Source organism: Elaeis guineensis, chromosome 6 (assembly GCF_000442705.2).
Source record: "Elaeis guineensis isolate ETL-2024a chromosome 6, EG11, whole genome shotgun sequence".
Taxonomy (NCBI): Eukaryota; Viridiplantae; Streptophyta; class Magnoliopsida; order Arecales; family Arecaceae; genus Elaeis; species Elaeis guineensis.
This window is the reverse complement of record NC_025998.2, coordinates 108,132,788-108,204,876: the sequence shown is the minus strand read 5'-3', so window position 1 is coordinate 108,204,876 and position 72,089 is coordinate 108,132,788. Positions and strand designations below refer to the sequence as shown.

General features: G+C 35.2%; 1 protein-coding gene and 1 pseudogene across 1 annotated transcript; both read right to left on the bottom strand.

Annotated features, from left to right (window-relative positions):
- Positions 1–47,531: 47,531 nt before the first annotated feature.
- LOC140858655 (uncharacterized) lies at positions 47,532–49,473 on the bottom strand (annotated as a pseudogene).
- Positions 49,474–51,178: 1,705 nt separating this feature from the next.
- Positions 51,179–69,614, bottom strand: LOC105033074 (nuclear transcription factor Y subunit A-10). The gene is given in 7 exon segments (XM_010907730.4): positions 51,179–51,997; positions 52,000–52,135; positions 52,455–52,595; positions 65,246–65,314; positions 65,481–65,596; positions 68,413–68,813; positions 69,466–69,614. Coding segments are annotated over 6 exon segments (1,020 nt in total). The 5' UTR covers positions 68,708–68,813; positions 69,466–69,614; the 3' UTR covers positions 51,179–51,734.
- Positions 69,615–72,089: the final 2,475 nt, after the last annotated feature.

Genomic DNA, 72,089 nt, shown 5'->3' with positions numbered 1-72,089 from the left:
ACTTACCGAACTTCGTCAAGTTCGATCTTAGAGGCATCAGTCCCTTTACTAAGGAACTCCTTTTCCAAAAAGACTGCCTTAAGGCTGACAAACACTTTTTGCTCATCAGCTAGGTAGAAGTACCTATAAAATTACACTTGTCAGACCTAGGTCTAAGCTTATCCGTAATTAAACATTTAACATAAGCCGGACACCCCCAAACCCTAAGGTGCGAGAGTACTGGCTTACGTCCTATCCATATCTCATATGGCGTTTTGGTTACAGACTTACCGAAACTCTATTTAGAAGATAACAAGCCGATTCAAGCACAAATTTCTAGAGGGAGATCGGCAGACCAGCAAACCCCATCATGGATCGAACCATGTCCAACAAGGTCCAATTTCTCCTTTCAGATACACCATTATGTTGTGGTGTTCCAGGAGGAGTCCACTGAGAGAGAATCCCATTCTCCCCAAGATATGTCAGAAAATCATTGGAAAGGTATTCACCTCCTCGATCAGATCGAAAAATTTTAATACACTTTCCAGTTTATTTTTCTACTTCATTTCGGAATAGTTTGAACATTTCAAATGACTCCGACTTATGCTTCATTAAATAGACATACCCATACCTCGATAGGTCGTCTGTGAAGGTTATGAAGTAGAAATATCCACCTCTTGTACTTGAGCTCATGGGTCCACATACATCAGAGTGTACCAGACCCAAGAGTTCACTGGCTCGCTCACCTTTTTCAGTAAAAGGTGATTTGATCATTTTACCAAGAAGATAGGACTCACAGGTTGGAAGTGATTCACAATCACCTACTTCAGGAATTCCTTCTTGAGCCAATGTGTTTATCCTGTTCTTATTGATATGACCTAGCCTACAGTGTCAAAGGTAGACTTCTGACACATTATCTATCTAGGGTATTTACCGGAGGTTTGAACCACATTAACAAGTTATGATAGAAAGTAAATTCCATTATTAAGTTGTCCAACAAACATTATAACACCATTCAAAATGATATTACAAATATTTTTTTTTATTAAAAATTGATAACCGTTCATGGCCAAAAGGCCTACAGAAATAATATTTAATAAAAAGCTTGGATAATAGTGACATTCACTCAGAATTATATTTCGAGAATTGATTACAAGGTTCATGATTCCTAATGCTAGAATTGAAACTTTGCTTCTATCTCCAACGTTCAGGAATCTCTTGCCTTCATCAAATCTCCTACTGACTTGCAGACCCTACATCGAATTGCAAATATGATAAGGGCTTCCGGTATCCAATACCCAGGCAGTAGTATCATAAATGAAAAAGTTGCAAGATGTTATCATATAAGTACCTTGCTTCTTCTTTGGCCTGTTCGGGTCCAGTGAGGCAATGTATAGAGGACAGTTTCTCTTTCAGTGCCCCTGCTTCTTGCAAAAGAAGCACTCCGTCTGGCTCTGGTCGGGCTTGCGCTTCTTGGTCTGACCATGTGCAGACATCCCAGCATGCGGTTGCACCTTCTTATTCTTCTTCTTCTTGTTCTTCTTTCCTTTCTTAAAGGATCGACGACCAGAAGAAGACCCTCCCACAATATTTACCGACTCCTTATGGAGCAGGTGATCCTTCTCAAAGTTCTGCAGCAACCCCAACAAGCCGTAGTAGTTCACTGCAGGCTTTGTCATCCGAAAATGAGTAAGGAAGGGGAGGAAGGACTTGGGAAATGAATTAAGGATCGCATCCTTACCGAGCTGCTCGTGCAGGGGAAAGCCCAGTTTACTTAGGTGCTTAATCATTTCGATCATGTACAGTACAAGATCAGTGACTGAGGCTCCATCCCTCATCCGAGCATTGAAAATGGCACAACTAATTTTGTACCTTTCAACATCGTCAGGCGTGCCAAAAGAGTCGTTCAACATTTGAAGCATCTCCTGTGGCTGGGCGTTCTCGAACCTGCGGCTGAACTCATCATTCATTGCCGCCAGCATAATGCCCCGAATGGTGGTGCGGTCGTTGAACCACTTCTGATAAGTATCTCGGACCGTCCCTCTAATGTTCGGGGCTGGCTCCTCAGGTGCCGGATCCGTTACTATATAAAGGATCCCCTCAAGCTCAAGGATAATTTTTAATTTTCGATACCAGCTATCAAAATTAGGTCCCATGAGCTTGTCATTATCTAATAATGACCGGAGGGACAGGGTAGTGGCCATAGCTGCATAAAAGAAAATCAGACCTCTATTAGTACATAAATTATAAATACTAAAGACTTGGACTTTAGTCTAAAGTTTCTCTCAGTATTTTTACGAACTGGTAGTCTCAACATCCAATTCAAGGAATTACTTTAATTCTTTAGTGGGTACTAAAATCCACACAGACTACACACGAGCCTAACTTTGGTTGGTCAACCCATATGCATCTATGGGTAGGTTCATAACCAGTTGTTTCTCTAAACAACTTCTAGTAATTGATTTTACCCCAGAACCTAATCAGTAGGCTTTGGCCTCCACTGAAAAGATCTGATTAGGTCTAACCATTAACATGATTTGATTTGATGAATCAGACCAATAAATGATCAGGCCCGACTTTGGCCGGCCAACCTGATCACCATCAGAAAGACTCAAACCAAATTATCATATTATGAATGATAATTTCATTAGTCAATAAGCACCAGGCCTTTGGGCCTCCAATGATTATTAAACTAATGGACTCATTATCACTCACTTAATGGGAGGCTAAGACTTAGTTATCAATATAACTTAAACATTTTTAGGGACCTAATAATTTTTGAGGATTTTATTAAAAGAGAGATGAGAAAAAAATATCCAGCCAATTTCAATCCTCCCACTGACTTCACCAAGTCAGATTAAAAAAAAGATTTAATTAAAGCTGGCATTAGGAGCACCTAAATCAGTCAAACTGATTTACCTAATGACATGGGTGAGCCCTAATCACTAAGTGATCTAATCAAAATCTAATTCACCAGGTTGGCCAGGTAAGTGAGATCAGCGGTGGGGATATGCCATTAACTCGTCAGAGATCGAATCACTACGAGTAGCTCCCGCTTAAAAACCACTGGTCAAACTGTCAAACTTACCTTAGACACCAACCAGTTCATTAGTTTTAATTTTATCAACTTAGTAAATTGGGTTCCACCGCGTAGCCATGAATTAAGTCCATCTTGGTCTAGTTATAGACACGGACCCATTCAACTACAACTATTGGAGTTGAGTCTAGAGTATCCTTGACCTAATCTAATTCAACTTTTGATTAGATTTGACCAATTACTCTAATTTAGTCCATTTCTTTAAGCTAACCTTAGGTCTAACCCAATTATGGACCTAATCCATCTAACCCATTGACCCACAAGTTTATGCAATTGCCTTAGGTCTTAATTCACAATTTTAGACCTACTAGACAACACTTAATTCTTTTAATTAAGTATTTGGGCTGATGGGTCAGGGTTTGGCATTTCAAAAATAATTTTCAAATTTGAAAAATTTTATTTTTTGTTCACCAAATATGTTGACTCATTTTACAAATAGATCAGCACATTTCATAAATAGCAATCCTATTACTAATTATATAATAGAAACTAACTCAATCAAAATAAATCATGAATATTTCTTTAGATCTAATCTAACACATTCATGATAAATTTCATAATTGAACCTTTACATCTTAATTTCTTTCGCTGCTTCATCTGCATGGGATATAATTGTAGCAGCACCCCTACCGCCATAAGAGACCCCATCGAATGGGAGGAGAGGGCCTTTAAACCCTACTTTTCTCCTATGACCGGATGGCCATGGCAACCAATCCAATTTGATTACTTGCTACTTGGATCAAGTATATCTAAATATATCAATTTCAAAATTTAAATTTCAAATTTCAAATTCTAAATTTTGAATTTCAAATTTCAAATAAATTTCAAATTTCAAATTTTAAATTTTTGAATTTTGAATTTTGAATTTTGAATTTTGAATTTTGAATTTCAAATTTGAAATTTCAACCAAATTTTGAATTTTGAATTTTGAATTTTAAATTTTTGAATTTTGATTTTCGAATTTCAAATTTCAAAATTTAAATTTTAAATTTTGAATTTTAAATTTTTGAATTTTGAATTTCAAACAACTTTCAAAATTCAAATTTTAAATTTTGAATTTTAAATTTTAAATTTAAACTTTTAGATTATAACTTAATCTACACATATAAATATATATATCATATCTAAGAACCCACTCTGATACCATTTGTGAGAAATTCAGTGCAGGGGTAAAATGATAATTTTAAAACTTTTTTAAAATTATGATTTTATAGTAAAAAAATATTAATTAATCTAATTAATTAATATAAATTTACCCAATATTAGGATCCAAATATGATATATAGCATGCATGCATTTAAATTTAAAATTCAAATTCGAACAGTAAACACTTTACTGTAATGTGTTCAAACACTACCTTTATGCGGGTAGTAGATCGTCGCAATCTGATCACCGTCGGAAGAGTCTGATCATCGCGATGCAGCCACATAGCATGTCTGGCCTCTGTGGATCATCCATATGAAGCTCCCGATCTGATCGACTCCTCACGAGTGCTAGCTCGTTGTAGAGTCCTTTTGACGATCGATGCTGATCGAACTCCTTCGATTGATGTCTGTCGATTCTTCAGATACTCCGAATCATCAACAGACATGCTTGAGAGGATGTTGAAGATCACCCTAAAATTTTATGGGCTCACAACACTCGTAGCTCACTTTCTCACTTCCCGAACCCCAGGCTAAAACTCTAGAGAACTCACCGAAAACCTTGCACCTACTTTTCTTTCTTTTCTTTCTTTTTCTCTTGAAAGGATATGGACTTCCTTCTCACGCATAAGACTTCTCACACCCCAGAATTTTTCTTCAAAAATCTTCTTCTTACATGCCCCACTCTTCTCCTCCTTTTATAACAACCTCAAGCATCTTATCCAAAAGAAAGGATAAAGATGAGTAATTGCACATTTGAATTCAAATCAAATTTTGAATTCAAATGGACACCAACTCATCCCTTATCCACTAAAGGCGTGAGGCGTGGCTTAAATTGTGCATGGAGTGATTTCATGAGAAACCTTTTCTCACGTAATAAATGAGATGTAAAAAAAAGGATAAGGTACAAAGATTGATTGCCCATTCAAATTCAAACTTTATTTTGAATTTGAATGGCCAACCAATCATCCTTATCCATTCATTTGGCACATTAAAGTGGGGCATGGAGAGGGCTTGGCGTGAGAAAATAATTCATGAGAAGTTTTTTCTCATGAATTCAAATGGGTGCAATAGAAGTGAGGTGGCGCATGGAGATTGGGTCAAGGTGGTTTAATTATTTAAACCAACCTAATTGAACCAAATAAGTTAGGTCCAATTAGACTAATTTAAATCCAACTTAATTAGACTTAATTAGGCTCAATAAAATCCTAATCAAATCAAGAATTGACTAAGCCTAACCCCTGATCAAATCAGGGACCAAACCATCTTGACGATTAGATCAACTCTTAACCTAATCGAGTCAAACCCAACTGAATCCAATTCAAGTGGACTTGATCCAAAAATAATTACTCAATCAAATTGAGTTAATTAGTGATCAAATCACTAATTAAATCTCTCATAAATACTGAATCCAAATCCGACGGGCAACCGGACATCAGAATTCATCGATATGTAACCCTGATCGAAAAATTCCAACTAGTGGGACTCTTGACTCCGGTACCCATAATGTGTGGAACTCATGATCAGAGAATCTTGATTCTCGATCACTGAGTCCCAAACATGTAGGATTCTACATCAACCATTAGATCAGATAGGAACCTCTAATGTGTGTGACCCCGTAGGTTCGAACCTAAGCCGGTAGCACAAGAACCAATTTCTGTACTAATCGAAGTGACCATCTAGCAATAGTACCCGACGTTCGGATAGGTCGAATAGTCACAATCGTAACACTCAGAACCTACATGAATATGGTTACTGTATAATTCATCCTTTTGACCCCTGTGTTTAGGATAACTCAGGGTTAAACTGTCAACTCTGATCAAATCATCCGAATCGTGCTCAACTCAAACAGTCCTGTGACTTCTCACAAGGACCACCCTGGCCAAGATTTTGCTAAATTGAAATACGACTGTACACAGCTCCTAAATTGGAGTGATCAATCCCATCTTGACACACGCACCGATAAGTCAAGTACTTGACTACACCCAGCAGCCTTCCGTCACTGAATTAAAAATTCAGGTAGTCCGGTGCCTAAGTGCAGTGAGTTGCTTGCAAGTCACCGTGGTGGTCTCAGATCGGAGGGATATTTATATCCATATTCTATCAGAACAAATCTTGACAGCAGAAATAGCTCCGGAGTCGGTCATGTTCAGTAGAGATATACCCTTACATCTCACCTGTATGCCATACCAGAGTCTCTACACTCATTGGTTAAGAGGACAACCAACCTATATGGCACACAATGACCTATGCTTGATAAACATTGTCATCCTTGGTAACAACGTATCATTTGGTCACGAACAGATTTAAGGACTAAATGACAAATCCTCCTTTGTCGAGTCTAAATAGTCCTAAGGACTTCACCACAACATAGGAGTTCATTAGAAGATGAAACATTTTGTGATGAAAAATACCAAAATAATTTTTATTAATTTATAATTCATGTACAAATACAAAAATGAGCACAACCGTCAACAGGCTGGCAATTGGCTTTGGGATACTATTCCCAATAGGTACTCATCGACGCATGCAGTCAACTCATCAGCTCACTGCTCAGCCTGCCTCTGCACCTCCGCCAGCCCAACATCGGAGGCAGTATGGATGTCAGCCCAGGATGAGCATGAGGATGAGGGAGCACAGATCCCATGCCCTAGACCCCTAACATAACAGGATCTCATATCAGCACCTGATCACAGATCTCATCATCTGTGGGTGCGATCGGGCCCTCAGAGATAGGCTGGGATCTGATACCTATCATATGTTTCTGAAAATTAAAGTTATAGCTATTTTAATTTTATACTAAAAATCAAACTATAAATAAAAAAATAATTAAAGAAATTTATAAAAAGTGTTGCTCCTAGATTGATTTTGATGATTACAAAGCAGATTGAAGGGATACAAATAATTTTAAAATGAAAAAGTCCTTATGCTCTTCAAGGGCAAAATTATAATTTCACTAAAATCCTGATTTGATAGTACCATTTGGTAGAACAAATGATTTGAAATCTATTGGTGAAAATTTCATTGTGTTTGGACTTATATTTTTGAAGTTATGAAGGTTTGAAGTGCATGAGTCGACTCATGAGTCAACTCATGGCACTGTGAGCTGATTGGCACGCAAAAATTCTCCTTGGCACGCTAGTTTTCTGGCTTGGCACGACCTGTGAGTCGACTCATGAGTCGACCCACAAGGCATGAGTCGACTCATGACTCGACCCCTGCTAATTTGAGCCAAGAATTTCCAGAAACGCATTCTCTGATTTTTGCAACAGAGGTCGACTCATGAGTCGACCCCTGAAGCATGAGTCGACTCATGAGTCGACCCCTGCGACGGGAATTGTCAGCAACGGCTATTTTTTTGCCCATTTTAATTGCCATTTATGCTTCCTAAAAATCCTCTAATGGCTCTTTATCTACCTAAATTGTTTTCTCTTGCTTCTAATGCTACAAAATGCTTTAAATGGTGAAAGAAATTGCAAATTAAATAGCGGATCAAACGTGAAATCAAGAGAGACGAGGAGTAGAGAAGAAGAGAAGAATAGAAGAAAGGATCTAAAATTTGTAAGAAAAAGCCTGAGATCAACGAAAAATCCAAAGAGAAAAAGAGAGAGGATCCACAATATAGCAGAGAGATTGTTAAAGAGAAAAGCAAGATCTTTCAAGGAGAGAATTCTTCACGACTATTATTTCAACCTTGATCTAGAGATTGTTCAAAGCTTTCAAGAGATCTTCAATCAACAATCAACCTCTTCTCAAGCATTCAAACGTTCATCCACTTTGAGAAAATCTGAAAAAGGGGTTCTTCATTTGAGTAAAACTTTTATTGTTATATTTGCTCATTTAAGGAGCTGTTATTGTATTAATCTGTGCTCTAAATTTTCTAACTCTTTGTGAGTTTTTGTTCTTGTGTTTGGAGGATTTCCAAAACAAGGAAAGGTTGATCCAAACCTAAAATCAGAGTGTTTTGGGTTTACTTGTACCCGGAAAACAAGTGTTCTAGCTTGGGATAGCTAGTGTCGGAGTTTCCGATGTTTTGTATTCGGGTTGAATACAAAGGATAGTGGATTAAAATTCCCAAGTGGGATCTTGGGGAGTGGATGTAGGTGCAAGGTTAGCACCGAACCACTATAAATCCTTGTGTTTGTGGTGTGCTTTATCGCTTTATCTTATTTCTTTATTATATCCTTGCAATACTGCTTTAGGTAATTAATATTGATTTAAAGCCATTGTTTTGTTCTTCATAAGTTATCTGTTGGGCTTAAAATTTTTAGAAACCCAATTCACCCCCCCTCTTGGGTTGCATAGCTGGGCAACAAGTGGTATCAGAGCCGGTGCTCTAGCCCTTCTTTGATCTAACAATCAAAGAGCCAAAGATCTATGGCAACCCATGTTGGAACTTCTCTAGCCGAGGGGCAATCAACAAACCGACCTCCACTTTTCAATGGGTCTAATTACACCTATTGAAAAGCTCGGATGAAGATTTTCATACAAGCACTCGACTATGATATGTGGAGTATCATAGTGAATGGTCCTCACACACCCACCAAGATTATAGATGGTGAGGAGTCAACCAAACCCGAGAAAGAATGGGATGAGGTTGACAAGAAATTGGCACAATTAAATGCCAAAGCCATGAATGTTCTTTATTGTGCACTAGATGCTAGTGAATTTAATCGCATTTCTACTTGTGCATCTGCTAAAGAAATATGGAATAGGTTAGAAGTCACCCATGAGGGAACAAATCAAGTAAAAGAGTCTAAAATAAACATGCTTGTACATAAATTTGAATTATTCAAAATAGAGCATGATGAGTCCATAACTGCTATGTTTACTCGTTTTACTGATATAATCAATGGTTTAAAGAGTCTTGGCAAATCTTATACTAATAGTGAACTTGTAAGGAAGATTCTCAGGTCACTGCCAAGAACTTGGGAAGCCAAGGTGACTGCCATCCAAGAAGCAAAGAACTTGAACACTCTACCTCTAGAAGAGCTTCTTGGATCCTTGATGACTCATGAACTTAGCATGAAGCAACATCAAGAGGATGAAGTCAAAAAGAAAAGAACCATTGCCCTCAAATCTACAACTTCGCCTGATTATGAAACGGATGACTCTGAAGATGAAGATCAGGATGAAGAAATGGCTCTCATCACCCAAAAATTTAAGAAGTTTCTAAGAAAAAGGAAACAGGGGATGAGAAAGAAATTCACAAAAGAGGATCAAAGCAAAGAAAAGGAGAAAGATCAAACCCCTATATGCTACGAGTGCAAGAAGCCAGGACATTTCAGATCCGAATGTCCACAATTGAAGAAAGGTCCAAAGAAGTTCAAAAAGAAGGCAATGATGGCGACCTGGAGTGCGAGTGATGACTCAAGCTCCGACGAGGAAACCTCAACAGAACAAGCCAATCTGTGCCTGATGGCACATGAAAATGAGGTAACTTCTGAATCCACTAGTGAATTTACTTTTGAAGAATTGCATGAAGCATTCTATGATTCAATTGATGAATTAAAGAAACTAGGAAAGAAAAACAAAGAGCTGAAATTGAAAAATCAGTCCTTAGTGAAACAAGCTGAAAATCTTTCAATTGAAAAATTCACCTTGATTCAAGAAAATCAAAACTTAAAGGATGAAATGAACAAGCTGAAATCTATAGTAGATAAGTTCACCTTAAGTTCAAACAAGCTAAATATGATCCTTGATAATCAGAAAGCTATATATGATAAGGCAAGACTTGGTTATAAACCCCTGAAGAAACAAAAATTTCCGAAGGATATTTATGCAAATTATTCAAGCAAAAAGTCTACAAATATTACTTGTTTTAAATGTGGAAGAATAGGACATAAATCATACACATGTCTTATTAACAAATATGCAAACACAAAGAAAATATGGGTTCCAAAAGGAACCATTCTGACTAACCTGAAAGGACCCAAGAAAGCTTGGGTACCTAAGACAGAAACTTGATCTGTGCTTGTAGGTGTGTCTAGCATCCCAAGAAGGAAACAGAAAATGGTATCTTGACAGCAGATGCTCGAGACACATGACTGGTGATGAATCACAATTCATCACGCTTGATGCTAAGGATGGAGGGATGGTCACCTTTGGAGACAATGGCAAAGGAAAGATCATCGAGATAGGTAACATTGGTATCACTCCCTCCAAATACATTGAGAATGTTTTACTAGTTAAAGGTTTAAAGCATAACTTACTTAGCATTAGTCAATTCTGTGATAAAGGGTATAAAGTAAGTTTTGAATCATCTGTTTGCATTGTGACAAGTCCTATTAACGATGGCATTAAATTTATAGGACATAGGCATGGCAATGTTTATATGGTAGACTTGAATGATTTAACTAAATTAGACATGCAATGCCTAGTTTCCTTAAGTGCTAAAATAAATGAGACTAGTTGGCTGTGGCATCGTAGACTTGCACATATTAGCATGCATTCTCTTTCAAAATTAATTAAAAAGGATTTAGTTCTCGGTTTGCCAAAATTGAATTTTGAAAAGGATAGAATTTGTGATGCATGCCAATTAAGCAAACAAACTAGAGTTTCATTTAAATCCAAAAATACTATTTCAACTTCTAGACCTTTAGAGCTCTTACATATGGATTTATTTGGACCAACTAGAACCACTAGTCTAGGAGGAAAACGATATGGATTTGTAATAATTGATGATTACTCTCGTTTTACTTGGGTTTTCTTTTTAGCTCACAAAAATGAAACTTTTCAAATTTTCACTAAATTTCATCGAAAAGTCACTAATGAAAAAGGGTTTTCAATTCAAAATATTAGAAGTGATCATGAAACAGAATTTGAAAATCAAGACTTTGAAAATTTTTGTGATGAAAATGGAATTGGCCATAACTTCTCTGCTCCTAGGACACCTCAACAAAATGGGGTAGTTGAAAGGAAAAATAGAACCTTAGAAGAAATGGCCCGTACCATGCTTTGTGAAAGCAACCTTCCAAGATATTTTTGAGCGGAAGCTATTAACACAGCATGTTACATTTTAAATCGTGCTTTAATTAGACAATTTTTAAAGAAAACCCCCTATGAACTTTGGAAAGGAAGAAAACCAAATATTGCATATTTTCATGTTTTTGGTTGCCGATGTTTTGTATTAAATAATGGCAAAGAAAAACTTGATAAATTTGATGCAAAATCAGATGAAGCAATCCTTCTAGGTTACTCCTCCACTAGTAAAGCATTTAGAGTGTTCAACAAAAGAACTTTAGTAGTTGAGGAGTCCATACATGTTGTCTTTGATGAATCTAACGATCTTCCTTCAAGGAAGAATGAGGGTGTTGATGATGCAGATCCACTAATAGAAGGTATGAAGGAGATCACTTTAAAAAACTCAGCAACTCCAGAAGACAAGGATCAAGAAGTCAAACAAAATGAGAAAGGTGAAGAAATTCAAGAACAACCTCAAGGTACAAATGACTTATCCAAGGAATGGAGGTATGTTCACAACCACCCTAAGGAGTTAATAATTGGTGATCCTATGCATGGGGTAAAAATACGTTCTTCACTTAGAGATGTACTTAATCATTGTGCTTTTGTATCTCAACTTGAACCTAAAACTTTTGAAGAGGCTGAAAATGATCATAACTGGATTAATGCTATGCAAGAGGAACTTAATCAATTTGAAAGAAATAATGTTTGGACCTTAGTATCAAGACCTAAAGATTATTCAATAATTGGAACAAAATGGGTCTTTAGAAACAAGTTAGATGAGCATGGAAATGTAATTAGAAATAAAGCAAGACTGGTTGCTAAGGGATATAATCAAGAAGAAGGAATTGATTTTGATGAAACCTTTGCACCTGTTGCTAGATTAGAAGCCATTAGACTTCTACTTGCTTATGCTTGCTTTATGAAATTCAAACTATTTCAAATGGATGTTAAAAGTGCATTTTTAAATGGATATATTTCTGAAGAAGTATATGTAGAACAACCCCCTGGATTTGAAAATCATGCTTTTCCCAATCATGTCTTTAGATTAAATAAAGCTTTATATGGTCTAAAACAAGCACCTAGAGCATGGTATGAAAGGCTAAGCAAATTTCTACTAAATAATGGTTTCTCAAGAGGCAATGTAGATACAACCCTATTTATTAAAAGAAACCAAAATGATATGCTAATTATACAAATATATGTTGATGACATAATTTTTGGGGCTACTAATGAATCCCTTTGTCAAGACTTTGCTAAGCTTATGCAGGGAGAGTTCGAGATGAGCATGATGGGAGAACTCACCTTTTTTCTCGGACTCCAAATCAAACAATCAAAAGAGAGAATCTCCATCACCCAAAGCAAGTACACCAAGGAACTACTCAAAAGATTTGGAATGGAGAACTGCAAACCAATTGGCACACCAATGAGTCCCTCAAGTAAGCTTGACAAGGATGATGAAGGTAAAAGCGTAGACTTAAAATACTACAGAGGTATAATTGGCTCATTATTGTATTTAACTGCAAGTAGGCCTGATATCATGTTTAGTGTTTGCTTATGTGCAAGATATCAATCTAATCCTAAGGAATCTCATTTGAATGCTGTTAAAAGAATCCTTAGATACTTAAATGGTACACAAACTATAGGGTTATGGTACTCTAAGGACTCACAAATTAATTTGTTAGGATATTCTGATGCTGATTTTGCTGGATGTAAATTAGATAGAAAAAGCACAAGTGGAACTTGCCAATTTCTTGGAGTAAATCTAATCTCATGGTTTAGCAAGAAACAAAATTCGGTGGCACTGTCTACGGCTGAGGCCGAATACATTGCAGCCGGAAGTTGTTGTGCTCAAATCTTGTGGATTAAGCAACAACTCGAAGATTTTGGAATCAAACTTAATGAAACACCAATAAAATGTGATAATACAAGTGCCATAAATCTATCTAAAAATCCAATACAACACTCAAGATCTAAACATATTGAAATAAGACATCATTTCATAAGAGAACATGTTCAAAACAAAAATATAATTCTTGAATATGTTTGCACTGAAAATCAATTAGCCGATATCTTTACAAAGGCCCTTAGTGAGGATAGATTCTGTGAAATTAGGAGAAATCTAGGAGTTCTAGATCCATTTGTCTGAAATTTCTCAATTTCCAAAGAATAGATGTCAAAAACTCTTAGAGATCAATTTTCAACATCTATCCTGGTCCCAAAAGCTCAGATTTATCACTCTAAAAACTTATCTTTGAGCAAAAATTCCTACTCCCAAAATTTCGAATTTTTCTGAAATTTATTTGCATTTTTCCTGAATTTCTGAACTTCATGAGTCGACCCCCATTAGTCGACTCAATGGCAAACTTGTAAATCCCACCAACTTCCATCGGGTTCATTGTTTTTAAACGGGAAACCCTGTTCGTGAGACGACTCATCTTCTCATCATCTTTCTTCCGAAAGCCATCCTCTCCAACTCTTCTTGCTCCAAATCCAAGGATCAATTCTGAGGCAAATCTCCCTCCTTCTCTCCACCAAAAATCGCCTCCTTGAAAAGGATTTTTCTGTGCTTTCTCGCAGTGATTGGCGCGGGTGGAACGTGCCCTAGAACTTCACCGTTCATTCAAAATTCACTTCTTTTCTCCACCAAAATTCTTCTTTACTCTTTTGTGATCCCTCCTCCTCTGAATTTAAGTCTTCTTGTCTGCTACTTTTTGGATATGGCTCCAAAGATGAAACTTCCCCAAAGTAGGAAATCAATCCGAGAGCCTGAGGAAATTGTCCGAAAGAAAAGGCATGCTCAGTCTTCCAGTGTTCCTGATCCAGTTTCAGTACCTGCTCAAGGTCCCTCTCAATCCTCCATAAGCCCCAGTGTAAATCCTCTTTCTGATAGAAAAGTAGAAACCGGGAAAAATATAGATTTTCGGTTCTTTGAGAAAGAAGGCTTTACTTTTGCTACCAAGATCAAAAATCAAGGATGGGAACTTTATTGCTCTCTTAAGGAAGTCACCTATGTTGATCTAGTCAGAGAGTTCTACCAGAACCTAAATTATGGAAATGGGTCAGTGACTTCAACAGTCAAGGGAATTGACATATGCTTGGATTCTAGGATATTGGGAGAAATACTTCAGTTGCCTAGTGAAGGATACTCATATATGGAACTCCCAATTAAAGAAGAATGGATCAGAATTATCTTAGGAGAAGCTTTTTCAGGAAGTTTAAACAGATTGGAAGCAAAGCTACTGTCCATTGAGATGAGGGTCCTGCATCAGATTGTAACAAAACTCTTCTTTCCTAGGAGTGGTAGACATGACTTACTATCTGGCAGAGATGTATGTGTCATGTTTCATATCATCACTCAGACCCCCCTAAACCTCCCTGCACTTATGATAGAGGCCATGAGAGAAACTTTGAATAGATCCAAGGCACACTTGCCTTATGGTATGGCCCTTACTAGAGTTTTTAGGAGGTTTGGAGTTAGCTGTGAGGGGGAGACACCTACCAAGCTCTCACATGTGGACACTTTCAACCAACACAGCCTGCACCGAATGGGAATTACAAAGACTGTTGGTGGTTGGATCAAGGGCTCTGAAGAAAGAGCTGAGGAGAGAGCTGAGGAAAGAGCTAAAGACAGAACTGAAGGCAGAGTAGAAGAAGAAGGTCCATCTTCTCCTGTACATGACTTCAGGGCAGCATCACCAGATACACAGTTCATTCCTGATACTGAGGCTGGCCCTTCGGAGTTTACTAGGATGCCCACACCAGTGTATCAGTCAGAGAGCAGAGCACCTCCATCAGAGTTCAGACTGGCTGACGATCAGATCGAGCATATTTCACAGCGTGTGGCTTCTTTGCTGTCTAGCCAGTGGAGTAGTACTTTTTTTATACCTGGAGCTACTTCTTCTGATCAGACCATTACTCCCCACATCTCCACTGTATTTCAGATGATTTCAGATCAGTCCGTCAGGATACAGCAGCTTGAGGACACAGTCTGGAGACTGACTGGCAGAGTTCTTGACTTGCAGGGGCAAGTCCTTGCATTGGCCCATCTCCAGCCACAGGAGTCTACTATTGAGGTCACAGACCTCACTGCAGAGGCTGGCAAGCTCAGAGGAGCACTAGAAGGTGGATATGAGCTACTGAGGAAAGAGATCCGAGGATCGAGTGAGCATGCTACCACCCAGTTCACTGCTCTACTTCAATCTGTTTCCAGAGCACTGAACGTACTTGATTCTATTAGACTCATGGTATCAGCCCTAGCATCTCAGCATTCTCAGCCACCCAGTTCATCTCGCCCTCCTACTCATGGCAGAGGCAGACGGGGTAGAGGACGCACTTCTGATCCATCATCTCCTCACCCTATATCTGATGACTCCGATCATTGACTTATCTTGATCTTTACTAGGTCCTAGGAGTTAGTATCTTGTTCTAGGATCTATACCTTGGGGCCATGTATTGACATTTAGCCGGTTGAATTTTATGTATTGAAATAATTATGATATTAATGGAATCATCTTTTACCTATATTTCTACCTCTTTGTAATGATTATATTTTGGTTATATATTTTCTTCTTGTTGAAATATTGTCTTCTCCTTGTTGTTCTTTGCTGTTGATAATTGCTATATTAAGGGGGAGCAAACATCTGTGAAAAACTCTAAAGAAGAAGAAATTAAAGAATATTTCAGAAAAAGAAAAGAAAGAGTTAACTATGTTTGATGATGTCAAAAAGGGGGAGAAATTAAACAAAAACAAAAATTGAAATTAGACAAAAAGTAAAATCCTAAATTATGAGAAAAAGGGGGAGAAATTAAACAAAAACAAAGATTGGAGAAATTAAAACAAATATTGGAGAAATTAAAACAAATATTGAAGAAATTAAACAAATATTGGAGAAATTAAATAAAAACAAATATTGAAGAAATTAAAACAAATATTGAAGAAATTAAACAAATATTGGAGAAATTAAACAAAAACAAATATTGGAGAAATTAAAACAAATATTGAAGAAATTAAACAAATATTGGAGAAATTAAACAAAAACAAATTAAAACAAATATTGAAGAAATTAAACAAATATTAAAGAAATTAAACAAATATTGGAGAAATTAGACAAAAACAAGGATTGAAAGATTAAACAAAAATTTGAGAAATTTTGGTATCAAAATTTGGTATCAGACAGAACTTAAACAAAAAGTCATCCATCAAAAGCAAAATCATGAGTACAATGCAAATAAGTTTTTTTTTATATGCTCTGATATATTTCAAAATTCAAACTTGCTTTTGAAATTTTACTCACCTTGATACATCTTAAGAAATTTGTTTTACTCTGATACATCCTACAATTTCTTTTAACTTGCTCTGATACATGATAAAATTTAATCCGATACAGTGTGAAGGTTTCTCTGATAAATTATAACATTTGATCCGATACAGTGTGAGAAAGTTTCTCTTATATATTATAACATTTGTTCTGATACAGTGTGAAATTTTCTCTGAAATTTGTTCTGATACAATGAGAAATTTACTCTGACATTTGCTCTAATACAGTGTGAAATTTTCTTTGAAATTTGTTCTGATACAATGAGAAATTTACTCTGACATTTGCTCTAATACAGTGTGAAATTTTCTCTGATATATTATAAAATTTTCTTGCTCTGATACATTGTAAAATCTTTTCTGATATAATTATTTTTCTTACTCTGATACATAGAAAAAGTTATTTATCTTCTCTTGCTCTGATATATCTTGAACTCAAAATGATCTAATACCCTTTTCAAATCTTTAAGAAAATGGACAATCTATTTTTGCATGCCAAAAGAATCATACTCTTTTCAAGCATATACACCTATAATGGATTCTTTTGAAATTAATGCATTAACATAAGTATTTTTGTTCAAATATTTTGTCATCATCAAAAAGGGGGAGATTGTTGCTCCTAGATTGATTTTGATGATTACAAAGCAGATTGAAGGGATACAAATAATTTTAAAATGAAAAAGTCCTTATGCTCTTCAAGGGCAAAATCATAATTTTACTAAAATCCTGATTTGATAGTACCATTTGGTAGAACAAATGATTTGAAATCTATTGATGAAAATTTCATTGTGTTTGGACTTATATTTTTGAAGTTATGAAGGTTTGAAGTGCATGAGTCGACTCATGAGTCAACTCATGGCACTGTGAGCTGATTGGCACGCAAAAATTCTTCTTGGCACACTAGTTTTCTGGCTTGGCACGACCTGTGAGTCGACTCATGAGTCGACCCACAAGGCATGAGTCGACTCATGAGTCGACCCCTGCTAATTTGAGCCAAGAATTTCCAGAAACGCATTCTCTGGTTTTTGCAACAGAGGTCGACTCATGAGTCGACCCCTGAAGCATGAGTCGACTCATGAGTCGACCCCTACGACGGGAATTGTCAGCAACGGCTATTTTTTTGCCCGTTTTAATTGCCATTTATGCTTCCTAAAAATCCTCTAACGGCTCTTTATCTACCTAAATTGTTTTCTCTTGCTTCTAATGCTACAAAATGCTTTAAATGGTGAAAGAAATTACAGATTAAATAGTGGATCAAACGTGAAATCAAGAGAGACGAGGAGTAGAGAAGAAGAGAAGAATAGAAGAAAGGATCCGAAATTTGCAAGAAAAAGCCTGAGATCAACGAAAAATCCAAAGAGAAAAAGAGAGAGGATCCACAATATAGCAGAGAGATTGTTAAAGAGAAAAGCAAGATCTTTCAAGGAAAGAATTCTTCACGACTATTGTTTCAACCTTGATCTAGAGATTGTTCAAAGCTTTCAAGAGATCTTCAATCAACAATCAACCTCTTCTTAAGCATTCAAGCGTTCATCCACTTTGAGAAAATCTGAAAAAGGGGTTCTTCATTTGAGTAAAGCTTTTATTGTTATATTTGCTCATTTAAGGAGCTGTTATTGTATTAATCTGTGCTCTAAATTTTCTAACTCTTTGTGAGTTTTTGTTCTTGTGTTTGGAGGATTTCCAAAACAAGGAAAGGTTGATCCGAACCTGAAATCGGAGTGTTTTGGGTTTACTTGTACCCGGAAAACAAGTGTTCTAGCTTGGGATAGCTAGTGTCGGAGTTTCCGATGTTTTGTATTCGGGTTGAATACAAAGGATAGTGGATTAAAATTCCCAAGTGGGATCTTGGGGAGTGGATGTAGGTGCAAGGTTAGCACCGAACCACTATAAATCCTTGTGTTTGTGGTGTGCTTTATCGCTTTATCTTATTTCTTTATTATATCCTTGCAATACTGCTTTAGGTAATTAATATTGATTTAAAGCCATTATTTGTTCTTCATAAGTTATCTGTTGGGCTTAAAATTTTTAGAAACCCAATTCACCCCCCCTCTTGGGTTGCATAGCTGGGCAACAAAAAGCTCCTGGCTCTCCATCATCCACTCCCCTGACCGTCACTGGTGGGTCTGCTGGTAGATATCAATCCTACCAAGAAGCTCACCACTCTCTGCTGGTAGATACTAGCAGTCAAATTTGTAGGTAACAAATTAAATTTAAGAATAAATGATTCAATCATTAAACTCTAAAAAAAAAAAGTTTAGATGTGAACCTGATATATCGGATCCTCATAATGCCGGCATATAAGAGCCCGATCATCCATAGTGATGTTGTCATAGGGCTGTTGCTGCGCTGCCTCCACCCCATGATCCTACATCACTTGGTACCAATGCTAAAGGATGCGATGGTGATACTCCTTGAAATGCAAACCTAAATGAGCATTCACAGCTCGCCGCATGCGATCCTCCTCAAAATCAATAATATCAAATACATCCTGTCAATAACAAATATTAAAAGAATACCATGCTAATTAAATATTTACAGTATAATTTATTTTATCGATAACTAGATATAGAAAATCTTTCTCTAAGCCCATACAATGTGACACCAATCGAAAAGTGTCATGGAGGCATAGCTGTGGCATATGATGCCCAGCTCGGTCTGCCACGACTCACACCATCTTCTAATGGGCCTGGGATAGCTGAGTAGTATCTCAATACGAAGATGTTGTCCCGGATGCTCGCATCTCTAATACTCTAGAGCGAGGTTCTTCGATAAACCTCGCCCTCACCTCACCATTGGTGGAGACTGATCTAAAATAATAATAAATAAATCATTAGTATGATAGCTATTCAAATAAAAAAAATTAAATTTTATTATATAAAAAGTATAATAATACCACTCAGACCCGTCTCACTCTGATCCGTCTCATTGGGACCTGCCAGTGCAAGACCCCCTGGCGATGGAGCTAGTGCAGCAGTGAAAATCGATGAAGGTGCCTCAACCTCTGGGGTAGACTGCAAACGCAAATATCATCGTCTGTCTCCTGGTGCCATACCTGCAATTCTTGACATATAAATGGATATAATATTGAACAATAATGATAAAAAATAAATTACATTCTAATGAACAGAATTATATTGCATACCATTATTGCAAGAGAAGATTGAACAAAGAATATAAATCTACTCATCAATATTCGTATCTTTTTTGATGTGTACGTCCTCCTCCGAATCACAATAATCGATATATGTATCATCTTCTATCTCATCGTCATTTATGAATAGATCGTTACCCTCTGACTCATCAAGATTAAATACAAAATCAGCTTCAACTTCGTTGGGCGGCAGATCAGTCCTATTCAAAAGAGCTGTTACAAGTTCTTCATCAACAAGAAGCTCGACTAATATTTGTTCCTCCTCTTGAAAAGCTTCCTCTTCAAGTAAATCTGAATTTTCATCCATCTCTAATTGGGTCAGTATGTCATATATGCCTCTAAGTATTATTTTTTGTACGACATGTCAATTATCTACATACTTTAGATCCTTCAAATAATTACTTGTTTTGTTTGAGTTGCTAATATATATGGCTCGTTCTGGTACCATATTCGTACAAAGGAGACTCCTTTCATGCAGCTTAAGGTAGACACTCAATCAGAAAGATTTATTGATATCACTAGTAACAATGACAGCGATGAATAGATGAATTTTACGTCGCAAATAAATGGATAGCTCATTTTATTCAAAAGAATCTATTCATTCTAATCCACGAATATCAGCAACTTTCATATAATTTTTTCATATAAAAAGTTTGATTTGGATCATAACTTACATTTTTTCTTTACCATGTAAAAGACAAAAGATGTATATAGCTACTATAAATAATAGATGCAGTTGCCTTATACAAAATCAAAAATTTAAAATATTTTATGATTTTTTTAAAGTTTTAATTTATTTATATATTGGTGATGAAAATATTTTCATCGTAAATACATGTATTTATGATGAAAATGAATGTTTAATCATAAATAATCATTATTTACGATAGAAAATTTTATCATAAAAAATAATCAATTTTTATTTTTTTAATTTTTTATTTTTTTAACTAATGATGATGAAAATATTTACATTAAAAATAATCATGTATTTATAATAAAAAAAATTTTCATCAAAAAAAATTTTATTTATGATGAAAATTTTTCTTCATAAATAAATAATAATTTTTAATTTTTAAAATTTTTTTATATTTTTAACTATTTACGATGAAAAGATTTTTATCGTAAATAATCAAGTATTTATGATGAAAAAATTTTTATCATCGTAAAAAATACTTATTTTTGATGAAAAATTTTTATCATAAATAATAAGTAATTTTTTATTTTTTTTTAAATTTTTGATTTTTTTACTATTTATGATGAAAATATTTTCATCATAAATAATGAGTATTTATGATAAAAAAAAAATTTATCATAGATACTTAATTATTTATGATGTAATATTTTTATCATAAATAATCTATAATTTTTAAATTTTTTAAATTTTTTTTTCAAATATTGGCAATGAAAATATTTTCATTGAAAATAAAATTATTATTGATGAAAAAACTTTTTTCATCATAAATACTTAAATTATTTATGATAAAAATATTTTCATCATGAATATTTAGAAATTTAAAATTAAAATAAATAATATATTATTTATAATAAAAATATTCATCATAAATAGTTTGTATTTATGGTGGAATAATTTTTTCTTCACTAATATGCAACTATTTACGATAAAAAATTATTTTCATCACAAATATTTTATTATTTAAAATATTTATGATAAATTTTATTTTTTATCGTAAATGCTATTAGTGATGATGAAAATATTTGCATCGTAAAAAATTCTGTCGCAAAAATACACTTTTCTTGTAGTGCCTATTAGGAGTCTTCTTTCCTTCTCCTATTGGACTCTCGAGGAGGAGTCCAACTCCTCTCCCCTCTACCTCTATTTAAAGCGATGAAATCTATTGTGAAAACCCCCACTGCTGACCACCATTCTTTGCTGAAAGAATGACCCATCTTCCTCTCCTCGAGTTCATCAAAGATAGCTAATAGTCACCAAAAAAGTCAGGTAAGAGGTGGGCAAACATTAATTATGAAAAAAAATTTGCAGTAGTACAGTACATGCAATTAAAAATTTTATACAGTAGAAATAATAGATTAAATAATTTAATTCTAATCACATATATAAGATCTAATCTTAAACTACCATATCAGAATCTTTGATATAAAAAATATGTGCTTTAGATCTGAAAATAAAAATCACATCAATCTCATCGATGCTGAAATTTTAGATCTAACTATTAGATCTACCGTGGGAATCAAAATAAGTTAGAGATCTTACCAAACAAATTTTGATCTTAATCTTCTCTTATCCAATGGTTGAAAAGGGTATTTCTCAGGTCACTCGCAGCCACACGAAGTCGTCTGGCCTCTATAGAAAAATCCATGCGAAGACTGGCACAGATCCGGGGTTCAGAGATGCTAATCTGCGAACAACTTCAACATCTGACCTCTTTCTTCTTCTACAAGCACCTTGGACACCCCAAAGTGATAGGAGATCTAGAGGAGGAAGAGAGGAGGAGGAGAAGAGACTCTAAAAATAAAAAATCTATAAGAAAATTGATAATGGGATGTCCAAGAGAGGGATCCCCTTTTTATAGACTAGGAATTAGGACATTCTAAGAAAGGATGCCATGAATCAATGCCAAAACCCCTTTTTGGAGTCCCCAAAAATTCCAAAAAAATCACTAGGATGTTGAAAAAAAATCTAAAGTCTTACACATCAATATATTCCTCAAAAAAAATAATAAAAAAATAATATAGATTCAATAATATATTATATATAAAAAATCTCTTTCCTAGTCTGCATCTTATCTCTAATTCGGATCACATTCGAATTAGGCAAGAGATAATATTATGACTCATCAGCTTTATCTAGCCACCCTTATTGGATCCTCTCTCATGACATCAAAAATTACAATCCAAATCCAATTAGGTATGAAGAAATTGGCATAGATCCAGATGTGGCGCAAAAGATAAGGATAGAGTCCTAGTCTGACTTGAACTCTTTATTTCTAATTCAATTCTAATCCAAATCAAATTTGGATTGCAACCACTAATAGAAATGAATCTAATCCAATTAAAAATCTAAATATCTCATCAAATTCTAAACCCAATTAAAAATTAACCGAGTCCAAACCCTGATCGAATCAGGATCAAATTTCTCTTGTAATTGGATTTGATCATATCAATCTCAATCTGAGTCAAACTGGATCTAATTTAATTAGATTTATTCCAAAGCTCTTTACTCAATCAAATTGAGTCAATTAGTAATCTAATTACTAATTAATTTTTTATAAATAGTAGAGTCCTAGTCCCAATGGGACTCTACCATAGAGTCCTAGTCCAAGTAGCACTCTTCACCGGAGTCACAATCCAATTGGACTCTTCAACCATCAGATCTGACCAAATCTTCTAATGTATATAACCCCATAGGTTCAAACCTAAATCGATAGCATAGGAACAACTTTCTACATCAATCGATATAACCATCTAGCAATGATGACCCGATGATCGGATAGGTCGAAGTGTTGCAAAGCAACCTTCTAGAACCTACTGGTATATGGTTACCGTGTAATTCATCTTTTTGACCCAAATGCTCAAGGTGACGTAGAATTTAACTGTCAACTCTAATTAAGTCGACCATATTATATTTCAACCTTTCAAATCTATCTCATGGATTATCCTGGCTAAGATTTTACTAAATTGAAATACACTGATGCATATCTCCTACCAATTCAGAGGGGTCAATTCAATCTAGACTCACACACTGACTTGATAAGTACTTGACTGCACCTAATATCCTTCCATCACTAAGTTAGAAACTCAAATAGTTCGGTACTAAAGTATAGTGAGTTACTTATAGGTCACCATGGTGGTCTTAGATCGGAGGGATACATATATCCATACCCTTCACAAGTTACTCTTAACAGTAGAGTGCTCGGTACATGGTCACGTTTGATGTGAACGTACTCCTACATTTCATCTGCATGCCATAACAGTATCTCTACACTCCTTGATTAAGAGGACAACCAACTCATATGACACACAACGACCAATACTTGATATCGCTATCATCCTAGTAATAGTGTATCATTTGATCGTGAATAATTTTAAAGACTTAACAACAAATCCTCCTTTGTCGATTAATATATATATAGTCCTAAGGACTTCATTACAATACAGGAGCTCAAAGATGGTCAATTTGTAATAAAAATATTAAATAATTTTTATTAATAAAAATTCATATACAGTTTAAAAGATGAGTACAATCGTCTAACGATTGACTTTGGAACACATTTTCTAACAACTCCCACTTGGACTAAAGCCAATCGGTATAGTATCGTATACCCATCTTCGATTTGTGATTATCAAACACCTTAATTTCAAGATCTTTAGTAAATAGGTCGGCCAGATTCTCTCTTCCATCGATCTTCTGAAGGTCGATGTCACTTCGATCCATAATCTCCCAAATAAGATGATAACAGTGCAGAATATGTTTAGTATGCTGATGGGATCTCGGCTCCTTGGCTTGAGCAATTTTTCCAGTATTGTTGTAGTATAACAATATAGGACCATCAATGGAGAGCGCCACTCTGAGCTCGTCGATGAACTTTCACAACCATATAGCTTCCTTCGCAGCATCGGATGCCACGATATACTCTGCTTCGCAAACAGAGTCTACGACAGTATTCTGCTTGGAACTTTTTTAACAGATTGCTCCACCATTTAGGATAAAAATATATCTGACACACTCTTACTATCGTCATGTTCTGACTGAAAGCTGGAGTCGATGAACCCCACAAGTTTTCTGTCAGTTTCACCATACACAAGCCACTGATCCTTAGTATTTCTTAAATACTTAAGGATGATCTTTATGACACTCCAATGATTTTTTCTTGGATTAGACTGGTATCTACTTACTCCCCTAATGAGTATACCATGTCTGATCTCATACAGGTCATAGCGTACATAATAGCACCCACTACTGAAGTATATAGAACTCTACTCATACGCTCTCCCTCTTGAGGAGTTGTTGGATAATCTCCTTTCGAAAAAGAAATTAATTGACCTATCAGAAGATAACCTTTCTTGGAATTCTCCATGCTGAACCATTTCAGTATAGCATCTATGTACGTGGATTGGGAGAGCCCGAACAGCCTCTTAGATCTATCCCTATAGATCTTCATCCCTAGGATGTAGACTGCTTCTCTCTGATCCTTCATGGAGAATTGTGACAACATCCACACTTTTATTTTCTGTAATACAAGGACATCATTCCTAATTAAGAGAACGTCATCTACATACAACACAAGAAATATAATTATCGAACCATTTGTCCACTTATATATGCAGGATTTCTCTCCATTCCTAACGAAGGCATACGTTCTGATCACCTTATCAAAATATATGTTCCAACTCTGAGATGCTTGCTTCAATCCATAAATGGATCTCTAAAGCTTGCACACCTTGGACTCATCTGTGAATATAAACTCTTCAGGTTGTATCACATACACCTCTTCATTCAGCTCTCCATTTAAGAAAGCTGACTTCACATCCATTTACCAAATTTCATAGTTTAGATATGCTGCTATCGCAAGCATGATCCAAACAGATTTGAGCATTGCCACAGGAGAAAATATCTCATCATAGTCAATACCATAATGCTGATGATAATCTTTGGCAACCAAACAGACTTTATAGATCTCCACCTTTCCATCTGCACCCTCTTCTTCTTGAAGACCCACTTACACCCTATGGGCTTTACCCCTTCAGGTGGGTCAACTAATATCCATATATCATTGACTTTCATGGACTCCATTTCGAATCTCATGGCTTCAAGCCATTTATCAGAATCGAATCTCTATATTGCATCCATGTAGATGATCGGATCCTCATCGTTCTCATCAAGTTCGACAGGATCTCCATCCCAGATCAAGAAACTTAAGTATCTGTCCGACTGACGTGGTACTCTACCAGATCATCTTAAGGATGTTTGTTCATTGGGCTCCAAATTTGATCTCATCAAATCTGATTCAGATTCAATCATTGGTGTCGATTCTTCTACCTGTCGAACTTCGTCAAGTTCGATTTTAGAGGCACTTATTCCTTCACTAAGAAATTTTTTTTTCAAAAAATATGCCTTACTGCTGACAAACACCTTTTGTTCAGTAGGCAAGTAAAAGTAATATCTCCTCATTTTCTTAGAGTACCTTACGAAATTACACTTATCGAACTTAGGACTGAGCTTGTCAATTTGTAATCATTTAACATAAGCTGGACACCCCTAGACCCTAATATAAGAGAGGTTTGGCCTACGTCCTGACCATGTCTCATATGGTGTCTTACTAATTGACTTGTTCGAAACATTATTGAGCACAAGACAGGCTGTTTCAAGTGTACATCCCCAAAAAGAGATCGACAGAGTTGCAAACTCTATCATGGATCGAACCATATCCAACAAGGTTCGATTCCTCCTTTCTGAGATGCCATTATGCTGTAGTGTCCCTAGAGAGGTCCATTGAAAGAGAATCCCATTCTCTCCTAGATATATCAGAAATTCACTGAAAAGATATTCACCTCTTTGGTCAGATCGAAGAATTTTAATATTTTTTTCAGTTTATTTATCTACTTTATTATAGAACCGTTTGAATATTTTAAATGGTTCAGACTTGTATTTCATCAAGTAGATGTACCCATATCCAGATAGGTCATCTATGAACGTGATGAAGTAGCTATACCCTCCTCTGCCACATATGCTCATGGGTCCACATACATCAATATGTATCAAATCCAGCACATAACTGGCTCGTTCATCTTTTTCAGTCAAAGGTGACTTGATCATCTTTTCAAGCAAACAAGACTCATAGGTAGATAACGATTCATAATCATGTTTATCAAGAATTTTTTCTTGAGCCAACCTATTCATCCTGTTCTTGTTGATATGACCTAACCTACAATGCCAAAGGTAGGCATCTGTGACATCATCTATTCTAAGATGTTTATTTGAAATGTACATTATATTAGATCTAGATACAATATTGATACTATTATTCAACTGTCCACGAAAAATTATAACACCATTCAAAATGATATCATAAAAAAAAATTTATTGATATTTCATAATTTGAATTGGCTAAAAAGTCTACAAAAATAATATTTAAAAAAAAATTAGGACAGTAATGACACTCATTAAGAACAATATACTGAGACTCAAATACAAGCTTGATGATTCCAAAAGCTAGAATTGGAACTGATCTTTCATCTCCAACATTCAGGAATCTCTCGTCTTCTCCAAATCTCCTAGTGACCTGAAGATCTTGCAACGAATTGCAAATATGAATAGGGTTTCTATTATCCAATATCCAGATCATTGTATCTATAACAGAGAAGTTACATGGTGTTATCACATAAGTACCTTATCCAGCAACTAATTGCTTCTTCTTCTTTGGCCTGATCGGATCAAAAAAAATGATATACTAAGGATAATTCCTCTTCCAGTGACCCTGCTTCTCGCAAAAGAAGCACTCTGCCTGACTTTGATCAGCTTTAAACTAGAGTTTCTGGGACTGACTCCCAGCACCAGGCTCCTTCTTATTCTTCTTCTTTTTCTCTTTCTTAAAAGGATGATGACTATCCGAAGAAAATCTTCCCACTAGATTCACTGTCTCTTTGTAGAGCTAATGATCTTTCTCAAAAATCTGTAGCAACCCCAACAGATCGTGGTAGTTGACTACAGACTTTGTCATTCTGAAATGACTGAGGAACAATAGGTAGGACTTGGGAAGAGAGTTCAGGATCGCATCTTTCCTCAGTTGTTCATGCAAAGAGAAGCCGAGTTTGCTCAATTTTTTAATCTGCTCGATCATGTACAATACATGATCGGTAACAGATGCACCCTCCCTCATTCGGGCAATAAAAATGATGCAACTAATCTTGTACTGCTCAACATCATCAGGAGTACCAAAAGAATCCCTCAACACTTGAAGTATTTTCTCTAGATGAGCTTCTTAAAACTTTCGACTGAACTCATCAATCATGAAAGCCCGCTTGATATAATGAACTATGGTGCGGTCGTTGAGATACTTCAAATAAGTATCTCGGATCACTCCTCAAGCATTAGGAGCAGACTCTTCAGGTGTCGGATCCATTATCACATAAAGGATCCGCTCGTGCTTCAGGACAATCTTCAATTTCTGATATAAATTATCGAAATTTGGTTCGATAAGCTTCTCACTGTCCAACAGTGATCGAAATGATAAGTTTGAGGCCAAATCTGCACACACAAAGAAAGAACAAAGTCTAATTAGTATATGAATTTATTAATCCTAAAGACTTGGACTTTAGTCTAAAGGTGCTTCCACTATTTTATATGAATTGGTAGCATCTACCTCCAATTCAAAGAATTATCTTAATTCCTTTGCGGATACTAGAATCCACACAGACTACATATAGGCCCAAAAATGGCTCGGTCAACCAATATACACCTATGGATAGGTTCTCAACCAATTATTTCTCCAAACAACTTCTAGTATTTAATCTAGCCCCAGATTTTATTTCAGTAGGCAATGGGCGTCCAGTGAACATTTCGAATAGGTTAAACTATTAATATGAACCTACTCAGTGATTCTACCTAATGAATAATCAGGCCTGAGGATGGCTAGATCAATCCAACCATCATCAGATAGTTCATCAGAATCATCATATGATGAATGATAATTCTATCATTCAGAGAGAACATCAGATGGATGGCTCTTGTAATGTCAATCAGAAATAATAGATCCATTATCACTCACCTTAATGAGAGGCTATGATCTAGTTATCACCATAACCAGCTCATTTTAAAGACCTAATAATTTAAAAGATTTAATCAATTTAAGGAAGAGAGAAGAGAAGAAAAGATCAATCAGTAGACCATCATCCTCCCACTGACTTCACCAAGTCATTGAATCAGATTAGGTCATGCTGATTGAACTGGCACCTAGATCAGTCGCACTGATCAATCTTAATAGCATGGGCTAACTTGAATCACTTAGCGATCAAATCAAAATCTAATTCACTAAATTTATCAGGTAAGTGAGATCGATGGGAGGGTCTACTAAACTTGCCTTAGATACCATCGAAATAGCTAGGTAAGCCACTCTCAATTAAAAACAATCGATCGAAATGCCAAACTTACCTTATACACCAATTGGTTAACTAGTTTCGATTTGATCAATCTAATGGTTCAGGTTCAATTACTGAGCCACAATCAAGATCCATTTGGTCTAATCAAAGACATGGACTTGACCATCTACAACTATTGTACTAGAGAAACTCTGATAAATTTAATTCAATATTTGGTTAGACTTAATCAATTTCTCTACATGATCAATCAATTCTTTGATTCTAACCTTAGGTATAACCCAATTAAAGAGAAGGACCTGATTTGAGCTAACCCATGCCCCATATTTTATGCAATGTCATTAGATCTAAATCACAATTCTAGATCTAATCAGCTTGATACTAAATTCTCAATTAAATTTTGCATCAACATGGTTAAGGTTTCGAAAATAATTTTTCATGTAAACTTTTTACATCAAGTCATAAAATCTTTTAGATCAAATCTAAATTTTTTATAATTTTAAATCAAAATAATTTTGACTAAACAAGATTAGATGTAACTAACTATTTTCATAACTTACATCACATACAACAACATCTAAGATTTCAAGATCTAAGATTTTGCAAGAAAGTAAATTTTTTCTTTTCACTTTCTTCTTCATGAGACCTCACAGTGGCACCCCTACACACCATGAAGAGCACCCCATTGAATGAGAGGAGAGGGTCATAAAATCCTACTTGCTTCTATGACCGGATGGCTTGGTGATTACCCAATCCGAGCACTTCGCTATTCAAAACATCTAATCTAAATAAATAATAATAAGATTTGAAAATAAACTTATTTAGATCTAATCTAAATCATAAATAATCAGATCTAATAATAAAAAATTAGATCTAAAGTCATATTAATTCATATCAAAACAACTTGGCTCGGATACCAGTTGAAGAAAAATTTGCGATAGCGCAGTACATGCAATTAAAAATTATGTGCAATAAAAATAATAGATTAAATAATTTAATCCTAATCATATATATAAGATCTAATCTTAGACTATCATATCAAGATTTTTGATATGAAAAATATATACTTTAGATCTGAAAATAAAAATCATATCGTTCTCATCGATGCTGAAATTTTAGATCTAACTATTAGATCTACCATGGCAATCAAAATAAGTTAGAGATCGTTACCAAATAAATTTTGATCTTGATCTCCTCTGATCCAATGGTTGAAGAGGGTATTTCTTAGATCACTCATAGCCACACAGAGTCATCTGATCTCTATACAAAAATCCATGCGAAGACTGGTGTAGATCGGGGGCTCGAAGATGCTAGTCTGCAAATAACTTCAACAGCTGACCTCTTTCTTCTTCTACAAGCACCTTGGATACTCCAAAGTGATAGGAGATCTAGAGGAGAAAGAGAGGAAGAGGTGAAGAGGCTCTAAAAATAAAAAATCTATAAGAAAATTGATCATGGGACGTCCAAGAGAGGGGTCCTCTTTTTATAGACTAGGAATTAGGACTTTCCAAGAGAGGATGCCATGAATCAATGCCAAAATCCCTTTTTGGCATCCCCAAAAATTTCAAAAAAAATTATTAAGATATGGAGAAGAAATATGAAGTCTCATATACCAAAGAATTCTTGAAAAAAAATTAATATGGCTACAACAATACACCATATACAAAAAAAAATTTTCCTAGTCTGCATCTTATCTCTAATTCGGATCGCATTCGAATTAGGCAAGAGATAATATTATGACTCATCAGCTATAGACAACCACCCTTATTAGATCTTCTCTTATGACACCAAAAATCACAATCCAAATCTAATTAGACATGGAGAAATTGACTTTGGATCCAGATGTGGCGCAAAAGATAAGGATAGAGTCCTAGTCTGACTTGGACTCTTCATTTCTAATTCAATTCTAATCCAAATCAAATTTGGATTAAAATCACTAATAGAAATGAACCTAATCCAATTAGAAATCTAAATATCTCATCAAATTTTTAACCCAATTAGGAATTAGCCAAGTCCAAACTCCGATCGAATCAGAATCAAATTTTTTTTGTAATCGAATTTGATCATATCAATCTCAATTTGAGTCGAACTGAATTTAATTCAATTAGATATGTTCCAAAGCTCTTTACTCAATCAAATTAAGTCAATTAAAAATATAATTACTAATTAATTCTTCATAAATAATAGAGTCCCAGTCCCAGTGGGACTCTGCCACAGAGTCCTAGTCCAAGTAGGACTCTTCATCAGAGTCACAATCCAATTGGACTCTTCAGCCATCAGATCTGACCAAATTTTCTAATACGTAAGACCCCATAGGTTTGAACCTAAGTCGGTAGCATAGGAATAACTTTCTATACCAATCGATGTAACCATCTAACAATGATCCAATGATCGGATAGGTCGAAGTGTTGTAAAGCAACCTTCTAGAACCTACTGGCATATTGTTACCATATAATTCATCCCTTTGACCCAAATTCTCAAGATGACGTAGGATTTAACTGTCAATCCTAATTAAGTCGATCATATTATATTTCAATCTTTCAAATCTATCTTATGAATTATCCTGGCCAAAGTTTTACTAAATTAAAATACACTGATGCATATCTCCTACCAATTCAGAGGGATCAATTCCATCTTGACTCACACACTGACTTGATAAGTACTTGACTGCACTTAGCATCTTTCCATCACTAAGTTAGAAACTCAGATAGTCTGATACTAAAATACAGTGAGTTCTTTATAAGTTACCGTAGTGATCTCAGATCGGAGAGACACTTATACCCATACCCTTCACAAGCTACTCTTGACAACAGAGTGCTTGGTACATGATCACGTTCGATGTGAATATACTCCTACATTCCATCTGCATGCCATAATAGTATCTCTACACTCCTTAGTTAAGAGGACAACTAACTCATATGGCACACAATAACCTACACTTGATATCGCTATCATCCTAGTAATAGCGTATCATCTGGTCACGAATAATTTTAAGGACTTAACGACAAATCCTCCTTTATCGATTAATATATATAGTCCTAAGAACTTCATTACAGCATAAGAGTTCGAAGATGATCAATTTATAATAAAAAATATTAAATAATTTTTATTAATAAAAATTTATATACAGTTTACAAGATGAGCACAATTATCAAACGATTGGCTTTGGGATATATTTCTCAACAACTCCCACTTGAACTAAAGCCAATCGGTACAGTATCATATATCCATCTTCGATTTGTGATCATCAAACTCCTTGATTTTGAGAGCTTTAGTAAATAGGTCGGTCAGATTCTTTCTTCTATTAATCTTCTGAAGGTCAATGTCACCTCGATCCACGATCTCCCGGATAAGGTGATAACGGTGCAAAATATGTTTAGTGTGTTGATGGAATCTCGACTCTTTGGCTTGAGCAATGGCTCCAGTATTATCACAGTATAACAAGATAGAGACATCAATGGAGGGTGCCACTCCGAGCTCATCGATGAACTTTCGCAATCATACAGCTTCCTTCACAGCATCGGATACCGCGATATACTCTACTTCGCAAATACAGTCTACCACAGTATTCTACTTGAAATTTTTTTAGCAGATTGCTCCACCATTTTGGATAAAAATATAATCCGACATACTCTTACTATCGTCATGGTCTGACTGAAAGCTGGAGTCGGTAAACCCCACAAGTTTCAAGTCAGTTTCACTATACACAAGCCACTGGTCCTTAGTATTTCTTAAATACTTAGGAAAAGTTTTTACGACCTTCTAGTGATTTCTCCTGAATCAAACTGATATCTACACACTACCCCTAATGAGTATGCCACATCTGATCTCGTACATGTCATGCATACATAATAAAACCCACCAACGAAGCATATTGAACTCTACTCGTACGCTCTCTTGAGGAGTTGTTGGACAATCTCCTTTCGAAAAAAAAAATTTTAGCCTATCGAAAGATAACCTTTCTTGAAATTCTTCATGCTGAACTATTTTAGCATAGTATCTATGTACGTGGATTGGATGAGTCCGAGCAGCCTCTTAGATCTATCCCTATAGATCTTCATCCCTAGGATGTAGCCTGCTTCTCTCAGATCCTTCATGAAAAATTATGACGATAGACACACTTTTATTCCTTATAATGTAGGGACATCATTTTTGATTAAGAGAATGTCATCCACATACAACATAAGAAATACAATTATCAAACCATTTGCTCACTTATATATGCAGGGTTCTTCTTCATTCCTAACGAAGCCATACGTTCTGATCACCTTATCAAAATGTTTGTTCCAACTCCAAGATGCTTGCTTCAATCCATAAATAGATCTCTGAAGCTTGCATATCTTGGACTCATCTATGGATATGAACCCTTCAAGTTGTATCATATACACCTCTTCGTTCAGCTCTCCATTTAAGAAAGTTATCTTCACATCCATTTGCCAGACTTCATTGTCCAGATATGCTGCTATCGCAAGCATGATCTAAATGGATTTGAGCATTGCCACAAAAGAAAATATCTCGTTATAGTCAATACTATAATACTGACGATAATCCTTGACAACCAAACAGACTTTATAGATCTCCACATTTCCATCTGTGCCCCTCTTCCTCTTGAAGACCCACTTACACTCTATAGGCTTTACCCCTTCAGGTGGGTCAACTAATGTCCATACATCATTGACCTTCATGGACTCTATTTTGGATCTCATGGCTTCAAGCCATTTATCAGAGTTGGATCTCTACATTGCATTCATGTAGGTGATCGGATCCTCATCGTTCTCATCAAGTTTGATAGGATCCCCATTCTGGACCAAAAAACTTAAGTATCTATCCGACTGACGCGGTACTCTATCGGATCACCTTAAGAATGTTTGTTCATTGGGCTCCAGGTTTGATCTCATCAAATCTGATTCAGATTCAATCATTGGTGTCAGTTCTTCTATCTGTGGAACTTCGTCAAGCTCGATTTTAGAGGCCCCTATTCCTTCACTAAGAAATTTTTTTTTAAAAAAATGTGCCTTACTAGTGACAAACATATTTTGTTCAGTAGGTAGGTAAAAGTAATATCCTCTCATTTTCTTGGGGTATCTTATAAAATTACACTTATCAGACTTAGGACTGAGCTTGTCAGTTTGAAATCATTTAACATAAGCTGGATACCCCCAGACCCTAAAGTAAGAGAGGTTCGGCCTACGTCCTGACCATATCTCATATGGTGTCTTACTAACTGACTTACACAAAATGTTATTGAGCACAAGATAGGCTGTTTCAAGTGTATATCTCTAAAAGAAGATCGACAGAGTTGCAAACCCCATCATGGACCGAACCATGTCCAACAAGATTCTAGTTCTTCTTTCTGAGATGTCATTATGCTGTGGTGTCCCTAAAGGGATCCATTGGGAGAGAATTTTATTTGTCCTAGATATGTCAGAAATTCACTAGAAAGGTACTCACCTCCTCGGTCAGATCGAAGAATTTTAATATTTTTTTCAGTTTGTTTCTCTACTTCATTACGAAATCATTTGAACATTTCAAATGATTCGGACTTGTGTTTCATCAAGCAAATGTACCCATATCTAGATAAGTCATCTGTGAACATGATGAAGTAGCTATACCCTCCTCTGGCACATGTGCTCATAGGTCCACATACATCGGTATGTATCAGACCCAGCACATCACTGGCTCATTCACCTTTTTCAGTAAAAAATGACTTGGTCATCTTTTCAAGCAAACAAGACTCACAGATAGGTAACAATTCATAATCGTGTTTATCAAGAATTTTTTCTTGAGCCAACCTATTCATCCTGTTCTTGTTGATATAACCTAACCTACAATACCAAAAGTAGGCATCTATGACATCATCTATTCTAGGATATTTATTTAAAAAATACATTACATTAGGCCTAGATACAATATAAATACCATTGTTCAACTGTCCATATAAAATTGTAACACCATCTAAAATGATATCACAAAAATTTTTTTTTATTGATCAGAACGTATGGCCAATAATTTGAATTGGCCAAAAGGCCTACAGAAATAATATTTTAAAAAAAATTAGGACAATAATGACACTCATTAAGAATAATATACTGAGACTCGAATACAAGCATGATGATTCCTAAAGCTAGAACTAAAACTGATCTTCCATCTCCAATATTCAGAAATCTCCCACCTTCTCCAAATCTCCTAGTAACCTGAAGAAGACCCTGCAACGAATTCTAAATATGAATAGAGCTTTCAATATCCAATACCCAGGTCATTATATCTATAAGAGAGAAGTTACAAGGTGTTATCACATAAGTATTTTATCCAGCAACTGATTGCTTCTTCTTATTTGTCCTATTTGAGTCAAGAAAAGTGATATACTGAGGATATTCCTCTTTCAGTGACCCTGCTTCTTGTAAAAGAAGTACTCTATCTGACTTTGATCAGTCTTGAACTTGAATTTTTGGGACTGACTCCCAGCACCAGGCACCTTCTTATTCTTTTTCTTTTTTTCTTTTTTAAAAGGATGACGACTACCTGATAAGATCCTCCCACTAGATTTACTGTCTCCTTATGGAGCGGATGATCTTTCTCAAAAATCTGTAGCAACCCCAACAGACCGTGGTAGTTGACTACAGACTTCATCATTCTGAAATGACTGAGGAACAGTAGGTAGAACTTGAGAAGAGAGTTCAAGATTGTATCTTTTTCCAGCTGTTTATGCAAAGGAAAGTCGAGTTTGCTCAATTTTTCAATCTGCTCGATCACGTACAATACATGATTGATAACAGATGCACCCTCTCTCATCTGGGCATTGAAAATAGTGCAACTAGCCTTATGCCACTCAACATCGTCAGGAGTACCAAAGAAATTTCTCAACACTTGAAGCATTTTCTCTGGCTAAGCTTCTTCAAATTTTTGGCTAAACTCGTCATTCATGGAGGCCCGCATGATGCAATGAACCATGGTGTGGTCGTTGAGGCACTTCAAATAAGTATCTCGGATCGCTCCTCGGGCGTTAGGAGCAAGCTCCTCAGGTGCTGGATATGTTATCACATAAAGGATCCGCTCGTGCTCCAGGATAATCCTTAATTTTTGATACCAATTATCAAAATTCAGTCTAATAAGCTTCTCACTGTTCAACAGTGATCGAAGTGACAAGTTTGAAGCCATATCTGCACACACAAAGAAAGAATAAAGCCTAATTAGTATATGAATTTATTAATCTTAAAGACTTGGACTTTAGTCTAAAGGTCCTCCCACTATTTTATACAAATTGGTAGCCTCTACCTTCACTTCGAAAAATTATCTTAATTCCTTAGCAGGTACTAAAATTTACATAGACTACATATAGGCTCGAGGATGGCTCGATCAATCCATATGCACCTATGGGTAGGTTCTCAATTAATTATTTCTCCAAACAACTTCTCGTATTTAATTTAGCTCCAGATTTTATTTCAGTAGGCAATGGGCCTCCACTGAAAGTTTCGATTAGGTCAAACTATTAATATGAACCTACTCAGTGATTCTACCTAATGAGTGATCAGGCCCGAGAATGACTCGATCAACCCAACTATCATCAGATAGTTTATCAGAGTCATCATATGATGAATGATAATTCCATCATTCAGAGAGAACATCAAACGAATGGTGCCTGCAATGTCAATCAGAAATAATGGACCTATTATCACTTACTTTAATGGAAGGCTATGATCTAGTTATCACCATAATCAGCTCATTTTAAGGACCTAATAATTTAGAGGATTTAATCGATTTAGAAAAGAGAGAAGAGAAGAAAAGATCAATCAGTAGACCATAATCTTCTCACTGACTTCACCAAGTCACTGAATTGGGTTAGGTCATGCTGATTGAACTGGCACCTAGATCAGTCACACTGATCAATCTTAATGGCATGGGCTAACTCGAATTACTTAGTAATCTAATCAAAATCTAGTTCACCAAATTGGCCAGATAAGTGAGATCAATGGGAGGGTCTGCTAAGCTTGCCTTAGACACCATCAAAATAGCTAGGTAAGTCACTCTCAATTAAAAATCATCGATCAAAATGTCAAACTTATCTTAGACACCAATTGGTTAACTAGTTTCGATTTGACCAACTTAATGATTCAGATTCAACCACTAAGCCACAATCAAGAATCATTTGGTCTAATCAAAGATATAGACTTGACCATCTACAACTATTATACTAAAAAAATCCTGATTAATCTAATTCAATATTTGGTTAGACTTAATCAATTTCTCTCTATAGTCAATCAATTCTTTGATTCTAACCTCAGATCTAATCCGATTAAAAAAAAAGATCTGATTTAAGCTAACCCATGCCTCATATTTTATGCAATGTCATTAGATCTAAATTATAATTCTAGATCCAATCAACTTGATACTTAATTCTCAATTAAGTTTTGCATCAACATGATTAAGGTTTCAAAAATAATTTTTTATGTAAATTTTTTACTTCAAGTCATAAGATCTTTTAGATCAAATCTAAATTTTTTATGATTTTAGATCAAAAAAATTTTGACTAAATAAGATTAGATGTAACTAACTATCTTTACAATTTGCATCACATACAACAATACCTAGGATTTTAAGATCTAAGATTTTACAAGAAAGTAAGTTTTCTCTTTTCACTTTCTTCTTCATGGGACCTCACAGTGGGACCCCTACATGCTATGAAGAGTACCCCATTGAATAGGAGGATAGAGTCATGAAACCTTACTTGCTCCTATGACCGGATGGCATGGTGATTACCCAATCCGAGTACTTTGCTATTCTGAACATCTAATCTAAATAAATAATAATAAGATCTGAAAATAAACTAATTTAGATCTAATCTAAATCATAAATAATTAGATCTAATAATAAAAAATCAGATCTAAAGTCATATTAATTCATATCAAAATAACCTGACTTTGATACCAGTTGAAGAAAAATTTATGATAGTGCAGTACATGCAATTAAAAATTTTATGCAGCAGAAATAATAGATTAAATAATTTAATTCTAATCACATGTATAAGATCTAATCTTAGACTAATACATCAAGATCTTTGATATGAAAAATATATTCTTTAGATTTGAAAATAAAAATCACATCGATCTTATCGATGCTGAAATTCTAGATCTAACTATTAGATCTACCATAAGAATCAAAATAAGTTAGAGATCGTTATCAAAAAAATTTTAATCTTGATCTTCTCTAATTCAATAGTTGAAAAGGATATTTCTTAGGTCACTCATAGCCACACAAAGTCATCTGACCTCTATAGAAAAATCTATACGAAGACTGGCACAGATCAGGGGCTCGGAGATTCTAGTCTGCGAACAACTTCGACAGCTGACCTCTTTCTTCTTCTACAAGCACCTTGAACACTTCAAAGTGATAGGAGATTTGGAGGAGGAAGAGAGGAAGAGGAGAAGAGATCTAAAAATAAAACATCTACAAGAAAATTGTTCATGGGACATCCAAGAGAGGGGTCCCTTTTTTATAGACTGGAAATTAGGACTTTCCAAGAAAAGATGCCATGAATCAATGCCAAAACCCCTTTTTGGCATCTCCAAAAATTCCAAAAAAATTATTACGATGTGAAGAAGAAATCTAAAATCTAACATACTAAAAGATTGCTCAAGAAAAATAAAAAAAATAATATAATTCTGATAATATACCATATACAAAAAATTTCTTTCCTAGTCTGCATCTTATCTTTAATTCGGATCGCATTCGAATTAGTTAAGAGATAATATTATGACTCATCAACTTTAGCTGAACACCCTTATTGGATCCTCTCTCATGACACCAAAAATCACAACCCAAATCTAATTAGGCGTAGAGAAATTGGCATGGATCCAGATGTGGCACAAAAGATAAGGATAAAGTCCTAGTCTGATTTGGACTCTTTATTTCTAATTCAATTCTAATCCAAATCAAATTTGGATTGAAATCACTGATAGAAATGAACCTAATCCAATTAGAAATTTAAATATCTCATTAAATTTCTAACCTAATTAAGAATTAGTCGAGTTCAAACCCTGATCGAATCAAGATCAAATTTTTCTTATAATTGAGTTTGATCATATCAATCCCAATTTGAGTCGAACTGAATCTAATTCAATTAGACTTATTTCAAAGCTCTTTACTTAATCAAATTGAGTCAATTAATAATCTAATTACTAATTAATTCTTTATAAATGATAGAATTTTAGTTCCAGTGGGACTCTGCCATAGAGTCCTAGTCCAAGTAGGACTCTTCACCAAAGTCACAATCCAATTGGACTCTTCAGCCATCAGATCTGACCAAATCTTCTAATGCGTGTGACCCCATAAGTTCAAACCTAAGCTGGTAGCATAGAAATAACTTTCTATACCAATCGATATAACTATCTAGCAATGATGACCCGACAACCGGATAGGTCAAAGTGTTGCAAAGCAACCTTCTAGAACCTACTGACGTATGGTTACCGTATAATTCATCTCTTTGATCCAAATACTCAAGGTGATGTAGGGTTTAACTGTCAACCCTAATTAAGTCGATCACATTATATTTTAATCTTTCAAATCCATCTCATAGATTATCCTAACCAAGATTTTGCTTAATTGAAATACATTGATGCATATCTCCTATCAATTCAGAGGGATCAGTTCCATCTTGACTCATGCACTAACTTGATAAGTACTTGACTGCACCTAGTATCCTTCCGTCACTAAGTTAAAAACTCAAATAGTCCGATATTAAAGTACAGTGAGTGCTTACAAGTCACTGTGGTAGTCTCAGATCGGAGAGATACTTATACCCATACCCTTCACAAGCTACTCTTGACAGCAGAGTACTCGACATATGGTCATATTCCATCTGAATGTACTCCTATATTCCATCTATATGCCATAATAGTGTCTCCACACTCTTTGGTTAAAAGGACAACCAACTTATATGGCACACAATGACCTATACTTGATATCGCTATCATCCTAGTATTAACGTATCATTTGGTCGCAAAAAATTTTAAGGACTTAATGATAAATTATCCTTTATCAGTTAATATATATATAGTCCTAAGGACTTCATTACAACATAGAAGTTCAAAAATGGTCAATTTGTAATAAAAATATTAAATAATTTTTATTAATAAAAATTCATATACAGTTTACAAGATGAGCACAATCATCTAACGATTGACTTTAGGACACATTTTCTAACAGATTAACCCTCTCCTCCCCCTTTCTTAGCCTTTAAAACCTCAATCATTGAGAAGGAAAGCACCGGCCACACCACCATGGCCTCGACCATTGCTAATCCTAGCCACACCATCATGGCCTTCATTTTGAGGAACAAATAGGGACTGAGAAGTCCCATATTCCATCGAGAAAAAAAGAGGAAAAAGAAAAAAGATGAAGAAAAAGACAAAAGGAAAAAAGGGAAAAGGAAAGGAAAAAAAGAAAGAAAGAGAATGAGAAGAGAGTTTCTCTCTCCTCTCTCCTTTCTCTCTTTACTTTCTCTCTCTAGAATATTCTCTCTTTTTATGAATTTCTTTCTATAAGATTGATCTAGTAAAAGATTTTTTTTCAATAATTTTGATCTAGCCTTAATAAAGAGAGTCCTGATTCATGGTCGTCGAGTAGTGTGTCAGCACCTACCTCGATCAAATCAAAAATCTCTAGATTTGATCACCTATGATTTATATTGAACCATCTATACACTAATTTAATTATGATTTGAATAAATCATGTTGATTAAATCGATCAGGTTATTGGATGGTATCGTCTGATCTATCTTGTTCTATCTTATTAACTTCTCTTCTCTAACATTCTCTCTCTACTTGATTTATGAATCCAATAAAGTATTTGGAGTCCTATTACTTTGAATCTGACTTGATCTAGTAGAGAGACTTTGAACTATTTGTATCTTAGGATGGATTTTGATAAGATGAAGTTATGATGACCAAACCAACTCAGACCATTGGCTGCGACTATCCATCAATCCTGTCTTTCTTAATTATCTATATCTTTTTTAATTATCTATATCCTTTTTGATTATTAGACTCAATTATGTATAGGGTTGTAGTTATCTCAATAAGAAAATGTCCACTAGTGGATACTGCGATATGATCTATAAATTAAAGATTTTGAAAAAAAAAATTTTAAAATTATTAGGATTGATTGGAGTACGTATAACATAATTAATGTGATTCTTTTTTTAGATTTATTGGCAAACTGTACAGCATTTGTATCATTAAACTTCAAATTATATTGTTTATGATATATGAATATGAAGCAAAATATTTATTTGTTAAAATTTATTTCATTGTAGAATATTATTTGATGCATTATTGAATGTATTAATTTTTTTATGGAGTTATGATCGATTAATTTTGATTTTTGAATGATTTTGTGTATTATTTGATTGAAATATAAAATTAATTTTATCGAAAAAGAGATTTAACTGGATATGAATTTTGACTCGCAGTCTAACTATGTATCGAAATCCTGCCAATGAAAGTTATATATTGGCATATCAATATTATGTTAGTGAAAGTTGTGCACTGGTATATTAATACTCTATCAGTGGAGATTGTGTGCTGGTACATCGATACCCTGTCAACGAGGATTATGTGCTGGCATATTGACATCCTACTAGTAGAAATTGTGCACTGATATATCGACACCCTACCGGTAAGGGTTATGCATTGGTACATTGATACCCTACTAGTAGAAATTATGCATTGATATATCGACATCTTGCCAGTGAAGGTTATGCACTGGTATATCGATACCCTGCCAATAGAGGTTATACGTTGGCACCTTATCTATTTTGAGCTCATTCAGACCTAGCCATATAGTATAAATATAGTCATAGTTCGTGGCTATCAAGGTGAATTGGATGTTTATGAAAAAAATTGATTTATGAATGAAAATAAATTTTGAAAAGACTGAATTTATATGGATCTTATTTTGACTAATATCGTATGTTTGAATTGATGCACCTTGTATGTTTATTTTTCAATCTATTATTATTGCTTGAATTATCTAGCCCAAGGATATATTACTTACTAGACTGTCTAACTCATTACTCTGTATTTTACTATTTTTACATATTAGAGAACTAGCTTGACTCAGAGATACATTATGGGGTAGCGAACTAGAGGTAGATTTTGATATTTTTATTTGAGATTAGAATTTATTAAAATTTAATGCAATATTATGAAATATTATTTTGTAATATATTTGATTTATCTATTTGAATTAAAGTTGAATATTAATTATTTAAATTTTACTCCACTATTACCTATAATATTATGATGAGATATCTTGCATGTAGATGGAGAGAGTTCTTTAAGAGTACATGGCAGTTACCATGACCCCTGGCTCACAATCTTAGATTAGGAGCGTGACATACTTAATATAAAGGGAGGACAAATTGTGGCAAGAAGTGTTGGTATTGTAACAATATTGGATGTTTCAAGTTCTAACTTCTCTCAATTTTAGATGCCTAATTACTTTTGTTTAGTAAGGGCCTGAGTTATAATGAAGAGAGTTTACAAGTTGAAAGCCTGAAAGCAATTCAGCATTTACCAATATGTGTACATATGAAGGTTTCGATGACCTTGACCTCATAGAAACCATTATTGAGTGTTTTAATGTTATAATGACTGTTATTTACCTCCAAACATACTATTATACATTTTTAGCATTAAAATAACCACTACTACAATGATAGTTATGATAATAATATTATATTTTCAATCACCATTCACTTGATACAAAATATTAGTTTTCCAACTACACAATCTCTATTGGAGTGCAAATTAATGAAAAATTCTTGATTTTTGAAAAAATATTTCATTTATGATAGTAGTTGACATCATAAATGACTGTTATGATGCTAAATAATAGATTATAATGGTTGCTATTAATTACATATGAATATATAGGCTAAAAGAAAACTCTCGCATTTTGTATGAATTTGCAAATATCTTTCTACATATCTAATTGTTGTAATATCAACCTTGGATTTTTCACATTATTGCAATGTAGCCCACCCTCATCTCAATTGGTGTTAAAGCTCACCAATGATTAAGGGTAAAAGTAATATGAATAATATCCATCCAGATCCATTGTCGTATCCGAATCAATCTGGATATGATAAAAATTTGAGGATCTAACTAATATCCGTATCCATATCCATATCCATATCCATCAAAGAAAAATAGATATGAATATGGATAGACAAATATCCGATCCATATCCAAATATCTAAATCTACCTATAACCCTATATAATTTTATATAATAATTATTAATTTTAAAAAAATATATAATATATAAACATGCTATTAACTTATTTTATCATCTATTTAGTAATATATTTGATTCTGTAGTTATAAAGTTTCACTATCCAACTTATATCTACAATTGTATCCATACTTTCATTATCCATATCTATTTAAAATAAATATAGATATAAATTTTTACATTCAAATAATATCTATATCCATATTTATATTTATCAAATAAAATAAATATAGATATAGATTTACTGGTATCCAATCCGTATTCGACATGATTTCAACCCTACTAGCGATGCCTACTTGTTAGCTGGGGTAGATGTAGTTCATAGGAAATACCTACTTTTTAGTTGATATAGAGGTAATTAGGGGATATAGATCTATCATTACCATCATGTCCATAAATAAACCCTAATCTTAAGCCCATCCCCCCACCTCAATCCTCCCCCCCCAAAGATGGCCATACCCACTACCACTGCAGCTGTAGCAAGCTAGCCCTTGAGGAAAATAATCATCTCCAATCCTACAACAAAATCATACCTTTTCATCAACTAGAAGATCTCAAGTTCTTTCTTCATCTCCTCAATAGCGGCAAAGGTTTTGATTGATGTCTTGAATGCCTCCACCATAAAAAACCTCTTTTTTTTCCATCTCCTCTAGGAATGCCACCATGGTATCAAACTACCTCATCTTCCCCAAAATGCTCCGCATCTTGTTGCAAGTGCTAGAGTCATGTGCGAACACTGGCCTCCCTCTAATCCATGGGAAGAATATGTATAATGGCTTATGGGTATGCTAAAATCTCTCGAGGACATTGATCACAAGAGAAGGGTTGAGATCAACACTGCACTTGTCCAATGCCACCTCCATGTTCCGATCTAAGGTAAAGAGTCCTCGATCACTTTATTAACCCTCTCCACCTCCTTCAGATCTACTGAATTCAATCCCTTCTCCACACCAGATTTGGGAGAGGCAATAGAGGTGGAGAAGGATCTAGGGTTTAGGAGTAACATTATAGAAGTCATGGCTAGTAGATGGGTAGAAGAGACCATAATAAAAGAGGTAGAGCTTGGTGGTGAGGATGATGAGCCAATGATGATAAGGAGGATATGGCAGGAGCAAAGAAAGACCACAAAAGAGGTGCACCAACTCTACTCCTCCCATTCTGGCTTCTCTTGGGGTCGAATTACAGTCGAGGGCATGGATCAAAGGTTGAGAGGATAGCAAATCTATTAGAGGCAATGTAAGAGTAGAGAAGGAGATGGCAGAAGTGGCAGACTTGTGTATTTCTTAGGAGGAGAGCTATTTGGTTGCCATTGATAAGGGGAGTGAAAGAGGATGGGGCAGCGGCTGTTGGGGGGGTGGTTGTGGCAGTGGCAGTAGAGGGTTCGATGATGACAGATGTATGGCCATCTTAGGGATAAGGCTTAGGGATTAGTATTGGGAGAAGAGATAGTGTTAGGGTTAGGATTTGAGAATAGATTTTATTTATTGTGGTAATGGTGATGATACATCACCTAATTACCTCTATATCACCTAATTATCTCAACATCATTTAATTACCTTCATGACAGTTTAGAAATAGGCATTTCTGACAAATTATGTCAATATCAACTAACAAGTAGATACTATAGATAAGCTCTGATGCCAATTGAAAGGAGAGTGGGTCACATTACAACAATATAAAAAATACTAGATTGACATTATAGTAATTAGATATATAGAGACATTTGCAAATTCATATAAAATATGGAAGGTTATTTTTTTTAGCCATATACATACATACATACACACACACCCATATATATATATATATGTGTGTGTGTGTGTGTGTGTGTGTGTGTGTGTGTGCACGTGCGCGCGCGCGCGCATGCATGCATGCATGCATGTATGTATGTTAAAGTCATGAAGGGAGCCTAAAGCCCAAATCCATTGTAGTAAATCATAGCACATATAATAGCGCCTATCCTAGTGAACCAAGCTCACAAGATATCTCAATATAGATCTCATTCTTTCCCTATCGAAAGCAAATAGTAGCTGATGCCATCCATTTCATTACATCATTGATTAAAAAAAAAAATTAACAACAACTAAATGTACTATTAGGTTGCATTCAATGGAGAAAAAAAGGCAGGATATAAGTGGCCTGGATAGTATAAATTAGAGGATATGCTGCCACAGATGGTGTAAATGGAGAGATATCTAGCCAAGCACTCGAAGCAGGGAGAGGAAACAAGCTTAAAGCACGAGAAGGAATAGATGAATAGTCAGATATAATTCTATTTCATTTTGATGATATAAACTTATAACATAGAAAGGGGAAATGTTATCCCTCTAATCACTTTTTTATTCTTATCCACTCTCTAAATGCAACAAAAAGAATGAGGGGATAAATTTGATAGGGATTTTTGCATGTATAACCTCCGAAATATTGGATTTTGTATAAATACCCTCCCAAAATTAATATTTACATGTATACCCTTCTAAAATATTTATTTTGCATGTTTACTATTTTTTTTTTTTTACATATATACCCACTCCATCTAATGCCGTTAAAAAATTAACGGACTTAAATTAAAATGATCGAAATATACTTAATGGATAGATATGTAAAAAAAAAATATTTTTAAGGTTATACATGCAAATAGTAATTTTATAAAGATATTTATGTAATTTTATATACTTAATAGGATATATACATATAATAAATATAAAAAAAATTAAATATATTAATTAATATGACAGCCTTCATAATTTTATATTTATTAATTAACTCCGTAGCTTTCTATAGGTTGACTTGGAAAAGCATGTGAAAGTTAAAATTGCAGCAGTGTTGACCTACAATTTTCCGTCTTTTTTGAGTAGACTCCCATGGTGCTTAAGTCAGCCAAATTCCAAGGCCACGAGAATGCAGGCTAAGCACTGACAAAGATGTAACATTAAGACGGATATAATAATTCTACCATGGCCACGGTTAGCTCGATCTGGTACGTAAAAGTTCTAGCAGCAGACTATATCAATACTCGATAGCATATTCAGTTCCAGAGTCAACAATATGCAACTACAAAATTCAACTAGTGAAAAAACTTCTACGGGATAGACGTTTGGTGCCTTTGTACTTGGACCTCCAATTTTTCAAATGAAGAAATTTTCTATGCAGTAGTATACCCTTTTCTGATAAAACTTTGAGGCAGTCTGGGGCTTACAGACAAGCTACAGAGCTGAAGTCGCAGATCATTGTTTGAAAAAGCAATTATGGAAGATTCTAGCTGCTTAAATGCACTAGCTAGTTACAATCACAATAGGAAAAGCAGATGCTCAGAATAAAATAAAAAAGCTTGAGCTGATTATCAAACGAATTGCTTTGCAAACAGAAAATAGGTAGCCATCCATTTATGATATGATATGATACATGAACAAGAAACAGGTAGCACTTTTGTCACTTTGTGCACACTGGTTCAGATTGACACTTTCTTTTCTGCATGAGATATGAAGCAAAACTCAACATGAAGAACTATTGTTCCATAGAAAAGTCTACCTCTGAATCCACCATTAAGCTTTACATGGAACAAAACAATGAGAAAAGGAAGAAAAGAACTCCTGGTAGCTTACCACCAAGCCCCCACAATTTAAATGCAACAAGAGAGTCCCTGCAAACCAGTAAATTAACTCTAAATCAACAAATAAATTATGTTTGGTAATAATTGTAACTGCAATCCAAATAACTTGAAAGCAAATAAGATACAAAAATTATATTGCATATATCCAATCACATACCAATCAAGATTATGAGTGCGAATTATCCTCTTCGACTGAAACTCCCATTCTTTTAGTCTGCTTGTGGGGACGTCTTTTGTTTTTTCGCCCTCTCGGTGCTATGAATACTGCATATATATCTCCTATAATTGATACTCTTTCTCTTAAACTATTTTCCTTGGGCCTATAATATTTTAATGATAAGTGATAAATGATAAATATCATAAAGTCAGAATAGTGCTACATGTTACCTCCCAATTTTTTTCGGTGCAAAAGACGAGGATACTGAAGCTTGAGATTTCTCCACTACTAGATTTTTGCAAGTCTTTGCATGATGCCCAAGCTGACCACAATGCTTGCATTTGTCGATCTTCTTCGATGTATTCTCATCTGTACCTCTAATTATCTTCTTTTTTGACCTTCCTAAAGGTCTTAGACTAAGCTTAGGGGGTAGCACCCTGTACCCACTATCAATTTTTATCCATTGGGTCTTATCAAATAATTGTCTAATTTCTAATGTTTGAGTAATCTTATACTTTGCAATAGTAAAATACTTCAAGATATAATTTTCTAATTTTGTACCTCTCATACTACAAATAAAAGCCGCAGCATGTATACAAGGAATCCTGACACCTCCCACAAACGATAAGAGCACTTTTGTTCATTGAGGATTACTTTATATCTTCCATTCATCTCAATTTCTTCTGCTTTGTAATCACTTATTCTATAAACATTATAATCACCCAACTTAAGACTAATATCCCTTATATAAATTTTATTACGATATGAACTAAATTTTCATTCCAGCGAGCAACCATTCTCCTTCTCACTTCCATCTTTACCATAATTTTTTGTTTTACAATATCCAATAAATCAAAAACTGATCTATGTCTAGCCTTAGAAACCCAAACATTGAATGACTCTGAAGATTATTCATTATATAGGAATACTTAGCTGTGATAAATTGTGATCTACTTCATAAACCAATATTTTTAGCACTAAGATACTTAAATGCCTCCAAGCTAGCCTCCTTAATTTGATTCATGATATCATCATACTCAACTTTTTTATATGCCCTTGTAGCTCCCCATACCTTAATTTTAAGCCAATGTCCTGGAAACTTTTTTGGAAAGTTTTTATATAAATTCCTCATGCATTTTCTATGTTCTGCTTAAGGGTATATCTATAGTACCACTTCTTCTAGTCTCTTTTGTTGATATAATACAAGTACTAAACCTTCTAAAGTTTCAATTGATTCTTTAAATGCCCCCAAAAATTAAATCCAGCTATCATTATTTTTAGATGCTGTTATACCAAAAGCAACTGGAAACAAACCATTATTTCTATCAAGTGCTGTAGTAGCTATCATCACACCCTTAAACTTTTTCTTTATGTGACAGCCATCCAGGCCTATGAAAAGCCTACAACCAGCTAAGAAGTCAATAGTGCAAGCTCGTAGACTTATAAAGAAGCAGTGGAAGTAATGCTTATCACCAACCACATCTAATTTCAACTTTACTACACTATCCGGATTTCTTAAAAGCTCTTTCTTGAAATCTTTCATTCTCTCAAAAGAATCTGCCCAATTACCATGAATCAAGGACATGGTGAGCTCTTTTTCTCGCCAAACTTTATGATATGGAAGCTCAACATGATGAAACTGCAACAATCTCCTTCTTAATTTTATAAGTGATAAGTCATTCTCTTTTCTTAGCCAACCAATCACCCTATTACGTATCCAAAATTGTGTGGCCATTTTGTTGCCACACTTATTCACAGATGAGTATGTATGAGGCTCATTCAATTTTTGGACCTACACATGTAAATAAACAATATATTAGTACATGCAATATTTTTCATAAACACGATAACATAAAAAATCGATATTTCAACTTTAATACCTCAAATGTATAACCATCACATAGTAGTGAAGCATGGAGTCTCCAATTACAAGTTTCATCTTTGCAAGTTACTATTATTCTACTCGATTTACTTTTGAGAACTCTTACAGTAAATTCATTTAGTATAGCATATTGATTTAGTGCCATCTTGAACTATTTTTGACTTGCATATTTTGCCTCTACGACTGTGTTAGGATTCTCATTATAAATCTTATATGTCTCTCCCTCATACTCAATAATATTTTTATAATCATCATCATCAGAATCACTATTATAAATACAGTGATAACTACTTAGAATCATAAATTTCAGTATCTATTTTTTACTCTTTTTGAAATATAGTTTCATCATGTATCCCAACAGTCATTATTTTCAACAGCACCAATTGGGGTATCAATGCCTATGGTAGCTAGAGGTTCATTTTGATTCTGCCTTTCAAATTGATCTTGGCTGCCTAATGTTGATTGAGAAAGTTGTATATTATTGACCTTTTTTGGGACAAATAAGAAGCACTCTTTTAAATCCTTGTATTCCACAAACAAACTCATCAATTTGTAACCTGTGTTTAATATCATATAAGACTTAAGTGATAAATATCTAATCACAGACCAAATCTTTATGTTTTGTTCAAGATTCAAATTGAAGATATGCACTATATCATTATATAAGTCTTTATAGCAATAGTAGTCAATATCAATTAACCAGCTCTTTTATCTCCCAAAATAGTACTTCATCTTATAGAATTTTTAAGCTTCTTAAAATATCCTCTAAATTTCACCTTCAATTTGAATAGTTGCTACTCCATTTTAAGAAGCCTGTATATGAAATAAATAGATATAAATAATATAGATTATAAAAGAGAATGCTTATCAACCAAAATTATATTAACAAAATGAAAGAAAATGGAGACCAAAAAGGAAAACATCTAAATCTTTTGTATGGCATCTTTTGTTTTTGTTTGGTCTGTTCATTTTGTCTTTTTTTTTTTTAAGTAAAAAATGAAGGAAGAAATATTAGAGAATTTAATACGGTCACAAGATGTCATAGTACAGTATATAAGAGAACTATGACAAATACTATTGTATATTATCCAAGTATTTATAGATCCTATACAACCATAAAAAATCTCATACCATTACTAATTGTTATCGGTGCAGATATCAAAAGTACAATTTCACTTATAGGAAAATATAACATGAGCATGAAATATCATTGTACAAACTAAAAAATATACAATAAGCACCAACATACCTTGTATAAGCATGTATAATTCTTATAAAATCAATAAAATATATATATATTATTAAATATAATTAACATCGGCCTATTCATTTGGTTTAAATAGACTCTTCTATCGGAATAGGGAAGATACTAGCAAATTGAATAGGGAGACGTACGGCAGCAAGGAGAACTCCGAGATTAGGAGACCTTTGAAGGAAATGGGGTAGCGAAATGACTTAGGCAAAGGGATGGTAGCGGCGATAATTTTCGGCAACAGAAAATGATCTACAATGGGAGGGACCGACAAAAAGAGCTCCGACGGTGAGGAGATCCTCAGAGAAAAACGGAGCTAGCAACAAACAGATTTTGGGAAGGATGACAGTGGTGACAATCTCTGATGATAGAAAGGAATTGATATAATGGTGATCACTGAGAAAAGGAATGGCGAGGGGAAAAGAGGGAGGCGAATTGTCAATGGTGGAGAATCGAATCATATCAGCATTTAAAGGATCGTGAAAATAGAGGAGACAATCGTGACCGATTGCTGGATTCACTGATTAGGGATAAAAATGAAATTTTAAAATCTTAATTGATATTTAATTTAAATAACAACTGTTTTTATTAACGGCGTTGGTAGACCCAGGGTATGCGTGTAAAAACAGTTTTTAACAAGGTTCCAGAGGTAATTAGTGATTAGAGGAGGATATTCAAGTAAATTCGGATTTGTAGAAGGGCAATCCAGATCACCATCCTATGCGCTGTTAAATACACTTTATTTCGTGCATTTATCCCTCCAACCAAATGTCAAAAAAATTCCGTCCCGTTAAATAAGCCATATCCGTCCAACAATATCTGGATGAGTTTTTCTTATTTTTTAAAAAAATTATTCTGCAACCATACTGCGTCGACGTTGAGGTGGCTACGTCAGGTTTACGGTGCCTGTGCTTTCCTGTAAGCGTACCGTCAGAAGCCGTAAAACAATTAACCAAAGTCCAAGCGTGGAACAATTTCGAAAACAAACACCTGGATTATTTATACCAGGTCAAGTGTAAATCCTGAACATTTATATTGGATATAACGTGGTAAGGGATCTACACATGAACTAACGGAACGGCGCCAAAGTTAGATCCCATTCACAATCATCTGAATCATACTTGCAGCCATATTAACCACTTCCTTGCTGTGCTGATGCGATCCTAGGAATATTTTTGGATGATGGGGAATGAAATTTGGGCACCAACCCCATTGTTTAAGCTAACCAACATAATCGAAACATGAACAACAGGTGATAGATACTAAGGGCTTCAAAAGTAAATAATCATACCATGAACAATGCCATATGACATCAAACAACCAAACTAGTTTCCACACATAAAGCTACATATTACCAAAGCTCAGGATTCAAAACTTGAATGCCTGACCTTAAGCAATCTCCCTCAAAGGCACCAGCTATCCAGCCATATCATGGTTACAAACATTACCACTCCAGAATTTTGGTTCCTATTCTAAGTACCAGCACTGACAGGGATGAACGCTGCAGATGTCCTTTTTACAGATAGAAGACTTTCCCAAGGCTGCTAGAGTTCCAGGAACCGTTGAGCGATGAGAAAGACGTAAGCCAAGAATGAATTGCCTTCAGAAAATGACCAAATGATGGTAGGGACAATCCCTGAACCAGAACTGGCTTCGCAAGCAGAATGAAAGTGCAGCCAGCTCTTCCATTTGGTCGAAAGCTTTGGAGGGGATTCAATATGGTGCAGCATTACTCTCAAGCTGAGTACCCATCTTCAGCCCGAAGAAGCAAATACTACAATTGACAGCCACCCCTCCCCAGTATCACCGTCATCAGACTTTAAGGAGGTCACAGCAGCCATCAGCTGCTGTCACCCACTTCATGTGGATACTTGCACCATGCACTCCATCCATCATATTAGACATAGGGTGGGAACCAGATGGATGAAGACGCTCAATGACCTGGAAGTGATCATCCTCCCGAGCATACATGCTCGAAACCTCCGATCCTGATAAGCTTGAGCTACCACTTGCTGAGATGATATTCCCGCTATCAGATTGCAGGACTTCAGATCTTGGACATGCAGCAGGACGAGGGGAGGCGCCTCAACTCTCACCTTGGTATTGAGGTTACCACCTTGTCCTGTGCCTGCCTTTGTTGTGTTAAGAAAGCGACCACCACTGCCTCTTGCCCGGCGCATAGCATGTAGGTGACGTGACTCATGCAGGTATGGCTGTAGAAATGAAAACTCAAAAAAAGAATCACACAAGTCTATCAAAGAGATGGATCACTGTATTGAAAAGGTTTCAAAATTATCACAAATCCATCAAAGTTCCCTCTTAGCCACTTAACAACTAGTCATTTGGTCAAAGAAAATTTAAAAAAAGACGGCATTTTGGAAAAAATGCACCATACTAATATTAGAAAAAAATTTTGCACATATTTTGGTCTTCGAGGCTAATATAATATATTGGATATACCACCTTAACTCTAATCAGTTTGAGGAAAAAGAGGAGAACAATGTAACAATCCATGTGTTGTAGGGTGCATACCTTCCGGACTTTAGTCCGTTTGTTCTCTCTCTCTGCCTTAGCACGAGCCTGTCGACGACGCAGGATACCATGAAACTGCTTTGCATTCACATAGATTGGTCCATCGGTGCTCATATTCAATGGCAAAAGCATACGCCCATGCTTCATAGTAAAAAGAACGTTGGTCATTGACAATGCTCCCAACTCTTAATAGTAATCAAGCACTGACAACTTATCATCTCAAGAAAGTGTAAAAATGCAATATGTCAAAGATTGAAGAATATTCATTGATTATGTGTTCTGAATAGAAAATAAAATTTATCTGTTTCCTTCCCATCACAACCACCCACCCCCAAAGGAAAAAGGTTCTTTTAATCATATACACTCAAGCAACCTTTTATCACTATCAAAATAAAAGGAATTGCATTTTTTTTATCTGAGCAATGCTATTCCTTTTTTAAAAGGGGCCAAGTATTTTCCAGAAGAAGCTTTAGGAATTTCATATTTTTTGTATACATTATTCAGAAATCAGAACTTCGTGTCCAGATACACAGGACTGAAAAAAGGTTTGATATTTCAGACTCTTAGTTTGCATATAGTCAACCCAAATGCTAAAAATGTCTTTTGCACAGCTCAAAAACAATATCATTTCCTAAATAAAACAGTTAAATTTGTTGATGCCAAGCAACGGAAACTTGATTTTCATGAGGAACATGAGAGTGCAAGAAAAGAAAGCATGCCTTAAGCTTTTGATAACAGTAATCAGCGGCTCTTTCTTAGAAAATTGATACAATTCTCACCAACCAATGTTATAAACAAATCTTTGTTCCACAAAATTGCATAAAACATCTTACAATAGCAAATTACCTTAACCCTATTATACAACAGTGTCCTCACAAGTCCTCTCCTTCAGCTGACTGGTTATCACTCCTTCCTTCCAGTGTAGAACTTCATTGCTAGGCTTGTCAATGGATTGGATCTTGAAATAGACCCAATCCCAAACTTGAATCCGATTATGCAAATAGTGTAAATATTTTTGACCCCACTCGAGAGTGGCCTAAATCCTGTTATGAGGTTACTAGTTGGACTGGACTTAGGTTGATCCAATCTGATAATGACTTAACAAATCTCATAAAGTAATGATTACATATCAAAATTATATTATTTAAGCTATATTGTGCATCCATGATCTACCAGTAAAATTTAAACTTATGGCAGCTGATACTATAAAGTGCTATAACTTTTAGAAATGGAAGAGAATTGGATCCCAGACCCTATCTGCCCTTCCTGCACTCCCTACCCTGCCTCTTTCTTCGCTGCCATGAGTGATCACCATGGTTTGCAACCTCGGTACTGGATCCCATACCAGTATCATCTCTGTAAAGTGTCTGTAAGCATGGTACAGGATTGGTTTGGCATACTGATACTCAGTACTCCCCCATACCACCCGATTCGGTTCCTACATGGTATGCTGGTATGCATCAGTATGGATTGGTATGGTGTACCATGATGATGATGATTAGAATCATGATCAGCATAGACCGAGATTCATACAGCACCTGATTGTGGATTGAGTTGTATGATTTTATATTAGTAATGGTAATAAAATGGTCATATACCAGATCAAGAATTTGCTAAGTTTTTTAAAAATGTTTCATGGAGATCATTAAGTCTAGACTATTGAACTTATGGTCATATAAGCCACTAAAGCATAAGATGAACTAACTATTGGAATCTAGAATTACAATTGGTATGACTTGACAGATCATACGTAGCACATAAGATGAAGGAGATAGATAACATAATATTTAGCTTCCAAACTCAGTCCAGCTCAACCTTATAATTGATGACAAATCATAAAGAAATCAAATGACTTCGACAATATTTCTAACATGGCATAGATGCCCAGGTTGCATTGATATCCGAGATTAGAATCAAGGTAAAAATGGATTGAGAAGGTCCTGCTCCACAAATGCAGCAATTGCAAACCCTATCCCCTATATCTCTCCAAACACATGCCCCCTTCCCCTCCATTCTTGCCAAATCCATGGCCTACTTCCTCTCATTCATCTCTTACAAACTGCAGGCCCCTTCCCCTTGTCCCTCCTCCCTTGTCTTCTTTCATTCTTTTTGTTCTTTTACACACTTGCTCATTTTGGTTTGGGAACCATAACTCCACTTAAGAACATCTTGGGGTGGCTCTTTAGTAACGGTTCTGGTGGGCTCAAGCCAAGATGGCAAAGATTGATTTGACATTGCGCCTTTATCCATCCCTCCAAGTATGGTAAGTGAACCCTAACTCATTCCTATGATTTCAACCCTGAATCTCCAGCAAGGAGTTGGCATAGCAGTTTGAGGTCCATTTGAAATGGAGGGAGAAGGGGTTTAGTGGGAAGGGCTATGAAAGTGAGAGAGATAAATTGGATCCATGGATCAGATATTAGATGTTTAGCAACTTCAGATTGATTTGATTTTTGACTAATCAATCAAATCAACAAATCAAATTGGGCCAAGTGTCTAGATTAGTGGATCAAACTTAGACTAACTTTAATCCAATCTATTATTGGCCTACTTACAAACTAAAAGGTTAGAGAAGCTATCTTTCACAAAAGAATATGCAAATACCCTTTTTATGGAAGGTGAAAATACCCTATCTTTTGTTTAAGTATACATCCATGAAAAGAATTCCATTTGGGAGACAAACTATGCAACTAATTGTTTAAAAACACACTCGATAACTTTACTCCTGAATTACTACATCAACTTCCTACCCGGTACTAATAAATCAAATCTCAATCATATTCGTTCAAGCAACCTGACAATTCTCTCAATCAACTCTCCCACATAAGCAATTAGAATTCTCATGTAGTACTCCTAGAAACAAATAATACAAATGGTTTTTCTCTCGATCGCTCACCTAAAGTGGTTGATTTTTCTTAGTGATTTTAGTGATATCTCTGTACCAGCCAGAGAGCAAGAGTGAGAGTGAGCGAGCGAGCGAGCGAGAGACAGAGAGAGATTTTAATAGCCACACTAACCAATAATGGAGTCTTCTAACCAAGAAAATTTTCAATTCTATTGTTTAGCAATAAACCCATAAGCTTCAACAAGTCATTAACTTAACTAGTAAAATAATTTGGGCACTTAAAGCTAAAAAACTTTCATTTACCTAGAACATGTTATAGTCATAAATACCTCATAGTCTGTATTTGGTATGTATAAGAGCCTAATCAACTACATATCTTCTAGCTTCTTGCTAAAGAAACAGATTTGTTTACCCTCTTTACCATGGATCAAATAATATGAACTTTCAATGCATCATTATTTACTAACAGAATTCCTGAAAGCAAATTAAAAATTGAAACTCTTAAAATCTTTACCTTCATCAGTAAGAGGCTATCCTTTGCCTCAATTATCCATTAAAATTTCCTTCCTTTATAATTTATGTAATGGAGTAATCTGTGTCTACAATGCAAAAGTAGCCAATCCAAAAAAGCTCAAAAGAAATTCAGTGCTGTTTGACCCACAAGAAATCTAAATTTTCCTTCCTCTATCATTGATATGCATGCAAGGTATCATCTCTTCCAGGTTGGCAACACTTTCATCAAACTTGGAGGATAGTTTCTCCTTGATCTCTTCCAGGTTGGCAACACTTTCATCAAACTTGGAGGATAGTTTCTCCTTGAATCAAAGCAATACCAACACTATTTTATACTGTCTGGTATCAGAGCTGAGTCAACAGCAGCTAACAGGGGCCATCTCGAGAAGTTGAAGATAAATGTGTAAGATGAAACTACAATTCTGAAGGACTTATGTGAAACCTAGCAGCCATCTAATTACAAGATAACTAGATTCTGATTTCAGTTGTGATAGGTGAGTGATAAGGAGACCAGACCAAGTCAAAGGTCAAAAGTGGAGCAGGGTGAAGCTGAGGAAAATGTGATTCTAACTCGCTATGCTTGACTGCATTTTCCTCACTATGCTGAAACAGATTCAAGTGAATCTGTTGAATAGAACAATATAGTGGATACCAAGAAACATAGCCACATAAGCTTCCTTTAATTTGGAGGGTGAGGCCAATCTCCCTCTGCGGGTTAAGGGAGATTGTAGTAGAAATATGAATATATTGCCCTGCACATTAGTTGCAACTGTAGGATTAGTCAGAATGTAAGAAGAAAAGCTTCAGAGTCTAGAGTCTAGAAAGTTGTTGAATTCTCAATGCTTGAGCACATTATAACCTCCAACCCTGCCAGACATAGTTGGTCAATTGACTCCCATTAAGAAATTGACATGATGGGGGCCTAATGATAAACGGGGTTCTGTTGCAATTGCATGAGGAATTTACGCTTGAAGATTGTTGCAACACTTAGCAAAGTTTTCATGCTTTGCTGCAGATGACATAGAAGCCATAGAGGAAAAGAGACAGAACCTTAGCACGGATATGTAGAAATTCATTTTCATGCATTGTTTGGGTAACATCACCATAGACCACGAGGCTCGCTGGAGTGATAGAAGGAAGATGCCAATCTCGACTGATATAAGCACAGATAGTTTCATAAATAAAAGGATGGCCACAAAGTTACAGAACTCAATTTCCCCACGATGAGCATGCCAAGTTTTAGCAGTCGATGGCAATAAACCATAATCCTTAGGCCAATGCAAGGATAAGAAGATAGACATCCAAGGATATTAGCCTGTGAGACACATGTTCTTACTACTCAAGTCTAACTTAGGTGTCCAATTGCATGAACAATTGGATCCTATCACATGTGATTGAAAGCATCTAAAACTTCTTCATGGGAGAGAGTGAATACCATTTAGAAAGGGCAGACCACTATTGCAGTGCAAATTGCATTTGTGCATACAATGTGGAGGATATTCCAGCTAGATGCTCACAAGATAACTATGTAGTTTATTGCAGAACCTAAAGTTAATGTACCTAATTATCTATTCAAATTCTTTGACTATAAAAGAAAAAGAATTTCCATACCATTTGAGAAACCCCATGGGTTACCACCACATAATGATATATCATAAAATCAAGATGTAAAGCAAGGCCAAGCCAACCAATGTCCCCATTACTATCTACAATTCCAAAAGAAGTCATTGAATAGATTGTGAAGGAGATGCTCAATGCTGGGTATCATTTGTCCAAGCAAGCTGATAATCCTGATTGGTGTTGCTGGTAAAATGGATGGGTGGCAATTTTTTATATGTTACCATGCATTTTATAATATAACAATCAATGATATCCCAGTTCAGTAGTAAATGAGCCTTTTTTTTTTTTTTTTTGGTACAAAGTAAATGAGCTTTTGGATGAGTCACATATGGTACAATTCTTCTCAAGGTTAGATTTACAACCCAGGTACCACTAGATCAGTATGATCGCTGATGATAGACACAGAATGGAATTTAGGACTCCCACAAAGAGTTCTTGGTAGTGCCATTTGGGCTCAACAATGCCCCCCCTACATTCAAATCATTGATGAACAACATGTTTTGGTCCTATATAAGCAACTTTGTGCTAGTCCTTGTCCTATAATGTTTTAATTTAATCATATGGACCATTTATGCATGGTGCAAGAAGTTTTGTAATCACGAATATAGGCGAAGCAGCTGAAATGAGTGTTTGGAAAGACTGAAGTAAAATACTTGGGCAGATAATTTCAAGCAAAGGAGTAGCCGTTGATTTTGACAAAATAAAACTCAAGTTTGAATGGTCTATTCTCGAAAAAAAAAGGTTTGAGTATTTTTGTGGATGACAAATTTAGCATTGTTGGTCTGTGCACAACAATGGCAATAAAGCCTCTGCATCAACAGCTTTGCTACATTAATGACAGCTTGGTGTTGTCAGATGAACTGGCTGAATTTGAGCAGCTAAAATACCCCATATCTATTGTTCTCTTTGTTAGCCCTACTTGATTCCAACAAAATTCAATAGTAGAATATGACACATCAGCTCAAGGCAAATAAGCAGTGTTGAAGCACGAATGTAGACCACTCACCTATATTAGCAAGGCCATTTCTATTTGAGTTTTGATTCTCTACTTTAAAAAGGATGATGGCTAAAATTGAAGGAATTAATAATTGGAATTCTATCCTTATAGGTCAAACTTCAAATGGATCACAAAAGCCTAAAATATTTTTGACAGCACGAAGTGACCATCATGGAGCAATATAAATGGGTAGGAGCGGGTATGAGTATGAGATAATTTATCAGCCAGAAGGGAAAATTTAGTAGTAGATGCATTATCCTAACAAGGGGGGGAAAAAAAAAACTTGTCTGTAATTACGAAAAAATGATTCATAATACTCAAATGGCATCAAAAAAGGGTGACTAGTATCAAGATTCAAAAAATTTGGAAATGACTTCAAGAGAATCTAGCATTATGGCATCAAAAAAAAGGGTGACTAGTATCAAGATTCAAAAGATTTGGAAATGACTTCAAGAGGATCTAGCATTGGAGCATAGTCACGCCAATGATAGGTTGCTTTCCCAAAGGAAAGAATTGATGAACCATCTAGTTCTGAGCTTAAATAAATCTTATTGAAGGAGCTTCAGTCATATCCTCAAGGAGGCCATATGTGATGATCTAGCCCATCTGGACTTACCAACAAACTGGGCTTGGTCCACTTGACGGACCCAATAAGCTAAAAAAGGGACCCAAAAGGAGCAACATGAATTTAATGCATGGAAAAAAATGACGATGAAGAAGACTCCCATTGTCGATTGGGGGAGTCCAACGCTAAGAGGACTTGACTCCTCCCTTCAGCCCTATTTAAAGGGATCAAGCCCCTTTGGACCTCAACACAATCAGCCATTGAACCATCGCCGGAGAAGCCCATCCTTCTCTTCTTCTTCTCCTGGATGCCCTTCACCATGTTGGCCTTAAAACCTTGCCGGAGACGAGGTATGGAACCCCGATTCCCCTCCATTTCCCTTCCCCAGTCTTTCCCCTCTCCAGTGAGTTGCCACTCGTCAAATTTTGCCAGGAACCTCCAGAAAATTTAGTTGAAATCCCCTCCCCTATTCCAATTTTGATTCCCTTGTTTCTTTACTTTCCGATGCCGATCATCACCACTGATTGCTTGTGGGGTAGGTTTCCGTTGTGCCACCATGGCCAGCACCGTCAGCCATGGCCATCGCCCGCTTCTCGACTACAGGAAAAAGGAGAGCTCAACTCCCCTATTTCACCAAGAAACCAGGGGAAGAGAAAAAAAGAAAAGAAAAAGAAACGAAAAAGAAAAAAAAGAAGAGAAGAGAGAGTCCTGTTTCTATCTCTTCTCATCCTGTCTTTTCTTTTTCTCTTTCTTCCCTACTTTCTCTCTCTACAAAGTTTCTCTTTAGAATTGTCTCTCTCCACTGTCTCTATAGGGTTGTTTGATCTAGTAGTGATCTTCCTTCAATGACTTTGATGGACACCGATGAAAGGGTCCTGACCCATGGCTCCTGGATGGCATGCTAGTCCCCACCTCGATCAAGCCAAGCACCATTAGATTTCTCCACCAATTAAATCTTAGCATCCTAGCATGACTCTTGATCTATAATTGATCAATTGGATGCCCTTGATCGGACTAACCAAGATGTCGGATGCTATCAATTGGCCAACCCTACGAGGGTATCAGAATTTAAAATTTTTATTTTTAAAATAATCATAGCAAAAACTAATAAGGATATAATTTTTAAATATTAGGCTCTAAGAGAAATTGTCAAAATTAATTAAATCTATCGATTGATTTCGCTTACAAGATAAGTAATGTAACTCTTTTTTTAGATTTATCAATAAATTATAAAATATTTTATCATGATTTACAATGATACATAATAATTTTAATTATTGAATATGCCCTTTTTCAAAATATCAAATGATTTATGATCAAACATAATGAATTTGATATGGATTATGTCCAATTGAACTTGATGTCACATGGCTTTGTAAATTATTCGACTTGAAACATGAAATATATCATTTAAGAAGTATTTTGATTTGAGATGGATTTTAACTAGCAACTAGACTATGTTTCGATACCCTATCAGTGGAGTGTTATATGCTGGTATCTCGATACCCTGTTAGTGGGGTGTTATACACTAGTATTTTGATACTACCGGTGGGGCATTATATGTTAGTATTTCGATACCCTACCAATGGAGAGTTATAAGCTGGTATTTCGATACTCAACCAGCGAAGTATCATACGCTGGTATTTTAATACCCTGCTCGCGAGACTTTGTACGTTGGTACTTTGATATTCTGTCATTAAGAGTTATACAGTGGCACTTTGACGAGTTCATATTCTGGCCTAGCCATAAGGTATAAATCTAGTCGTGGTTCATGATTATTGAGATGAATGTGATGTTGCGAAAGAAATTGATTTACAAACAAAATTTGGATTCTGAAAAAATTGGATCCGCATGCCTATTGTTTGGATAGTATTGTATATTTTGAATTGGATTTTGTTTTGATATATCTTGCATGCTTATTTTCAATATATTATTATTGCTTGATTTATCTAGCTAAAGTATTCATTGCTTACTGAGTTGTCTAGTTCATTATTCTATATTTTTATGATTTTTATAGATTTAAAGAACCAGCTTGACTCGAGGATTCATTATGAGAGACCGATTAGAAATAAAATTTGATATCTTTATTTTAGATTATGATTTATTGAAATTTGATGCAAGATTTAGAATATTATCGGATAAAATATTTGATTTAATTATTTCAATTAAGTTTGAATGTTAATTTATTGATTATTTGTTCCGCTGTTGCTTTATAATATCGTAATGAGATGCCTTGCATGCTTGTAGAGATAGTTTTTCGTGAGTATGTGGTGGTTGCCACGGCCTCCAACTTATGATCTCGGATCCGGGTGGGACACCATCAAGAGTATCTTTTAATTTACATGTGCAATTCCTAAAGAAAATTAAAGATGTCAAAGACTGTATGGTAGAGCCTGATATATTCCAAAGAAATAATAATGAGACTACCACACATACTATAGCCACTCCATATTTAACACTGAGCTAGGGCAGAAATTTCAACGAATTCTATAAATGGGTTGCCTCCTTCAACCAGAAAAAGTACTATATTGATGGTTGTCAACATGTTTAGACATCCATATAAACCTATTAAGAGTGCTCAAGACTAAACCTATATCAGTGAGTTCTGGGAATAATATGTTTCAGTTGCAAGGTGCAAAATTAAAATTGAAGAATGCTTAATATCCAGAACAGTTTGGTCAGATATGAACCTTGAATTGATGTTTGCAGACTTACCTTTTTTCTTTATGCCAGACCAACCAAAATACTAGGTCTAATGGCTTTCATGGATAGAATTGATGTAATAACATTCTTTAAAGCATTCTATGGGCATTATCTGCCATGTTCTGGCTCAACAAAGGTGGAATTGGTTGACATGGAATTACAAGCTTCAGGTATAATTCTACAGGATCTGAAACATAATCGGTGCTAGCTCAAAATTATATGATAAGCATTGTATGGAAGGGAATTTGTGGTCAGTGATCAAGTGTATCTCAAGCTACAACCGTACCATCAAACCACAGTATTGAAGTGAATGATTCAAATGCTTATTCCAAGACATGTCAGCCCATTCGAGGTGATCCAACATGTAGGCAAGGAAGGTGACGTACTAATTGGACCTACATTTTAGATTATGGTTGCACCTGGAATTCTAGATATTGGTGCTTGAGAAAATAGTGGGACTTAGGAGAACATGTCGTAGTTAGATCTTAGTTGCCACCGATTTCACATACAAGATTGTTGTGATCTGAGACACAAGAATTGCTTCAATTTTCTTGGAACCATAAAGGAAACAATTTGTCGTACAGAAATTTGCTCGATAGGCTTATCAATCGAAGATGAACTTGGGAAAATCTAGCTCATTCAAACAAGTGGTTTCCTCATCTGAAAGGACAAGGATAATTTTGAAGGGGGGAGGAATGGTAGCACCAGTTCTTGTCAAACCCAGGAAAGAGGTTCAGCTCAAAATCAAGTCATGCAGGGACACAACAATGGTTTGATTAGAGGAAGATTGGGTGTCAGCTTTAGTAGCAAAGAAAAAGGGAGTTGCTCCCAAATTAGTAGTATAACAAGGCTTCCATAATTTTGGGATTTGTTTTCAGTTATTTCCTTTTCATGTGGGGATTTACCCCAGCAATTCCACATACTAGGTTTGAAGGAAGGCATCTCACCATTTTGTAAGCTTAGACCAGAGGCTGATTTTTCCATGATTTGAAACTGATACCATCATTAATGTGCTACCAGGTTTGCACGAGGGCACCTGATAACTGCTTCATCACCTTATCAACATGCCAACCACTACAACTGGTTATTCACCGAAAACTAGGGCCTGCTAAGAAGTTTTACCTTGTTGGAGAGACTGCCCATCCTTCATGGAGAAAGAATTATTCTTATACCAACTTTTGAGAGCAGAAAATTTTTAATGTGTCCATAATAGAGAATCCTTTTCTAGACAGGCAATGCTAAGCCCAAAAATGATGCTAGCCTATATGTCTGCAACATCATGTGATACCATCTAAATAAAATTTTAATAGTTGAAAGAAAAAAGTACATTGCAGCAGTATGTTACCTAGGCTCCACCTTGAACTAGGATAAGTGAGAAGGCTTGGGCAGGCTTGACTCCTGTAGACCATCTCTATTGACACAAAAGCTTACCACCTCCAGGATTCACATCAACCGAAGCACATCAATTCCAAATTATGTTTATTGAGCCTTCCTCATTGACATTGTGGTGAGTTGAAACAAAGAACAAAGCTAGGGGGAGGTTACTATGATGCTTGACAAAAATCCAACTCAAAATATTTACAACCATAATCATCAATATCATCCAACTTCTTAGCAGCCTGTTTCCTGTATTGTACAACTTTTGCCAACAAGCAGCCTTAATAAGTTTTTAGTTTTGGTGTTCCTAACAACCGCGTATGATCGTATGCACAATTTACCAATCTACAAAGGAGCTATAGGGCTCATTATCATACTTGTGTGCTCTTTACAACACCTTGAGTCTCAAATACAAGAAAGAAGATACATATAAATTACTAAATGACATCTTCAAAAGCTTCCACATCTCATCCTTATGATGATATCGAAGTCATTCCCTTGAGCTATATTTTGAGTGGTGACTTGACTCAATTGCAATTCAAGCTTAACAATAAGTTGAGCATTGCTTCCTAGGGTCCATAGAGCTGCAATCAATAATGTCACAGAATTAAAGGCCTAGACTTGATGCCATCATGATGGAGTGAAGCTGTTCAACTTGAGCATGCTCTTTGCCTTTGAGCATACTAGATATCCAAGCACTCTGGAACCATATTCAGCAAATCAAGGACCACTTTTAATTGTTCGCTACTCAAACAAAAGACACCAACCTTGATGGAAATATCTTGCTCCCTCTCATCACATGCATTGGTCCAGAATTTTGGAACTTGAAAATGACATTTGACAAGTGTCCTAAAATGGTTACAGTCAACCAACGGATCCCAAATGTTGCACTAATTGACCCCATTTCCAATTCCAAGGATCTTCATAAAAAGGCATAATTAATGCAGAAAATGCATTATGTCTAACAGCATCTTTAAACTCTTATATGACATGATCAGTCAGTGCTTGATCCATTTAATCACTTGAACTATCTCATTATCCTGTCTTAGTTCATGACCTAATGAATGCCTTAATGAAAACTCGAATCACTTGAACTATCTCATTATCCTGTCTTAGTTCATGACCTCATGAATGCCTTAATGAAAACTCTGCATTATTTTATTTCTTAAATATTTTACAATTGATTGAATATCTAATACCCACTTAAAGGAATGTTGATCTCCAGAAAGAGACAACATAACACATGGAAAGCAAAACAAATAATATTCTCTGAATAAAGGGTTAACTTGCTCTATTGTTTTTAAAATAATACAGTTCTCTACACCGTCACAAATGCATTTGCTCTAACATTTTGAATGGCCCACCTCTTTTTCCCCATTGTACCATGCAACAGGATTTATAATACATCTGATTACCCAAACAATCTATTTTTGTTTTTTAGTATATGATTAAGTCCTGCAATCACTGTCTTATCTAGATTCCTTCTTTGCATCGTAGAAAAACTCTGGTAGCAAGATTGACTAAGCAAACAAAGCACATCCATATTTAAAATTACAAAATTAGGGAAGATTTTCTGTAACAAAATGAATATCTTAAGTAAATTATGCTCAAGGAAACAAGATCCAGGTAAATTGGGTAGATAACTTAAATATCATAAGATTTTGGATGACCATGTGTACCAATAACCAAATGCAAACAGACTGAATAAGGCTGATATTTGTAATTATGACTATGGATATGTAACAACAGCCAATCACCCTGCTAGCCATAAAGACATGTATAGGGAAGTTAATTAATAAAAAGATTCTATTGTAGTGCACATCATATGCAAAGACCAAGAAAATAAGACTAAATGGTTTACCTCAAAATACAACAAAGACATCTTATCAAAGTTTTTCAAGTACAAAATAATGTGAAAGAAGTAAACTGCTTTCTGGATCAATTGCAAATTCATTAATTGTGGAATGCACAATTATAATTCAGAACTCTTCAACTTCTTCTTATATATTACCATAGTAAATCAAAAAAGAATGATTTTATCGACCTTACAGTAGTCAGCTTGCGAAAAACATCAATAGGAATGACTCACTAATAATAGTTTCACTTGAACTATCTGTGCAATTTTCATTGAAGAAATTATTGAGCATTTGAAGAAGAAAAGAGAAACTAACCATTGCTTGAGCTCCATATGGTGCATACAGACCATAGCAGTGATCGACATAAGAATAATTGGAACAAACCTACAAAATTATTTTCAGCAATCAAACACAAAGCAATGGCAATAGCCCATGATGAACCATGCTAATCATATTCTTTAATACACACATGCATGCACGCACGTGCAGGACGCACACATGTATCCATATTCATTCAAGTAACAATAGCATAGAAAATGAAAGTACCTACCATAGTTTGACCAAGTCCCAGTTCAAAACAACCTTGATATTCAGGCATAGATGACTGCAGAGAGATGACTGCAGAATGTTGCTCAGTTTTCTGCTCTTTGCCTGAATCATTGGAGTCTAAAGAAAAAATATTTCAGGTGTTCAAAAGTCAAATAATATAAACGTTACCATTTAGCAAGTGGTAGACAGTAGACTTCAGAAGGAGATGGTGAGTAATGACAAGGCTGTAATGGAATTTTCTCAATTTAAGAAATGCAGAGGAAATTCATGGACACTACACTTTTATATAAAGAAAATAGAAATGTTTAAAAGTTATGCAACTTTGCATTAAGTTGCTTGTTTAATGTTAGACTATTTTTAACATGTGTTAGTCCATATTTCATGATTTTTTCTGTCAAATACTTGTTCCAGATAAAAGCCTTTATCAAAGCTGCTATAATCCCAGATAAAAATCTTGTTGCCCAAATCCAGAATCCAAAAAGTCACATATTTGAAATATTGTCCACCACCTGATCTACATTTTAGCAAATGAAAATACTTAATTAATTCCAAATTAACAGTTTAGTGCTTTAATTGTGAAAATTTGTTGCTGAGAGTCAATTAGTTGTTATAGTACCCCCAAAGCAGTTATGAAGGGGAATGCAGTACCAAGCGAAACAGGCTAGAAAACTTCCCTTGATGACAAAGGTTCCAGTAGGAGAGCATTTCTTCAGCTTTGAAATCTTTTAGCAATGAAAAGCACTTAAATTAAATTGGGGTTTGCTACCTTTAGTGTTCTCTAGCATATGGAGCGTTATAACAAGATTAGCAGGTGGTCATTAAGAAATGTGATTGTGAGAACCTACTTGGAAATAATCCTGCACCAAGCGAGCATGAATGATGGGAGAAATATAAAGACTGAAGTAGTGCTATGGTGAGGATACAGTCAATAAATTGCAGGAAAATACACAATTGGTGAATTGGTCAGGAAAAACTGTGCTAATAGGTGTCAAATTAATTAAGGGAGGCGAAATCTAACGAATAACAAATGTCAAAGATATCCAGAAGACCATGAATGCATATAGGGTATATAAACAGCAGCTCCAAGGAGATTGATCATGGTCCTTCCACTGTGGAATGATGATAATATTGATGTTAACAATTACGGCAACGATCAAGATTAAATCATAAGTGAAAGAGAAAGCAAGATTTATGTACTGAGTATTGGAACAAAATACCAAAGAATATGATAAAAATATGGAACGAACAAGTACAAATTTAAGAAATCAAGATGACCTCTTGGTGCTTGGGAGGTGATGTAAAGTCTTCATCATTATTCTACTGTACGAGAGCAGTTGACAAAGTTATACATACTAGTGTGAGAGGCTTCATGCATGTAGCTAATGATTACACACTATGTGGTCACTTTTCAAAGACAATCCTTTGCTTGCAAATGGTGTAGCTTTAAATTTCATCAACTAAGCTATATATCTTAAATTTCATCAACTAAGCTATATATCCTACAAAAATGTATGTAGATGAAATAATTTCATATCATCAGTTACCATCAGTCAGGTTTGATAGTAAACATTAATTTAGCATGAAGCCTCCTACATTATTTAACTTCCAAAAAACTCATAGGACATATCTTCTAAGGAGTCCTTCCATCATTCAATCTCATTGTAACTGCAGTCTTCATGGCTTTGTACATTTCTTCCAGGCCTTAATTTGTTTTCCAAACTGCTAGTGATTACAGGCCTGCAAACTGGCTCCAGTATAGGTCTATATAAATCTTTAAATAAGGAATCATGTCGATGCCAATACTTTTTGATGGCCATTGTGGATCAAACTTAAACCTTTACGAATCAATCCTGAGGCAGTTTGAGTTAACTAAGAATTAAAAAAAAAAAACAAGAACTAAATATTTCCATGATAGAAGCATAACCTACTCTCCATCTAGGAACCCATTCATGAAGCCCACCACCTACCAGTGCTTACTGCAAACACTTTAATGCTTACCAGGATTATATGCTACAGAAACACTTAGCTATTTTTTTCAAATGAAGATTTGAATACTTAAACATATACAGAATCACCAGCTCTCATATCTTTTGCTTTGGATTGGTTTACATATTTATTTTTGTCATTCATTTTTACTCAAAGCTACATGATCTGTCAAGGCAAGCTTTCCAAATTCTTGCAAATAGCTAAATTTTACTATTTTTGCAAGGTTTACTTTGACGTAGTTCACAATAACTGATACTGATCGAGCTTTTACTAAGTTCTACTAATATATACCCTCTTAAATTTGTAACCTGTTACAATAACTGAACTTTCTTTTTGTAAGATAAAAATGCCTGTGATTCCTTTTTCTTTGTTATCTAACAAGTGATGCAGAGGCTATATAGACCTAGAGGGAGAAAAGACAAGAATACTGCAAGAGGAATCAAAAACAAAGGCATCAAACAAGGTGGAATCACATTGCTCATAAAAGAACGTCCTTTATGTACCAATCCTTAGTAAGCCCTGTGATTAAACTTTTAGATTGCTGAATATATGTGAGGAAAAAAGTTTCATCTCACTGAAAGGTAAATCGACCACTTCATGAAAGTTGCTGGCTTTTTTCTTCCTTTCTCTCTACTTTTTCTGTAAAGGAAATTATAATTCCCAAAGTTATGAAACATAACACCAACAAGTGCTGTACTTGAAACCTCAAAAAAGAATCATGAATATAAACAATACCGTGAGGGACATTGTTTCAAAAAAGAATCATGAATATAAACAATACCGTGAGGGACATTGTTTTATTCTAGGACCACATAATAATAATAATGTTCTATGTCGAAACTCATTACAGAATGACTGGTGGAAGAGAACCGGCACAGAAGAGCCCTGCTTGATTTTAGAAAAGGCATAAGACGGTGACTGGCTTTTAGAGGTAAAGGAAATATCACCTGGGATTACTGAGGACTTAGTCGTACTATTACCCCCTTTATCCGGCCCCGGCCCCGGCCCCGGCCCCGGCCCTGGCCTGGGGTCTACAGCATGATGCATTTGTCGGGGAGCGGCAGGTAACTGGTCCTCTCCATTGGGATGGTTCTCAGTAAAAGACTTCGATTGTCCAAAAGGCTCTTCATAGAGTGGTTGGGATCCAAGCCACCAAGGCACCAGAGTAGCCTGGGGTGCCTGAGGGACAGAAATCTGGCCAAGTCCTCCATTATTTTTGAAGGCGATTGCGGCCTGCATCATGGTCAACCCCCACACACCCAAAAAGAACAAATCTAAAAGCTAATCCTCTTCCCCAGCCACGGCCTAACTCTAATGGTATTTCATGCCCAGCTGCTTCATCACTCACCTGCAATCCAAATTTTGACAATTGTAAACCCACTGTGAACAAAAGGAATAACATAGGATGCTAGAGATGACCGACGAGAAAGATGATCTCATGGGAATTTTACCAAGCAGACACCTTGTGAAAATTGGTGCCCCAAACCTAAAAGCGATACCAAAGATGGAAAATCTACAGAGCCCCGATAAAATCCTGTTTGAAAGAACTAAAACACAGAGGCCAAAGTAAGAAAATGGAAGAACAAAAAGCAAAAAAATAAAAAGCAAGAAGAAGCAAAAGACCAGAACCATAAGCAGCAAAAACATCTAAAAGACAGAGAAATCAGAACCAGGCAGCCATTTTTCTAAAAGAGCAACTTTTCCCCATAAAAACGGGATTTTTTTTTCCGAAATAAACGTTCTTTCAACTGAATCAAAATATCAAATTCAACACGCTCAAACATCAAGTTCCAATCTTTCCGCAAAAAACCCATTCCAAAACCAATTAGAAAGACGAATTAAACGGAAACACATGAGAAAGTTTTTCCCCTTCTAAATGAAGGAACAAAACACTCACCGTAGAAGCAGGGCTTTGTAAGCACTAAGAAAATAGAGAGACACCAAAAAAGTTCAGACAGAGAGAAGAAAAACGCAGCGAAGAGAAGAGAGACATCACTCACATTCTACCCCCAGAGAGGCACCTCGAGAGCACCTGGACCCATCAAGAGAGACGGATACATAAAGACGGACACAACGAGAGAAAGAGAGAGAGAGAGAGGGGGGGCGAGACAGGCGTAGGTATACTTGTAGCGAACCAAGACATGGGAGGGCAACCAATGGTGATAGGTTTTCATGCCTCAAAATGCTTCGTAATTTCTTTAATGCCTCTTAATGCCATGGCTTATCCATCCCTCATTTCTTTACTTTGTTTTTTAATAACTTTCCCCCCTAAATAGTTTAATGAACAAGTTGGGATTAACTGTTGAGACTTGGATAGACACGAAAGTGATATGAATATTATCTGTATGAATCTATTTTTATATCTAAATTAATTTAAATATAAATAAAATTTTAAAAATTTAATTAATATCTATATTTTTATCTATATTTATATTCATCAAAAAAATATAGATATGGATAGACAACTATTCGATGTATATCCGGATATATAAAAATATATTTTTAATCCTATATAATTTTATATAATATTTATTAATTTTAAAAAAAATATACAATTATATAAATATATTATTAATTTTATTTATCATCTATTTAGTAATATCTTTGATTTTATAATAATAAAATTTAATTATCCGTCTTATAGTCATAATTTTATCCATACTTTCAGTATTTAAATTGTATCTCTATCTATTTAAAATAAATATAGATATAAATTTTTGCATTCGAGTAATATTCATATCTATATTTGTATTTGTTAGATAAAATATAAATATAAATATATTGATATCCGATTCGTATCCGATTTCATTTCAGCTCTAGACTTAGTAATCTAGAAAGGTAAATAGCCAAATAAGGCAGAGCCATAATTGTCCACCCACTTTATATGGCAAGGTAGCCAACTCCCCTCTTTCCTACATTGTAGAGTTTTATGATAACTTCATAAATATTTCATTTGATTTCCGCTCTTGTTTTATGCTGCCTCTAAAATAATGGAAGAGACAGCGAATTTATTAAATGAGTGAGAGCGCAATAAATGTGGAGTTAATGTAGTACCAAGTGTTTTATTATTTTTATAATTCTATAACTATAATCATCAAATCTATCTTGGATTTAATTATCAAATTCTATATTCATGATTTGATTTCTATAAATAACTCCTTATGGTTCTTTCAAAAATGATTGTTGCAGTTTCCTTATTATCACCATTTTTTGGACTTACTTTCATAGTATTAACCATGATTTTATTGAATTAAATGAAATTATAACAATTTTTAATCAACAATTGAAACTAAATTACTGCCTATATAATTACATTAAATAATCACTAAAGTCATGTTGCTTTCATAATGGTAATTACAATATATGTTGATCTTTCATCAAATAGCAATAAGACAAAGGTTTGTAAAGTGAGTAAGATTCATATTCTCCATTAGTTAATCTAGTATTTACACATGGTGACCTATTAATAAAATCACAAAAACATACGAGAGATGCTAGAGTGTCATACCATATCATTCTATGCACAACTTCTTCGCCTTGTGATTAATAGAGGCCAACTAGGTTTTAAATAAGATAATTTATCATAAAAATTTCTAAACTATCCTTAAAAATTAGTTTTCATTATATAACCTCCATTCCTCCCCTTCTTCCTTCCCAACCACTTTGAGGAGGCAACATCATCAACTAGAGTCTACTATGTTTCTTCTTCCCTTCTTCCTCTCTAATTACTCTGGCAAAATATTATCATTGATCCCAAACTCTGTTCTGTTTCTCCTTCTCTTTATCCTTCCGACTACTCTAGCAAGGCACTGTCATTGGTCTGTGAGTAGAAACATTCAATGAGAAGTTTATAGATAAGCATCCATTTTAGCATTTTGGAGATCCTATCAGCTCCTTCATCAATTAATGAAAACAATATATTCACCATAAGAGAAAGCAGTGACTAACACCTCCCTCTCTCTCCACTCACCCCCTCCCTCATTTGTAGGCTTACTCATCTATGGCCATACCTATACCTATACATCTTTATTTCTCTTAAATTGCTACATTTGCGAATTTTCTATCGTTCCCAATGTCGTCATTCAACCTTCATGCAAGTTAGTTCATGAGAGCAATAGGATGCAATGCTTTGTTCAAGTGGTTGGGCGTGGCCTTATGTTTCAGAGAAAGAAGAGTAAGACTGAAACAAGGGAATCAAAAGAAAGCCATTATTGTGCATATTGAAATGGTTCTATATATATATATATATATATTTATATATATATATAATGGAGGTTTTGTTTATGTTGAGCTCTCTGGTATCAAAGGTATCGGTATTGCTGTGTTCAACTATCATTGAAGTTCATAGCTTAATATATAATACATATTAATAATGCTAATATTAATATGGTCAGCTATTATTAGAGTTCATTGCTCAATGTATGATAAAAATTTTGCCATTGATGCATTCTATTTATTATAACTTATTATATTTATATTATATTTTAAGAATAATTAGAAAAGAAAAAAATTTTATATTTTATACATGATATTGGATTGGTATTAATAACAGGAGCTTTTGTATGGAAGCTCTTGTGCAGAATTCTCCATTCATTATGTAGACAGAGATATTAATGCTATCGGT